Raw genomic sequence first — 72,089 nt, forward strand, 5'->3', positions numbered from 1 at the left:
TATAAATGAACCTGTTGCGTAGCCTTTAAAAGTAGGGGTTGGAAATACAGTTTGTTCCTCAGCTAATGACATGGCAGTAAAGAGATTACATTCATTCATTAAGTCATTTAAACATGACCCCCTCCGCGAGTGATCAAAGTGAATTCCTTCCAGATTGTTACAGCCCATTTGACCAACAGGACTCAGGCTAGGGTTCCCACATAAATGTGTGTTGAAATCACCCGCTATTATCTTAAGGCGGGGGAGGGAATCATCTTTAGCCCTTAGGAATTCATGCAGTGACTCAATATTGCAATCTCCGGACTAACTCACTGCGTTATAGAAATTGAACAAAACGAAGCTTGTACTACCCCTCTTAAATTTGACAACCTGAATATTGTTATTGCCAGAGTAAAGTTCCGTTTTAATGCATATAAGCGACAGGTTAACAAAAATTGCCAAGCCCCCTTTGGCTCTACCACTAGGTGAGGGAACTGCCGAGATTATAAAACTCTGATAACCGTCAATGTGTATGTTTTTCCCCACTACCCAGGTTTCTTGGAGGCATATAACGGGGTAATCTTTGACGAAGGATAACCAGTCTTTATTAGACAGTTTATCCTGCAGTCCTGCTATATTCCAGGATAGTAATCCCTCCTTATATTTAATTGGTTTATGTTGTATTGTGGCCACATTTTCACGTGCAATTTGAGTGATAGGTGTTAAGCCTACACAACAGCGCACCCGGTCTACCCCAGGGTTAGCCGAAGTACAAACTAGAGGAGAGGCTGGCTTTATAACAGTAGGTAAACCTGGTATATCAGTTTGGTTCACAACACCTGAACCCCCAACCTTACCACCTTGTGGTTCTAACACTTGAGGAATGTCGCCTAAGTCTGTATCTTCGGAGAATCGGTCATTAGTGAGGGGGTTAGGATGTGTAACAGGTAGTCATTCCACCCCATCCAGCCCCCCCTCATCTGAGAAGATACCGTACCTATTGGAGATGGGGATGTTAAAGTGATTGTTAAAGTGAGTAGGGTAATGTTGATCTGGAGGAGGTGGCCGTATTGGGCGATCCCTTCTATCCTGACTATAGCCCCAGTTATTATTTGGTACATTAAATCCCCAGCCATTAGTTGTTTCTGGCCATATAGGCCTGGTGAAAGTATGAGAAGGCTTAGGATAGGTCATGCTCCGCTGTTTTTACCAAAAAATTCTAGGGTGAGAGGGATGATGCTGCCTCTTCTGCGCTGCGGTGGCAAGATGTTTGGCAGGATGTTTGGTAGAACTGCAGAATTGGCAAAATTTATAATAATGCAATCACCTTTAAATTTTTTGGGGTTTTGGCCTATCCATGGGACCCTTCTGGCCGACTTAATATCTCCAGCTAGCTGTTGTTTCCCCCACGGGGCCAACTGCATATTGCCTGATAACCAGTGCAGGGCCTTACTTGTTATTGCCGGGGGGGATTCTGATTGATCAGGGGCTAGTGGGGGGACGTTAGCCAATACCAGCACTAATGGAGCCGCATCTTCCAGAAACTGAACAGTAACTTCTTCTGTACTAGGAGCAGGTATTATAGGCGGATTTGGGAGTAGTGTATCTCCTGGCAGTAGGTGTTGTGTCACAGTAATTGAGGTTTGATCCTGTAAATTTGTGTGGATAATATTTGAAGTAGTGCCTCCGTCAGATGAAGGACCAAAAACCTCTTTTACGGGTAAAACCAGGCTAGTAACTGTGTCTGATATATTAGACACAGCTTCAACTAACTTTTTTTGATCTACGCCTAATTTCTTTATATCTGCTGTTAGCTTGTCCAGTTTGGTCACTACTGGTTTAATTAAGATTTTCAGTTTAGTGTCAATTAAATCAGCTAACCTAGATAATAGCTCCTCATCCACATTATGCTTCTCGGGTTCTTCAACTTTCCCCCTACTTTTATCCCTACTTCTCACGGGTGAGGCAGCCTTCTTCCTCCCTAGATGAGCTCCACCACGATGTGATTGAGTTTTTCTACATTTTCTAATAGCTCGTGGCGCTTGATCTTGAACTGGGGGGTCAATTTCGTGATTTGACTGCTCACTTTCCTGCACAATTTCATCTTGTTCGGTGTCAACTAACTGGGGTTCCGAGTCATTAACCCGAACTATATCTTGCTCCTGTATAGTATGAGTGCTCTGGTTTGAGATACCGTTTTCTAAGGTATCAGAGTCTAGAACTGCACTTCCCTCAACCTGAGAGGGTATATCAATCCAGGGTGAGTCAAGTGATGGACTTAGGGGAGATAAGTTAGGGGACAGGCTAAGACCTAAAGATTCGCGCCTCTTATTGTTAATCTTTGAGACAACTTGAATCATATAATTTTCTATAGAGTTACCCCCCGCCGCTAGATTCTTTTTAGCCATTCTTTGTAAATTAGTGATGATGACCAAAAGACAACAATGTTATATTAAGTGACGATATGTCCAGGATGTAAAGCAAAAGTGAATAGTCTTACTGCAAACCAGGCAAATCGATGACAATAAGGGCAAAGTGGCGTGTCCAGTCCAGTCTCAGCCTGTCTCGGACTGTCTAAGACTGTCCGCCCTTAGTCCGGGCTTCGTCCCGGGTGATGTCCCGCACACGCGTCCCGCTAACGCGCGGGTCTTTGGTTTATGATTCGACTGTGAATAGAGGGGGCGGAGACACGGGAAGAGGCGGCAGGTGTGCTGGCTGGAACGCGCACAGCCTGCTGGCCCTCGCAGTCCCGACCTCTTTGATGGCGACTCCCCTCGTTGATCCGAACGCCCAGCGGGGCTCCTGGCACACAGATGCTTTGCCCTACGGGGCTCCTTACAGCAGTACAGACACAAACAGCAAAGTCTCCTTCACGAGCGGCTTCCGCGGAGCGGGGGCCGCGAGGAGTTTTGAACAGTCCAGCAGGGGGCGGAGACACGGGAAGAGGCGGCAGGTGTGCTGGCTGGAACGCGCACAGCCTGCTGGCCCTCGCAGTCCCGACCTCTTTGATGGCGACTCCCCTCGTTGATCCGAACGCCCAGCGGGGCTCCTGGCACACAGATGCTTTGCCCTACGGGGCTCCTTACAGCAGTACAGACACAAACAGCAAAGTCTCCTTCACGAGCGGCTCCCCTCATTCTTGATCACTCATACCACCTGCATTCATTCGGAATGAGACCATATATTCCCAATAGATAATCCCGACAACATCAGATGTAAAAAAGTACAAAATCAATGCATTAATTAAAAAACAGTTAAAATATACAAATAATTCTAAAGACAGTAATCCATATTATCATCACTATCTAACATACATTTATGACAAAACAATAGGACAAACCTAATTGCATCTTATAAAAACAAATATAATAACATAAAAAAAGAGATAAATGGTACGTATCACAAGACACACAACCTTATGTCATCAGTAGCGTACATATCTGTAAGAAACAACTTTCAAGGCTAGTGCCAGGTATTTTCCAATTCATAAGATATTCTTTGGTCCAGCCATGTGACAGAATGTGTACTTTTCAGTGAAGAGTTGACGTGTTTCGATGGACTCATATCACCATCTTTTCAAGACAAAGACTTTTGTGGACTCTCAACAAAATATATATGAAAATAATACACATATAATCAATTAAAAACCTTTCTAAGGCAACGATGAATACTCATATGGCCTTGAGCAAATGCTTCTCGGGTGGTAGGGGTCAAAACTTCCTATTCCTTAACAGGAATTCAGTTCTATACTCTGCATACAAACGACAGGAGGATAGTTGACTGAATTTAAAAAGATCCTACTGGGTGATTAAAAGTCAGAGTTGATGTTATCTAATCTTCAACCTGATGATGGAAGGTGAAATTAAACTCTTCTGATTAAAGCTGATTATTTTGAGGGCGTCACTTTCTCTAGCACTCGTGGCGTACAAAGTTTCTGGCCCGATTGCTGGTTCTGAAAATGACCATACGTGTATCCTTGCTATACAGAAGGGAATGATTATTGCTATCCTCTATCCCTTTGAACTGAATGTGCTGGTTTTGGTCACCCTTTCATAATTGGGGTTTGTATAGTTATACTCTCCTGCGTGAAGTTGTGTACCGCTTGTCTTGTCTGACAGCAATTCCACAGCCTGCTCTGCCCGACAACGGCACTCTATGTGGCTCAACGATGAGGCATTGCGTTCACCTCAGCGAAGCTCGACGATGATGCAGCAACCTGACTGCATGGAAAAGATCGACACATCTTGCCTTCAGCGTCGACTCTTGGCTCCATCCAAGGTACTTTCTCAGCGGGTCCTGTCTGTGTCCTGTAGCTGGTCTGCCCTCCATCGCGGTAGGTCTGAACTTTGGATTTGTACTGGTTCCTCGCTACCTCAATTAACCATTTGACCGCTAGTGACTTCTAAGCACTGTTTCGGCATTTAGTCTTTTAAAAAATCATATCATAAATATTCTCTATTTTTCTAAGCCTGTGTGGAGTCTTTTTGTGATGTATTCATTGTGTTACTGTGTATGGGTGTGGTACTTTATACATTGCCTTTTAGATAAGTAGAACTGCTCTGTGCCAAACTACTCGAGGGTGCCCACAAGTTCTCTTTTAGTGTGTATCTAGCTTACCCTGACTAGAGTGGAACTTCCTGCCTGACCTGGGTACATACCTCAGCCATCCAGGAATCCATATTCTAACAATTAGGTGTCAATTCAAACCACCGCCAGTAGAGTTGTCCAGTAATTCATTGCTGATAATTCTTCTATCATAATTTAAATGAATCCCTTTCTAGCGCACCTGATGCATGGGGACATGTGTTACCTCCATATGTTGCTTCTAAATGTAATGCGATTTAAGGTGGATTTGTAGAGCACTGCTTGTCACCCAAGAGGCTATCCAAAGTGGCTTCTCCTTTCAATACATTTCTAAACAACAGAGTAGGTGGTTGCAATCACAAGCTCTATAAATGGCCTGGTCCTGAGGGAAGGGCAATCAAGAATATGAACGTATGTTAGAATGTCTTAATCAGCTAGAAGGCTAAAATCTGGTAGCAATGGAATACTTGGTAGTGGCTCAATGCAGCTAGGTATCAAATGTCATGCAGAGATGAATTAAAAGAGCATCTGAAGCAGTCCAGAAACCAAGCATTGACTGTTTAGTGATGCTTTTTCTCACACAATAGCAAAATTGCAAGTTTGGTGAACCATAGTCTGGGGCTTTTGCCTTTGTTTGATGAAATCTCATAAAACCTTAATAACATGTGATTCTGCCATGTTGACTAAACCATAGAGCGTTAGATTAAGATCAGTCAAGAGGAGTAAAGGGTATAGCGCTCAACCCATGCTAATTTTGAAGCATTCAATTCTAAAACTGTATTTTATCCAACAAAAAATGTTTATTGAAAACAGCAGGTGAGCTACTGAACCATCCTTTAGGTTGTCTCTATGAAAAAGAGGACAAAAAACATACTTTTGTAGGTAAGGAATAGGACATTAGAAAAAGACTTCTTTTGCTTTGTAAAAAACATCTGTTTCTAGAAAGGAGATATTAAAACACCTCTTTTAAAGGTACAGTTAACAAGGAACCTGCAGTGTTTAATTGAAATCCATGAAGTTGAGGAGTCGAATTTTAATCAGGTCCCATTGTTAACTATACATCCTAGACAGCTGCTCCAACTATCTCTTGCTGTTATAGATAAAAAATGTTTTCAACAAAGTAAAGCATATTTTTAGTAAAATTCTACTTCTGAATTACATAATAATGTTTCTCATCTTTTCACTATAGACAACCAAATAGTATTGTCCACTATTTTATTTCCTCTTTTAAATAAGTACTTCTGCATTAAAAAAAAGCCATTCTAAGGCTACCAACAACAACATAAACATGATATGTAAAAAATAAATAAACAAGTAAAACGTGCAGTGTGATGCCATACAGCCATCTGCCTATCACATGATATTTGCAAACCACTTTGCTACCCGGTGTACCCCAACGGCTCCTCAAATTCTCTGACTCAGTCACTGTAAGCGGTTTCGCTTTAAAGATAATTATCTCACACTCTCATTTACAAATGCAATATTTCAACGGTGCTTCAGAAGACCTGCCTGTCAGTTTCCAAATCTTTCAATATGCAAATGCATCTTTACAACTGAGAGCCCTGGCGTTGGGTTGAAAGGGCACTTGAAAACACGAGCCCAGGTTCTGCTGCATAGAAAGTGAGCAGATTGTCGCCACACTTTGATTAAGTGCAATTTGGTTCACACACAGTAAGCACATTTCATATATTTTTATTGCACTTCTAAAAGAAATATATAGAAGGGCACAATGATGTTATTTATTTTAGTAACATTTCTGTTTGATCTTGAATTGCTAAAGTGTCGGTAACCAGCCCCCTCTCCCCTGAAAGGCTGGATTGGGAAAGATAAAAAAAAAATCGTCCAAAAAAAAAAAAACGATGCAACGCGTTTTATGTGTTCCACTGAGATGAAAGGCTCACGGCCAGCAACAAAGCACCTCCAACCAAAAGTAAATCTTAGAATGAATCACATCAAAGACACTGCTCTCATTGTTTAGTCTTCCCTATCCTGGAAAAAAATGGTCTCATTAAAAGCAGAAAAAGTGCATTGTTTACATTAGCGAGGCCTGATTAACAGCACACAGAGGGGATCACCTTGGGCTCCAGTGCCACCAGAGAGCACTTGAGCGCCTACAAGATCACTCCCTCGAAGGCGCTTTCTCTGGAAAAGGGCTGCTCCGATTGTCCCCGCTCAATTTGCAGTCTCTTTCAGTTTTGCTCTAATTAGGTTCTCGCGCATTGAGCAATGTCTAGTAGTTCAAGCATAAAACAACACAGGGCTGCCCACAAGCCCTCCCCTGCATAATTACGCTGATGAAGAGGCTGAGTGTTAGAAAGTGCGATCCTCCTCTTTCATAATACGCGCCTGGCCTGGCCAGGATCCACACTTTATTTGCCCATTCCATGGCGTTTGTCTAATTGGTGGAAATGATGTTCCCTCGGAGGGAAAAAAAAAACATGGTGGCGTAATTGTGAAAGCAGTGGGCCTGCATTTGAGACAATATTAGTTATTATTATGTGTGCGTTTGTTGCCTGACAAATACCGTCGTCTAACTCGTGTGATCCCCTTCTAAATTCAACCTTCCTTTACATGTTAATTTACATCAGAAACTAGAACAAAAGGTGGCAGTGTTTTTTTTCTGGTTGTTTGTGTTTTTTCTTATAGTAAGTATCGAGAAGTGTCTCGAAATATATCACAAAATGCCAGCATGTTTTTATCCTGCTCATTGGCTCTCAGCTAAAATGGATTACGTTTTCTCATCCCTTGAGCCGGCCTGCGGATCATAAATGTCTGTGTATTATTGAAACCGGGGAGATGAATTGTGATGCGATTCGGTGTGTGTAAATAAAGCGCAGCTAAGCACTGTGAATCAAGATAAATGAATATACTGCCCATATCACGGTGAGACGCACGACTTGCAGGTTCTATATTAAAATACAGAAGCGCGTTTGCCCAACGGCCTTTCAAGCTCCGCATTAGCCCTTGGCTTGAGATTCATCTTAGAACTAGACTTCTGGGCAGCGCAAAAAAAAAAAAAAATCCCACTGTTATTAACAATTGAGAACTACAATAACCAGTGACATGGCAGGTGCTTTTCTACACCACCCCACAAAGTCAACTGCATTTTTCTTGTAAGGCACCTTCATTCTGATCTTTTTATATAAAAGATGTCTTCCAAACTTTGAACAAAACATCTAACTATTTATTAGTTTGACGGGAGGTCAACATAGGTCTAGGTGGGGCGGTTTTCATGACATGATTTCTGTATATCCCAGTGGCGGCTCCTCCACTATGGTAGGAGAGCGTCACCCCACTGCTTTCAAGCAGAAACATAACATGAGAATAACTTTCAGTTATTATCATTTTATGTCTGTGCTGCTTTGCGGGCGGCAGGTGGGCCGGGCTGCTCTGCTCTTGGTCCAGGGCATGAGAGGAGTGGTTTGCCCACTCCTAGGGGCGCAATGACTGTTTGGTTGGCGCGCTTGGGCCACCCAAACCTCTCCATGCAGGGTGCATTACAGCCTGCATGGAGAACATTCCCCCCACCTCCAGCACCTGGCGGAGCTCTTGTCACGGCGCTCAGATCAATCACAATGCTGAATTGCAGTGTTGTGATTGGCTTAAGGGAGGGAGACTAGATGCCTGCTTCCTGTTTCTGAAGTCTAAGGCAAGAGAGCAGGGGCAGAGACGCAGGACCTGGAAGCAAGGTAAGTTGTTTTTTAATATTTGTTTATGCGCCCTCCCACAATCGCGACCCCCCTGGACATTCCGTCCCCGCCCCACCCCACCCCACTCGCGAGCCATGCCGGTTGCAACTGTTATATCCATATAGAAAACTTTACATATAATAATCTGAATGGAACACAGTTGCATAGTCAGTGGTTAGCCTGAAAATTAAGAATGAATCCAGCCCTCTAGGATCAGTGTTGGACACATTGGATTAAGAACAATTAATTTGTTTACCATAAATGCTTTGAAACCCTGGATACAGGTCACATTAAAGCTGTATCTATGGCCACCTCAACGGCTGATACACAAAATCAGGTATTAGTAGAAATATTGTGAAGTAAATGTCTTCAGATTGAAATATTTTAGCTGAAGTATCTTCAGTCAATGTTATACACAATTAAAACATAATTTCTTCCTCAGTGAAACTATTTGGAAAAAATACATATTCCTGGACCTATCAACTCACAAGGTCACAAAATATTGGTATTCTTCAGATGCCCAGCTGGTGAGGACAGCACAAGGTGAGCTGGAAACCAATGCAGAGTTTGTCACCAGCTCATGGGTTGAAGCTAATCCCAGCTGAGATTCATCATGCGTTGTGCATGTTCCCTGGACATGGGAGGCAGAATCAATAGTCTTTGTGTTTTTTAAGGAGGATAATGACGGTTTCTTTGGCAGAGTCCCATCCCATCCTGTTGGACCTAGATTACCCAAGCCTACATATGGTAGCTTGGCACAGTAGTGGTCTACAGCTAACTCAAGGCGTTGGCTAAGTACTTACAAGTCTCACTCACAGTAACACAGTGATGAACCACTAAAATAAAGACACAACACCTCTGTTTGGAAAAATACCGTTACCTTTTATAAAAATAATATGTCTTTATGGATTCAGGTTATACAAGATACAACATTAGTTTCTTTCAGGGGTAAACATTACACTTTTACTTTGAGAAATTACTTTTCACTCCTCCTGCTGTGGAAAAAGGGCAGTAAACCACATTCGTTTGTCAAAGATTCAGTAATGCATAAAGGTAACTCTTTGGTTGGTTAAGAGAATCTCATTAGCTTCACACTCTGTAAGGTTACTTCACGTTAATACACAATGTCACAATACTCCACCAATAAATCTACAGAAAGGTAGATGCAGTCTGACAGTGCAATACGTTTTTAAAGGTTCATTAATAGGTACATTACCCCACAGCTCTTAAGCACTGCTCAACTCAACAGCAAGACCTGGTTTTAGATCTTCTCAGCCCTACCAACCAGTAATGTTACTAAAAAGGGGAGATACAATAATATTAGCCAGGTTCCTCTCACTCTGATTTAAAGGCACACAGAACTAGTAAGGAATCTACTCTTCCAATCATCAAGAAACTGCCAGGGTTTTTACCCAGGAACCCTGTGATTCCCTTCACCACTTCCTCCTCTTTCCTCCAGTTGCTTATGGGATACTTTATTTAGGATTAGGCTGAACACTAGCCCGCTTTCTCCAGTTATGCTTCCTTGTGCAGTTCAGTCTATGTCCTAGTTGCAGCCCCACCGTCTTATCTCCTTCCCCCGGTGCTGCTGCCTCCCGTCCCCACACTACCCGGCTTACTTGCAGGATTCTGGGCGTGTTGCGAGTGTTCTCCCCACTCGCGCTGAAGCCTGGCAGCAGTCGGCGGTTGGGAAAGGTCGAGGGAGGCTTCCCTGGCCCCAAGGCTCCTTACGGTAACGTCCGCTGTGGCGCTTCTGCCTCCTCAGGATGGGGGAACGGCTACCTGAAGCTCCGACGCGATCGGCTCTCCTCAGTCGGCACTTCTCAGCTGGGCATGCGCGGTCGCGCTCACTCTCCTTCCGCTTCTGCGCGCTGGCTCCCAGGAAGGACGTCGTTCTCCACGGAGACGCTGCTCTGTTTCTTCTGGGCCTGCCCGATCCTAGGCCCCTCCTGCCTCCACAGAAGCGTCTTCACGCTGGTCATGCGCGGAAGCGCCTACCTCCTCAATTGACGCGGCCGGTGCCCCCGGGGTCCCGATGCCGATCGGAGCAGCGCCGCTGCTTCTCCCCAGACACTTCTCACTTTGGCCTCACAGGAAGGATGTCCACATACGGCGCTCTCGCTCCTCAGGTCGCCAGGGTGCCACAGGCGCCCACCTTCACTTCAGCTGCTCCACAACACCGGTAAGCTCAGCGCTGAGTATGGGCAGTCAGGTGTACCCTCAGGTAAGGATGTCCTGTGAGGATTTACTGGGGCTTCCAGATAGAAGGGTCTTCTTCCTCAAGTAGCTCGATTTCTTGATCAGCAATTGTTGTCTTGAGAGAGGGATCGGTCAAAGGTTAAAGGGGCAACAACCTCTAAAGAAACTGTCAGCCTCAGAGACAAACTAGCTGCTCTCAGTGTGTCCACCTCCTCTCACCACTGCCTCACTCCTCTACTCTGGGGTCAGCACAAAATGGCTGCTGGTCACTGGCCTTATATAGGTTGGCCTGAGACCTGCAGAAGTCTCTAGTTGATTCCAGAAAGTTCCCTAATGTTATCCTATGGACCTGTCCTCCAGTAGTGTCCGTTATGGCAGTTGGTGGACACCATTTTAGGTCTCTGGAGATCCCTAAGGTTTCAAGGGGGCTGACTAGGCCTCACAAGTTATGAGGGAAAAATGGCGTCATCGCCAAGGAACACCTAGCCCCCTGACAGCATTAAAAATTCCTGATGGACACATGTAAAAATAAAAATGGAAACTCTGGGAGGCTAAGGGGGACAAAAATAAATCATGATGGTTAGAGTCTTCCCAGAAGCAGACAGGTCTAACACGCGTCCCCCCCAGCTGAAAGTGGGGAGAACTACCCAACCCCTTGGGAGTCCTCATCACTAAGGCGGAAATACCTGGATAGACCGTCTGCGTTGGCATGGTCCGCCACAGGTCGGTGTTCCACCCTAAAGTCCATTCCCTGTAGGGAGATGGACCACCTTAGCAACTTGGGATTCTCCCCCTTCATTTGCATCAGCCAACGAAGGGGGCGATGGTCAGTCTGAACTAGGAAGTGCGAACCAAACAGGTATGGTCGCAGCTTCTTCAGAGCCCAAACCACCGCAAAGGCTTCTCTCTCAATTGTACTCCACCTCCTTTCCCTGGGGAGTAGTCTCCTGGACAGGAAGACCACGGGTTGATCCAAGCCCTCATCATTTAGCTGCAATAACACTGCCCCAATGCCATGTTCTGACGCATCTGTTTGGACAATGAATTCTCTAGCAAAATCAGGGGCCTTGAGAATGGGAGCGGAACACAATGCTTGTTTCAAGGTCATGAAGGCTCGCTGGCAAGCCTCCGTCCAGACTACCCGTCGGGGTTGCTTCTTGGAAGTAAGTTCAGTGAGGGGTGCCACGATAGTGCCATACCCCTTCACGAAGCGACGGTAGTATCCAGTGAGGCCCAGGAAGGCTCGGACCTCGGTTTGAGTCTTGGGGGGCTCCCAGGCGATGATAGCCTCAATCTTTGCCTGGAGGGGCTGCACCATCCCTCTGCCCACCAAGTGACCTAGGTACACCACCGACCCCTGTCCGATCTGACACTTGCTGGCCTTGATTGTCAATCCAGCCTGTTGCAGGGCATGAAGAACAGCTTGCAGATGCTGCAAATGGTCCTCCCAGCTGCTACTGAAGACAGCAATGTCGTCCAGGTATGCAGCAGAAAAAGCTTCCATTCCAGAAAGGACCCTGTTCACCAGCCGCTGAAAAGTGGCAGGGGCATTCTTGAGCCCAAAGGGCATCACACGAAATTGGTAGTGTCCCTCAGGTGTAGAGAAGGCTGACCTTTCCTTCGCCTCCTCGGTAAGGGAAATCTGCCAGTACCCTGAAGTTAGGTCAAAGGTACTTAAGTATTGAGCAGCTCCCAGCCGGTCAATAAGCTCATCCGCCCGTGGGATAGGATGTGCATCAGTTTTGGTCACTGAGTTCAAGCCTCGGTAGTCCACACAGAATCTCAATTCAGGTGTGGTGCCTGGTGGGGCAGCCTTTGGTACCAAAACCACCGGGCTAGACCACGGGCTTCCAGAAGGTTCAATCACTCCCAGCTCCAGCATCTTGGCGACTTCACTCTTGATGCTGGCCTTCACCTTGTCCGACAGCCGGTAGATTTTAGACTTCACAGGTGGGCTGTCTCCTGTGTCCACGTCATGGGTACACAGGTGGGTCCTACCTGGGACAAGGGAGAACAGAGAAGAAAATTGCTCCAGGATCTGGCGGCAATCACTCTTCTGTTCAGGAGTTAGGGATGGCGAGAGAATTACTCCCTCCACCGACCCATCCTTTTCTTGGGACGAGAGAAGATCAGGGAGAGGTTCGCTTTCTTCTTCCTCTGCTCCATCGGTTACCATCATTAAGACAACCGCGGGCCTCTCATGATGTGGCTTGAGGCGATTGGCATGCAGCACCCTATGGGGCTGCCTCGGGGCCTTAAGATCCACCAAGTAGGTGGACTTCCCCTTCTTCTCCAACACCTCAAAGGGGCCTGTCCAACGGTCCTGGAGGGCATTTTGCTCTCCAGGTTCCATCACCCACACCTTCTGTCCAGGCTCCAGTTCCAATGGGTGAGCGTTGTGGTCATACCACTCTTTCATCACTGCTTGGCTGGCCTCCAAGTTGTCTGAAGCTTGCTTCCACAACTTAGCCATTTGGCTCCGGAAGGCCAGCATGTAGCTCACCACGTCCTGGGGAAGCTTTCTGGGAGTCCGTTCCCATCTGTCTTTCACCAGGCTGAGAGGTCCCCGTACAGGGTGCCCGTACAAAAGTTCGAAGGGGCTAAAGCCCACTCCCTTTTGCGGCACTTCCCTGTAAGAAAACAAGAGACAGGGTAGGAGGATGTCCCATTTCCTCCGCAGGCTCTCAGGTAGACTCCGTATCATACCTTTCAAGGTTTTGTTAAACCTTTCCACAAGACCATTGGTTTGTGGGTGATAAGGAGTGGTAAACCGATAGGTAACTCCGCACTCCTTCCACATAGCCCGCATGTATGCTGAAAGGAAGTTAGTCCCCCTGTCGGACACAACCTCCTTGGGGAAACCCACTCGGGTAAAGATCCCCATCAGGGCCCTTGCCACCACAGGTGCAGTGATGGTCCTCAGAGGTATTGCCTCTGGGTACCGTGTGGCATGATCCACCAAAACCAGTATGAACCGGTGACCAGCTGAAGTTGGTGGATCCAATGGCCCCACAATGTCGATGCCCACCCTCTCAAAGGGGGTGCTAACGACAGGTAGTGGTTCCAGGGGAGCTTTAAGCTTCACTCCTGTTTTCCCACTAGCTTGGCAGGACACACACGTCCGACAATATGTATCAGACGCCACTTTCATTCGAGGCCAGTAGAAGTGGGGGACAAGCCGGGCAAAGGTCTTGTCCTGTCCTAGATGTCCTGCCAATGGTATCTCATGAGCCAGTTCCAGTAGAAAGGCTCTAAAGCATTGAGGGACCACCAAGGCTCTGGCTGAACCGTGGCCAGGTGCCTTGGGCTCACTGTAGAGGAGTCCATCCTCCCAGTAAATCCGGTAGCTCACTTCAATGTTTCCCGCTGCCTGGGCGTTGGCCTGTTGCCGCAGCCCCTCGAGAGTAGGACACTCTTTCTGAGCTTTGCAGAACTCTTCCCGGGAAGGACCTCCCTCCACATGCCATTCAGTAGGGATGGGTAGGTTCTCCAGGGAAGCAACATTCTCCCCTGTGGACTCCAGATCCACCTCCGCAGGTGGTCCAGCTGTCTCACGAGGTGGAGATGTTGAGGCAGGGTCCTCCGGCCTCTTGTCCTTCTCCTCTCTGGCAGCCGGCTGGGCCATTGTTCCAGGCTCCAGCATAAGCAAACTTCCCCTTCGGGCAGTCGCTGACCTTGTGCTGACACAAGTCCAGTCAGGGGGTCCCAGCATCGCAGAGTGAGTCTGGTACTCCACCCTCCTCCAAGCATTGTGCTCCATATCATTCCCTAACAGGCAGTCAACAGGCACGGCAGGGCTTACGGCAACTCGAAGTGGACCTGCAACCCCTCCCCACTCAAAGGGAACCTCAGCCACAGGGTAGTGGCCCAATCTGCCGTCAGCCATTACGGCGGGATGGAGTACATCTGGGATGACCTGCTCTGGAGACACCAGCTGACTCCTTACCATAGTCATGCTGGCTCCTGTGTCTCTCAGAGCCTCCCCTCTACGGCCATTGATGGTGACCCACTGATCATACTTAGTAGTATTAGAGGGCAGCTGGGTCTTGGGAACCATCTCCTTATCTCCCAGGGACACTAGGGTGACACCCGCCCGCTCCCACCCATTAACCAAAGGCATCTCCTCCCCGAGCACTACACTAGTGATTCCCGGGGCTTTTCCTCCAGTGGGAGGGGGTGGTCTTTTTGGGCATCTCACATCTCCTTTATAGTGTCCCACACCACCACACTCAAAACAATGAACAACCCTTGGCTGCTGGCTTGGCCAGGGGTAGGGTTGCGAGGGGGGTTACTCTTGGGGATGAATCCTCTGCCCCTTCCTTGCGAAGTATTTTGTGGCCCTTTTGAGAACTCCCTCTTGGTTTCCCCTCCCTCTTTCTTCTGGGGGGCGCCCTGTCCTTGCTTCTGGGAATTCCCTCCAGTCCCCTTAGTCGACACCCGGGTACTAACCCAGATGTCCGCCTCCTCAGCAAGCTTCCTGGGGCTGGTCAGCTTGCTGTCCACCAGATGCTGTCTTAGTTCGGGAAGACACTTCTGGAGTAGGTGTTCCTTGAGTATGAGGTCATATAGTCCCTCATAGTCTCCTACTTCGCTGCCTCTTACCCAACCCTCCAGGGCCTTCCTGGAGTAGTCCAAGAAATCTACCCAGTTTTGCGTGCCCAGCTTGTAGCTGCCCCGGAACTTTTGCCTATATTTCTCAGGGGTCAACCCAAACTTCTTGAGCAGCGCTGATTTCATAGCCGGGTAGTAGGTCTGTTCACTCTGATCCAGGCCCAACAAAGTATCCCTGCCAGTGGGGGCATGTATTTGTATAACCCACCTCCCCAGTGGACTTCCAGAATCCCATGGGCCCTCAGCGAGACCTCGTAGGCGGCTAGCCATTTAGCAATGTCGTCACTGGGTACATAACAAGCCATAATATCTTTTGGTAGGTAGGGTCTAGGTTCCCTGGTGTTGGTCTGGTTATCGCTGCCACCATTCTCTGGTTTGGGGGTACGTAAATTTAGGGCTTGCAAATCCATCTCTTTGATGGTCCGCTCATGCTCCAACCTCTTTTCCTCCCTCACCATGTCCATCCTGGCTAGTTCTATTCTCATCCTCCTCTCCTCCCTCCTGTCTTCTAACTCGGCGTCGGTCAGGCCCCTCTCTGACACACTACTGCCCACTCTAGAAGGTGTTCTAGGACCTGTTACAAGGTTCTCCCCTCCCGCCTGGTACAGTGTTGCGGTCTCCAGGACAGTGTCCTTGTCACTCTCCTCAGGATCTACCTCCTCCCGGGAATGAGCCTCTACCCATGCCCGGATACTGGTCAGCAGCTCAACTTTTCTGGCGCCTTTCTTGAAAAACACCCCCTGCTGCTGACACCATTCCTTCAATTGGGTCACAGTATAATTGTCTAGCTCTTCCACATTTACCTCCATTCTTATTTGAAGTATAAAATGCTACACAGGAGAAATCCACAAAGTGACCTGAGGTCAACCTCCACCCACCGCCAGAAGTCAATTTAGAAAAATCAAAATGTAAATTAGGAGGGCCGCAGGGAGAAAACTCCAGGTGAGGTCTCGTGGTTGGCACTGCGTTACTAATAAGTGAGCGTAAGTACAAATCCGTTATCCCACCGCTGAAACACCAATTATGTTGGACCTAGATTACCCAAGCCTACATATGGTAGCTTGGCACAGTAGTGGTCTACAGCTAACTCAAGGCGTTGGCTAAGTACTTACAAGTCTCACTCACAGTAACACAGTGATGAACCACTAAAATAAAGACACAACACCTCTGTTTGGAAAAATACCGTTACCTTTTATAAAAATAATATGTCTTTATGGATTCAGGTTATACAAGATACAACATTAGTTTCTTTCAGGGGTAAACATTACACTTTTACTTTGAGAAATTACTTTTCACTCCTCCTGCTGTGGAAAAAGGGCAGTAAACCACATTCGTTTGTCAAAGATTCAGTAATGCATAAAGGTAACTCTTTGGTTGGTTAAGAGAATCTCATTAGCTTCACACTCTGTAAGGTTACTTCACGTTAATACACAATGTCACAATACTCCACCAATAAATCTACAGAAAGGTAGATGCAGTCCGACAGTGCAATACGTTTTTAAAGGTTCATTAATAGGTACATTACCCCACAGCTCTTAAGCACTGCTCAACTCAACAGCAAGACCTGGTTTTAGATCTTCTCAGCCCTACCAACCAGTAATGTTACTAAAAAGGGGAGATACAATAATATTAGCCAGGTTCCTCTCACTCTGATTTAAAGGCACACAGAACTAGTAAGGAATCTACTCTTCCAATCATCAAGAAACTGCCAGGGTTTTTACCCAGGAACCCTGTGATTCCCTTCACCACTTCCTCCTCTTTCCTCCAGTTGCTTATGGGATACTTTATTTAGGATTAGGCTGAACACTAGTGAGGTTCCGTGACAATTGTAAGTGGTGTTTTCGACTCGCACGAATATGGTCGAGTCTAGTATCTATGAACCGCAAATGACGAGTTTAGTAAGTGTGTGCAGTTTCGCGGTGCTAACTTAAACCGTTCGTTTGTTACGTGGGCTTTTCATCTGTACCCACGGGTTCCATCTTAGATACGGCATCCATTTTGTCTCTTGCCCTCAAGTAGTCAGCGAACGGACGCTGTCCGCTTCGCGACCCTGGGACTCCCAAGATATTTGCGGAAGACACATGTCCTTTGAAAGTGTCTTTATGACGAGGGGGTTGCTACTGTAAGGCAGGTGGCGCCGCTCGAGGCTCATCTTGCCGCACGGGCTTATTGTCTCAGCCGTGCATCTCATTAGGCACGTCCCTTTGATGCCTGTATCTCGTGCTTCCCGACACCTCCCCTTTTACACCCTTTCCGATCTCCCCACTGTCTCCGTCTTCCTCTGCACCTGTCTTCGTTCCTGTTTCGATCTACTTGATTGCTGATTGGAATTTGCTAATGGTGGGAAGATGGGTTTTTACAGTTGGGAACCGCCAAATGCTTCCGCACTTATGTTCCGGACCTTGCATGTTTCAAAGCGACCAAAACGACCCCTCTGGGAGCTAGATGTGGGAACTAAGTTGTAAACCTTTGTGTTCAATGTTAGCCTATGGGTAAAAACTGTATAAAAGGAGCGATCCACATAACCAATTTGAAGCAGTCTCCCCGAACTACACTCGATGTACTTCCTGTGACTTCTGTGTTCCCTGCAGTAAAATAAACCTTGACTCTTTGACGCCGAAGGAAGTGTCCCGTGTCTCTGTGACTTGTACGCCGGAACAGGTTACCCACGAAGGTTTCAGGTGTTGTGCCCTGGCACCGCTGGGTCCAAAAGAACCCAGTCCTTCAGTTGGCGCCCAACGTGGGGCTGCATCAGTGGTACCGGTCCAAGCCCGACGATCGTGAGGAACTTCGTGTGAAATCTCCGAGGGAAGGTGCACCCCGCTTCATCGATCCTGTTGTCGAAATAAGTGGCCCGAAGACTTTTCCCGCGAAGATTCCCGCCTCCTGACGGCTGCGACGGACTGCTGCCCTGACTGTAGACCTGTTTTGGCGCCTGGCGTAGACCTTGGTATAGCGAGACGATAGACGGGCCTTCCTGAGGACGCCATTGATCTTTGAGTTAAGTATTTGTGGGTCGCTCCCAGAATCCTTGGTTGTAAACACTTTAGCGAGTGTCTTTGTTGTAAACACTAGTGGTTTTTGTTGTACACGCTGTGTGAGTGTTTTTGTCGGTGACACTTTGCTAGCGTACTTTGTTGTTGTACTTGTTTGACGACTGCAGCCGCCAAAGACCGAGGGTTTTGTTCTTGCTGGGACTTGGTAAATCCCGTAACCCTTGAAGTTTGTGAAACTCGGCTAGTGTGCAAGATGCCTGGTCGCAGTACTTTGTTCAGTTGTTGTAGACCTTGTGGTGCGGATTCCCTGCTGGAGGACTCGTGTCCGATACCTCCGGTTGGAACTCCTACTTATGACTTATATAGCAAACATGGGCTAGGCCCGATTGCTTTTAACGATTACTGGATAAAATATACAAAGAAAGACGGCGATCTTCGTTGGCCACCTCACGGTAGCTTCGAAGCGTCGATCTTAGATAATTTGGAAATAAAGTTGTTCGAACGCAAATCTAGGCCGGCCATGTTTGATGCCTTTCGGTTGTGGCGCAAAGAAGCCCGACAGAAAGAGATCAGACAGAATAAACGTAGTGAGCGAGATAATGTTGCTACCATTGTGAAGAAAGCTGAGCAGTTTCAGCGTGATAAGGAGGATAAGGATAAGGAAGTGTTTGAGAGGTTGCAACGTATGACCATAGATAAATGTTATCCTGCTTTGCCTACGGAGTTGGATAAGAAGGAAGAGGCAGTTGAGGATCCTTTAATGTCCTATCTTATGAAGTCGCCACCTCCGTACGTACAGGGTACCGCAGCTCCTGTGGTCCCTGCCGTACCTGTTCTTCCACCTGTTATTCCTCCACTCGTTCCTCAACCTGCACCCGCTCTTCCGACTGTTCCTGCTCCTGTGCCTGTTTCTATTCCTACTGCTCCTCCGCTTCCACATACTCCAACTCACGCTACTGCTCCTGTGTTGTTAACCCCTGTTGTTGCTAACGTTTCTACTCCTCCTCTTGTTAGTCCTGTGTCTTACTCTTGTCCCTCTACTCGTAACCGTAGTTCTCCCATTGCGACAAATTTTTTCCAGTCGCTCGGACCTGTTTTTGGGTCCGCTGGTTCTGATGGTCCACCACAGAGACGTAGTCAGCTTCCCGGTAATAGGGAACGCGCTGCGCTATACAATATGGCGATGGGTTGGATGGACAATCCGCAAAGAAATCCACCCCGAGCCGTTCTTGAAACATTTAGTCAATTCAACATACCGACTCAGAGATATGTGTTTGACGAAATGTGTAAACTCCTACATGATCAGATAGCGGCTGTTGCGCCTGACGAGGTGCTAACCGCCCTGTCTAATCTTCGGCTTCAGTTCGCAACTGGACTGATAGTCGATACTAATGTCCGACGAGCTATTGAGCAGTTGCTGTCTTATCGCCTTGCTCCTATTCCTCACGCACTGTTTGTTGAGGATCTTGAACGCCAACAAGCTGAGTCTGGCCAATACCCTATGCGTGAAGTTCCGCCGGTTTGGGTACCTGCTGATAATACTGATGTTAATAATATAATAGCGGCACATTTCCAGAGAGTATGGATACATCTCCCATGGAAACGATCGGAAGTGCTTCAGGTGAAGCAAACTTTGCCTGATCCTCGCAAAAATCCTGCGGGGTATTACAAAGAATTATCACAGCTTGTGGATGCTACGGTAATGAATCTTGCCGATATTGACATGTTGTTTGGCAATGTTGTACCGCAGCCGGTATGGGCTAAGATCCGTCACCAAGATCACACAAATGAATTAGGTGGTGATTGGGCTGCCATTACAGCGGCAGACGCTGGACAAGCGGCTGCTACTAAACCCGATCAGTTGATTGCACTTCTTCCCCAGCGAATCATTACATTAATGAAAACGCTTATGCCAGCTATGAAGGTAAATTGGGACAAGTTGTCAGCCTGTAAGCAAAAGAAAGATGAGAGTGTTTCAGATTTCTTTACGAGGTTTGAGGAAACATTTGTTGATCATAGTGGACAGGATATGGGTACTGAGGGTGGACAACGGCTGTTTGTGGATAAATTTGTATCGAACTTATTGCCCGATTTGTGCAATAAATTAAAGAATTCAGAAAGTGCATGGGCCGTTTCTACCTCAGCTCAGATTCTGGCTACGGCACAATATTATGAAAATAGAGAGAAAGAAGAAAATGACCGAGCTGATAAAAAGACAAAAGAGCTGAAAACTAAAGTGTTGTTACAACAAGCATATCCGCCGCGTTCTAATCAGAATGCGTCTCAGCAGAATAGATCACAGTCGCAATCGAATCGATCGCAGTCGCGTAATGATTCCTCTTTCAACAGATCTTCGTTGGGGTACAATCAATGTGCTTATTGTAGACAGGAGGGACACATTAAATTTGATTGTCCTGCTTTAAATGATCGTAATAGTGGTAATTCGTCTAGAGGAGGCCGTGGTGGTTCACAGAATGCATTACGTGGTAGAGGTCGTGGTGCTCAGAACGACCGCTCTGACAACTCATCAAATTCTAATAACTGTTTCGACCAACGTGGATCATCGCAAGGACGATCTGCGCAGTACAATGTAGACGATTATTACGTCGATCAGGGAACTGACGACAGTAATTACTAGGACAGCCAAAGACAAGGAGAGGGAGTGGTATCAGTTCCGGTTGATCAGAGAGGGCCTTACGTCGCAGTTGCTACATCGGGCGTCGTTGAGCCTTTTCTGTTGGACACTGGTGCAGCGAAAAGTTCCATTATGCATTCGAAACTCCCTGGCGCACCTTTGTCTGGCTTAACAAATGTATCCGTTGGATTCTCTGGCGCCCCCGTTAGCAATCCAGTGTCACGCCCTTTGCCCCTTCAAATTGGGCCTCGTGAGCTCGAAGCTCCGCTGATTTTGACCACTGGTTGTGGTGAAAATCTTTTGGGTTTGGATTTGCTTAAACGTTTGTATGCAACTTTGTATTGTTCTCCTGCGGGTGTAAAGCTTACGTTTGGGGAGAAAGTAGTCTCTCCCATGTATTTGTCCCTCGATAAGCTTCCACCGGAATTGGATTCTCTTCCTGCGTCTTTGTGGGCGACGGGTCCAAACGATGTGGGCCTACTTGATATCTCCCCTTATGTTGTTCAGTTGAAATCGAATGTGCGATTGCCACGTATTCCCCAATATCGTATCTCCCTTGATGGTGAGCGAGCTTTGTTAGCGATCATCTATGATTTGATCGAGAAAGATGTTATTGAGGAGACTCGGGGAAACATGTGCAATAGCCCTGTACTGCCCATTCTTAAACGTACTGATCCTACCAAACCGCCTGTTTATCGTTTTGTTATCGATTTACGGGAGGTGAATAAAATTGTGGTTCCTCAATTTCCTGTTGTGCCTGACATCACGGCGCTACTGACTCTGATTCCAGCTACTGCATCATGGTTTTCGGTGATCGATTTGAAAAATGCCTTTTTCAGCATCCCGATCGCCGAAGAGAGCAGGGACCTTTTCGGTTTCTCTCTTGGTGGACGTAGCTTCCGGTTCAAACGCGCTCCTCAGGGCTACTGTGAAAGTCCGTCTATTTACAGTCAAGCCTTGAAGGGTCAACTGGATGCGTTTAAGTTGCCGGTTGGTGCGGCCTTAATTCAATACGTCGACGACTTATTGGTGGCTGCTGATACTCAGGACATTTGCAAAATTGCTACGGTGTCGTTGCTGCACCATCTCTGTGAGTTAAATCACAAGGTGTCACCTTCTAAACTCCAATATTGTTGTCAAGAAGTAACCTATCTAGGTCACTTATTGTCAAAGGAGGGAAGGAGATTGACCCCAGAGAGAATTGCAGCGATTGCGCGAATGGCTGTGCCACAAACCCAAAGAGATGTGCGTGCCTTTCTAGGTATCACGTCGTACTGTAGGCAGTGGATTCCAAATTTTTCATTGCTAGCGAAACCATTGGTGGCTCTTACGTGCAAGGATGTTTCAACTCCTTTACCATGGACGGAAGAATGTCAGAAAAGTTTTTCTGAATTACGTGATTCATTGTGTTCGGCTCCTGTGTTAGGTACCCCTGACTACAGTAAACCGTTCACGTTATATGTTCACGAGAGAGAAGGCTGTGCGTTGAGTGTCTTAACGCAACCTTTTGGTGGTAAGCAACGTCCATGTGCATATTTTTCCTCGACCTTAGACCCGGTAGCTAGAGCATTGCCGAGTTGTTTGAGAGCAACTGCGGCAGCTGCGGTCTCCATCCGACAATCAGCAGGATTGGTCATGGATAATATGCTTACGGTGATGGTTCCGCATGCAGTCGACACTCTTTTGAATCGAACGAAAACTCAGCACTTGGCGAGTGCGAGGTTGTCTGGGTACGAATTGACGCTCTTGGCAAGCCACATTCAAATAAAACGTTGTAATGTCCTAAACCCGGCAACTTTGTTACCGATTAGTGCAGAGTCAGATCAAGTAACAGAACATGACTGCTACTTGCGTACAGAAGAGGAAACAAAAGGTCGAGTGGACCTTAAAAACACCGCATTGGAAGACCCTGACGGCACTTTGTATGTGGATGGGTCATGTTTTAAATTGCCGAATGGTGATGTGACTACTGCTTATGCTGTTGTGACGTTGAATACTGTTGTTGAGACTGCGAGATTGAATCAGAATTCTGCCCAAGCTGCAGAGCTGATTGCTCTTACTAGAGCATGTGTATTAGCGAAAGGGAAACGTGTGAATGTGTACACCGATAGCCAGTACGCTTTCGGTGTAGCGCATAGCTTTGGACGATTGTGGCGAGAGCGTGGTTTCTTCACGTCACACGGTACGAAAATACAGCATGGCCAGCTTGTGAATGATCTTTTGGATGCATTGACTTTGCCTGCTCAAGTTGCGATTGTCAAGTGTAGTGCGCATCGTAAAGTGACGGATGATGTTGGTCGTGGTAACGCGTTTGCAGATGAGATTGCTAAGGAGACTGCCCGGAACCTTAGTACTCGAATGTATGTGACGAGTTCGGTTAGGTGGCCTACAGAATCAAGTATGTGTGAGAATACCATAGAGAGCGTGAAAGCAATTCAGAATGAGGCCACCGAGACGGAAAAGATGAAGTGGAAAGAAAGTACGGGAAAGTTGGATGTGAATGGTTGTTGGATTGATTTGTCGGATCAGAAAAGATGGATGTTGCCTGATGCGTATGTGCTGGCCGTTGTGACAATGGCACATGGGTTAGCACATATCAGCGCGAAAGGCATTTGCAAGTTGTTGTCGCCTGTGTGGAAGAATGATGGCATTACAAAGTGTGCTGAACGTCTGGTGAAGAATTGTATGGTGTGTATAATGTACAATCCTGGCAAAGGAACCCCAACTCCCCCTGGCAGTTTTGCTCCTCCTTTGTATCCCTTTGAGGTGATTCAATTGGACTTCATCCATATGGAGCGATGCAATAACTTGAAATATGTTTTGGTTGTGGTTTGCGCATTCTCCCGATGGATTGAGGCCTATCCCCTCAAAGATAATACTGCTTTGTCTACTGCGAAAATCCTACTGAAGGAATACTTCCCTCGGTATGGAATGCCTAGAGTCGTGTGGTCAGATAATGGAAGTGAGTTTGTTGGAAGTGTGATGAAGAGTGTGTGTAAGGGCCTTGGAATTAATCAGAAATTCCATAGCGCCAATCATCCTCAGTCAGCAGGATTGGTTGAAGGGTACAATGGTACCCTTAAACTAAAATTAGCGAAGATTCAGGCTACGACTGGACTGTCTTGGCCCGACGCTTTGCCTCTAGCATTACTGTCAACTAGGGCGACTGTACACTCCCGAATAGGGCTTAGTCCCTATGAAATAGTGTTCGGCCGTCCTGCGAATGTGTGGGGGGTTCCTAGGCCAGGTATATTCGTTGATCTTGAGTATCCGATGTTGATTGACTACTTACATGACTTGACTGCTAAACTGAGGTTAATTCATCAACAGGTTTACGACGCCTTGCCGACGCAGACGGAGGGTCCAGGCCACCAGCTTCAGCCCGGTGATTGGGTAGTTACCCGTAACTTCTCACGCAAGAAGAATCTGGACCCCCGCTTTGTTGGACCTTTCCAGGTGCTCCTGGCCACGAGGACTGCCGTTCGTCTTGAGGGGCGGAAGAATTGGGTACATGCTACCCATTGCAAACGAGTCCCTATTCCTTTACCGGCAGACCCGTGGGTGAGGAAAGGCATTGCGTCAACAGAAACAGAAACATTGCCGGCGTTTGTACCTTTTAGCGACGCACAGCTTGTTGGTGAACACTCAGCGCAGCAGAAAGCCACTGTTGGAACATTGTCAGTAAAAGACTCAAGATCAAATCAACCAACTGATCAGCAGGACGCTGTCTCTTCAACGGATCCTCTGTTCGACGAGCAGACACGTCCCGGGAAACATCGATATTCGTTGCGTTCTCACACTAAGGACAAATAAAGTTTTTTCTTGCTTTGCTGAAATTGATACCTGCAATATTTTCGTTTCCCCTGATCAACCTTGAACATTTCGTATCATTGAAACTTGTTTGTATATATATTAAGCTTCTTCCTTGAATCTTTTTCCTTCCACAGCTGAATTATTGTGCTAAATAAATACATATTGTGTATTGAGGGCCGTAGGGCCGCGCGCGTACTTCCTTCTGGACAGTAGGTCTTGACGCTAGGTTAAAGGCCGTCGGTTCCTAGGAACTCCTGGGGATTGACCATTGCTGCACAGAACGAAGTGCGTCAAGAAACGTTGCGGACGGTCGTAGGGAAATGGCATTTTCGAAGCTGAACGATTTGGAAGGAGCTCAGGCATATAGAGTCAAACTGCAGAAACTCAGTCGTACTAAATGTTTTGTATTTCAATTGTTTGTATTGTTTTTAACTGCTTCTGCATTCTTGGCGGGTGGGGTGTATTACGCTATGTCTTACTTTTTACTTCCTACCCCTACTCCTACTCCTTACCCTAATCTTACTCTTACTGCTACTACTGCTTCTCCCCATTCCTTTCACATTTTACCGGAACACGAACAGGCTAGACGTGTAGAATTCCGCAACAATTCCTTTATCCAGCTCCTCCATCAGCATCAGTTAGTGGTTAACACTACTAATTGTTGGGTGTGTGGGTTGATGCCACATACTACGGATAAGGGAATTCCATATCTGGTGTTACCGTATAGTTCCCAAGGGTCAGCTCGAGCATTCCAAACAATGCTTCGAAGCGCACTAGGTTTCCACCCCACTCCAGAACAACGTTCCCCCAAACCTGGTCCTACCTCGTACCAGTGGGTGCTATCGATGGCAATACAGGATTTGGAAGATGAGATCCATGATGCTTTTCTCATCCCTAAGGAAGAGGTACAAGCCTATAGGGTCCTGAGCAGAGGGGAATATAGTATGTTCGCTAATGAAAAGCAGCTTAAAAGCTCGCCTCCAATATGGGTCGTACCCCACACTGGTAATCTTTGTCTTGTGGGTCGTGGTTCGCAAGCCTCACTTGGAGTAAGTGCTTGCATTGAAAGTTACGTTCTGCCAATGTCCCCGACCCCTGTGTTTCTGGCTGCCAAGGGTACGTACTTCATCTGTCATGATCGTGCATACACATGGTTGCCCTCAGACTTCATGGGCTCATGTTTTGTTGCAAATCTGTTGCCCCCGACGTTCACTGTAGATGCCGATTATCATAAGACTAGAGTTGTACGAGGCGTAATTAGCGAAGAGGATACTGCCGGTCAAGAGGCAGGAGACTTTTTCAAGGGTTTCCTCCCGTTTTGGGGACCTATGGTTAATAGTAGGAACCTGAGACATTTGACTCGAGTGGTAGAATCGACAGCTAATGTTACTGCCAGTGCCCTTGGTAATATCACCACAGAACTTCAGGCGGAGAGACTTATGACGTTACAAAACCGTATGGTTTTAGATGTCGTCTTGGCAGATCGCGGTGGGGTATGTAAAGTGATCCATTCGAGCTGTTGCATTTTCATACCTGATAATGCTCCTACTGTCTATGAAGCCATCTCGAAGTTGCATAAGATCTCCGAATCCATACACGTGGATGTAGGGGATTGGACGCTACTCGGTTGGTTTTGGGGCCTGATGTCGACATGGGGTTGGAAGATTCTGATGATCATCGGGGTTGTGGTAGTGTTCCTGTTCACGTGTTGCCTTTGTGTGCAGTGTGGTCCTGCCTTATGTGGCCTCTGTGCTACAACGTGTATGAGACAACCACCTGTTACCAAGGGGACTCGGTCGGACAAGGCTATGCTACAGCGACATCTTGATGGTCTGATGAATATCGAATATGATTCCGACTAGTGCTTGCCTACATGAGGGCAAAAGGAGCGTCTGAGGTTCCGTGACAATTGTAAGTGGTGTTTTCGACTCGCACGAATATGGTCGAGTCTAGTATCTATGAACCGCAAATGACGAGTTTAGTAAGTGTGTGCAGTTTCGCGGTGCTAACTTAAACCGTTCGTTTGTTACGTGGGCTTTTCATCTGTACCCACGGGTTCCATCTTAGATACGGCATCCATTTTGTCTCTTGCCCTCAAGTAGTCAGCGAACGGACGCTGTCCGCTTCGCGACCCTGGGACTCCCAAGATATTTGCGGAAGACACATGTCCTTTGAAAGTGTCTTTATGACGAGGGGGTTGCTACTGTAAGGCAGGTGGCGCCGCTCGAGGCTCATCTTGCCGCACGGGCTTATTGTCTCAGCCGTGCATCTCATTAGGCACGTCCCTTTGATGCCTGTATCTCGTGCTTCCCGACACCTCCCCTTTTACACCCTTTCCGATCTCCCCACTGTCTCCGTCTTCCTCTGCACCTGTCTTCGTTCCTGTTTCGATCTACTTGATTGCTGATTGGAATTTGCTAATGGTGGGAAGATGGGTTTTTACAGTTGGGAACCGCCAAATGCTTCCGCACTTATGTTCCGGACCTTGCATGTTTCAAAGCGACCAAAACGACCCCTCTGGGAGCTAGATGTGGGAACTAAGTTGTAAACCTTTGTGTTCAATGTTAGCCTATGGGTAAAAACTGTATAAAAGGAGCGATCCACATAACCAATTTGAAGCAGTCTCCCCGAACTACACTCGATGTACTTCCTGTGACTTCTGTGTTCCCTGCAGTAAAATAAACCTTGACTCTTTGACGCCGAAGGAAGTGTCCCGTGTCTCTGTGACTTGTACGCCGGAACAGGTTACCCACGAAGGTTTCAGGTGTTGTGCCCTGGCACCGCTGGGTCCAAAAGAACCCAGTCCTTCACTAGCCCGCTTTCTCCAGTTATGCTTCCTTGTGCAGTTCAGTCTATGTCCTAGTTGCAGCCCCACCGTCTTATCTCCTTCCCCCGGTGCTGCTGCCTCCCGTCCCCACACTACCCGGCTTACTTGCAGGATTCTGGGCGTGTTGCGAGTGTTCTCCCCACTCGCGCTGAAGCCTGGCAGCAGTCGGCGGTTGGGAAAGGTCGAGGGAGGCTTCCCTGGCCCCAAGGCTCCTTACGGTAACGTCCGCTGTGGCGCTTCTGCCTCCTCAGGATGGGGGAACGGCTACCTGAAGCTCCGACGCGATCGGCTCTCCTCAGTCGGCACTTCTCAGCTGGGCATGCGCGGTCGCGCTCACGCTCCTTCCGCTTCTGCGCGCTGGCTCCCAGGAAGGACGTCGTTCTCCACGGAGACGCTGCTCTGTTTCTTCTGGGCCTGCCCGATCCTAGGCCCCTCCTGCCTCCACAGAAGCGTCTTCACGCTGGTCATGCGCGGAAGCGCCTACCTCCTCAATTGACGCGGCCGGTGCCCCCGGGGTCCCGATGCCGATCGGAGCAGCGCCGCTGCTTCTCCCCAGACACTTCTCACTTTGGCCTCACAGGAAGGATGTCCACACATGGCGCTCTCGCTCCTCAGGTCGCCAGGGTGCCACAGGCGCCCACCTTCACTTCAGCTGCTCCACAACACCGGTAAGCTCAGCGCTGAGTATGGGCAGTCAGGTGTACCCTCAGGTAAGGATGTCCTGTGAGGATTTACTGGGGCTTCCAGATAGAAGGGTCTTCTTCCTCAAGTAGCTCGATTTCTTGATCAGCAATTGTTGTCTTGAGAGAGGGATCGGTCAAAGGTTAAAGGGGCAACAACCTCTGAAGAAACTGTCAGCCTCAGAGACAAACTAGCTGCTCTCAGTGTGTCCACCTCCTCTCACCACTGCCTCACTCCTCTACTCTGGGGTCAGCACAAAATGGCTGCTGGTCACTGGCCTTATATAGGTTGGCCTGAGACCTGCAGAAGTCTCTAGTTGATTCCAGAAAGTTCCCTAATGTTATCCTATGGACCTGTCCTCCAGTAGTGTCCGTTATGGCAGTTGGTGGACACCATTTTAGGTCTCTGGAGATCCCTAAGGTTTCAAGGGGGCTGACTAGGCCTCACAAGTTATGAGGGAAAAATGGCGTCATCGCCAAGGAACACCTAGCCCCCTGACAGCATTAAAAATTCCTGATGGACACATGTAAAAATAAAAATGGAAACTCTGGGAGGCTAAGGGGGACAAAAATAAATCATGATGGTTAGAGTCTTCCCAGAAGCAGACAGGTCTAACACATCCTCACCCCTGACTCGCCAATGTTCCCTGTAAGTATGCTATCTTCACCCAGATCTTACCCCACCATACTTTAACCAGAAAGGAAGTCAAAAGATGTAAAACTTTTGCTTATTTTGTTTCAATATATTTGTATTTTCGTTCTGAGTTTGCAAGACTTTGATTAGGATGAGTGCACAATTGTCATAAGAGGCGGGTAGCTAGACCAATTTGTAGGAGCCCAGCACTCCCGCTCATGATAGGTGAGCTGGTTGGATCAACAAACATTGGTAATGCCAATAGGTCTCACCTTTACACTTACTTGCTTTGCTAATGCTTGTTTTTCCTCCTAGAAGACCACCACAAATGCATAGTGGGCATTTGTTTTACTCTAAAAAAATATCCAGAGACGATCACTGCACTTGCACGCATGTGCAGCAACTATATTGTAATGAATACAATGCTGAAGAATTTTTAGAGTCCTGAACAGCTCTTTGACAAGTCAGTGTTTTCAGGAGTGCAGTGGCATCAAATGAAGTAAACAAGAAGAGTTGCAAGGATTCTGCTCTGGAACGGAACTATGCTTGGAACCATAGAACATCAGTATGTAGGGACTGAGTCACCACACCACCTCAGTATCTATGAGTCTGAGTCCGACTAGCTATAGTGCAAATGCATAATAAAAATACTGCTAGCTTAGTCACTAATCCGTATACTATGAAAATACCTGTCATTTTATAGGACAGAGTGATCTAAACCCCCTCCCCTGCTGCCAAATCTAAATGATTAGATATGAAAGATCTCTGGGACTACTGTCAGACCCCATACCTTAGCATACATAGATGGGTGTTCTACATTTCAGCAGACACACTGCTCTTGTCTCAGAACTCTCGTTCTATGTGTCTGTTTTTGGCTGATGTGCTCATCTATATGATAGCACATGTGTGCACATAAGCAACAGCTGCATTATTGTGTTATGTTTAGTTGCTAATGCTTGGCCACATGAACAACAAGGGGCATTGTTGGCATTGTAAAGGAAAAGAACATAACGCAAAACATGTGCAGGTTCTGTGTGAATACAAAATATGGCACAAAAGCGAGTGTGTTTATAAAGTAACTTGTGCAAAGAAAAAGTAGGCATACAGCTTGGGCAGTTAGGCTAACATAGGGAAAACGTCAATGGGCCATGCAGGAAATACATGACAGAAGTCCCACAAGAGCCGGCATTTGACTGGTTCCCCACCTGTATTTCCCCCCATTATTCTGATAGTCTGCTGTTGTGCTGCCACACCTCTGCTGTGTATCTTGAGAACCTAGTGCATGCTGAGCCTACATTGTGGTTGGATAACAAATGAGACAGTACACAACAATTTTAATATTACACATCAGTTTGACAGTCAATCATTGAGTTAATGATATGGGGGCAGATTTATGAGGCCGTTGCGCCTCTTCGTGCCGCAATTGCGTCACTTTTTTTGACGCAACTCCAGCAATGCACCACATTTCCGGCACAGATGCGTCACGCATCTGTGCCGTTTTTGCACCATGGTACGCCGCATTATAAATGATTATAAATGCGGCGCACCATGGGTGGCGGAGCTGTGGCGCACTGTGGCGCAGTTAACAAAAATCTGCCCCATTGTTTTTTAGGGCTCACAGTTAAGATACTGGGGTAGAGACATATCAGGATATGGAGAGTAGGGTCATTCTAGTGAATGAGAGCCAAGTAGGGCAACCTTACAAATAGCATAGTGGTGCTTTGTGCAGGGTAGGGAGGCATTTAATGGCATTTAATGGTGAGATGTAATAGATTTAGGGTGTGGAGGGTGTGAGAAGTTGGCCTGATATGTGATGTCCACTATTCTAGTGGGCACCCTGTATGAGTCCAAACAACCCTTATGGTGATGGTTGTAAAGTCAACCTTATAGACCAGCTATCCTAGTGGTAGCATGGACAAAGCAGTCTTAGGCTAATACTTCAGAGAGCATATGAAGCCAATTGTTTTACCAATTATAGTCCCTTGAATACCAAATGAAAGGACACCACACAAGGTATATATCAAGCATATATGTATTTATTACCAACACAACCCCTCTGCATTCTTTATGAGGTCAGAGTTCGAGATACAGCACAAGTTACTCAATAAGCATACTATAAGTTGCACAAATACAATTATGCCCTAGGGGGCCTCACAAACCATATACTAAGTAAGTGTTATAAGAAACACTTCAGGAAAGGTGAGTAGGCCTAGGTCCTAGAAAATCGCTGGGGCTACACTGAACAACCAAATGTTAGGAAGTAGGAGTCCCACAGGATGCGTGTGCAGTGTCTAAACACACACGCGGGTTACCATAGACTTTCAATGGGAACCTTAAAGTTACAAAGTAGTTGATTTCGGACACTTCCAGGTGGACTACGGGAAAACCCAGTTAAACTAGAACACTTGGATAGTTATTACCCACAGGAGCACTGGAGTACTCGAGTTACCTCACCCAGGGTAGCTGGGTGCATAGGTGTTCTTTCGTGTCGGGTTTCGTCGATCAATCCTATGGAGAGCTGCAAGAAAGTGCTGCAAGCGACCAGGAGGAAAGTGTCCGGATGGATCCAAAGGTGGATCGGAGCAGTGAAGAACCTGAAAGCAGAGGGGACAGAGTCTGGGTCACTAGCCAGTGACCAGGAAGGAACCAGGCGATGTCGAGATGCAATCAGGTGAGGAGATGAAGCTTGTCTCTGCAGCTACGTGGACCAGGAGGCGTCGATGATGACCAGGAGCTGTATACGGACTGTCCCACAAAGGATCTAGCTGTTGGCGGTGTGGGTATCCGGATTGGACCCAACACGCCTTGGCAAAGGCAGACCATGCAGGAACTGAAGATCAGCTTCTTTTCAGACCAGCAAGGTCTGGGGGGCTTCCCCTTTACAGGAAAGCAGGAGCAATCCCGGAGCAACCAGGCAAGTGGTGTTGTTTCAAAAGAATGTCTTCAGGAGGGCCACTAGCCAACGGGCTAGGAAGCGCAAAGACGCGTTGAGGAGAAATGCAGGTGCAGACCCCATGCAGCACTCGTGGAGTGTGGAGGGCTGAGCTTCATTGCACTTACTGCTGGGGTTGGGGCTTCTCAATCCTCAATGCACAACTTCGAGGACGCCTCAGAAGCTGCACAGTTAGCAAAAAGCAGGTAGTGCAGGCGGTCCGGTGTCACGTCTCTCGTGTCCGCCACGGGTCTCAGCTTTACTGTGGATGTGGGTCGGAGTCAGAGAAGTCTAAAAGTCCAGAGGCTGCATTGCTAAGTCTTCGGGTTCTGGCGGGGGCATGGACAAAGCAAACTGGCAAGTTACTGTTGGTGCCTGTTTGCACAGGCTGGTCACTCCTTGACCACAAGGGAGATGTCTTCAGTCTTTCAGTCGAAATGGAACATCGAAGGTCCAAGAGTTCATTTCAGAGTTTCTTCCAGGATAATCTAATGTCTCTAGACACAGCTCCTAACTTAATACTAATCTAAGGGGCTGGATTACCTGCTAGGTCCCTCCTATGGGTGGAACCTGAGAAGGGGGTGATTACACCCCTTTCTCTTTGTCCACTTTCACGCCAGAGCTGGGGCTGGAGTGCCCCAGCAACTGGTTTGAACCGGGCTATGCATGGAGCACCTTGTGTGCCCCAGGCAGTGTCTGGAAACAGCAGTTTCCATTGAACCCACCCTGCCCCAATCAACTACAGGCTGTCTGGGGAGGTGCCAGCACCTCCCTTGACAGGAAACATATTGTCCAGGCCTCTCCTGCCGGAGTATCATCCAGCAGCAGGAGCTCAGACTCGTGTCTGTGGCAGCAGCATCCATTTTGTGATGCTGAGGCTCTGTTTAACTTTAACCGGGTAAAGCAGTAACTACATGTCTTCTCCCTCTAGAAGGTTGGAATGCTACCCCCGCCGCCAGGACTGGCGGGGGTGGGGTAGTATTCCAAAGTGTTTGACACCTTACACGACATGTTTTGATAAAGCCAAACCAAAGTTAGCATTAACCGCGAGGATTATAATGCACTTAAGAGTATATGGTATGGCTATATCATAGAACAGCTATGAGGACATGGTTCTGAAAGCTGCAGACAGGCTCAGCTCAAGTTAGAGCACTATCTCACACAAAACCAAGCACTCTGCCCTCAGGATTGTCAAGGCCTGCCATAGGAGTGACATATAGGTATATATGTGTATATATATAGGGGTAGATATAGGAATGCTATATCTAAGCAAGGGGTGATTACACAACCTTGCCCAAGCTGAGTGTTCAGCCTGTGGTGTCAGTTTAGATGGCCAGCCAGGGGTGGCATAATACATGCTGCAGCCCCTGGTAGGCCTTGGATGCACCTATGACCCAATACCCAATTAGGTATGTACCTAAAGTACATGGAGTCCATTTTACAGAGAGAGCAGATAGCCTGGGGCCCTGAATAGCAGGATCCCAGGCCAACGTAGTCAAAAACCAGCTAAACGCTAGGCAAAAAGTTGGGGTAACCATATAGTCAGATATCCACCTTCCTACAGAGGGTACAGGCACAGTGGTTAAAGGAGATCATTTGTGCAAGCTGAGGAGCAGGGCCATGGACACATTGTAAGGAACTTGAAAAGGGAAGTACACACCGGGAACGCGCCGGGTTGTCTGAATGAGTAAGCAATAGTCTTTTATGATGATTGTTGTTGGAGAAAGGCTCATAAAAATCGTATTTAATTTCCACAGCCCCCCTTTTTCAGTGGAAGTTTATGCTGCCTGCTTCAATTGCTTTTTCTAGCAAAATGCTTTGCATATGTTTTGGAGCCACTGGAAACAGCACAAATTATAGTTGCATGCCTTGCCTTTCAACACACTTCCACTCCACGCTAAATATGAAAACTGCCAGTGAGAATCAGGGATGAGGCTGGTTGAGGTGTGCTGCAGGCGGCAAAAACAGTGCATTTCACTGCAATGAAACATATTCAAATCTCCTTTTTCTCAGCACCGGTAGGGAGACCTCTTGGACCTCCGCCATCCTGTTTTGTTTAGGGCTGACAGCGTAGCTTACAGAAGATGTTGGGGATACATTGATTTATCTGATATCCATTAATGATCAAATCAGTATTAACAGCAGGTAGCCCATGGCCCACAAAACACATCCAGGATATAGGAGCTGCAAGGGATGCATATAGATTATCAGCAAAGAAGTTGTCAAGAGATCAATAGCTATGGATTCACACAAAAACTAGGCATATAGAATGGGGTGACTTTGCTCACAAGGATAAATAATTTTAGCTATTTAGGTATCATTTTTATTTGGAAAGCACACATACATATGAAACACCAATAAATGCACAGAAATACCGAAACTATTTTCTGCTTCTCTAGGAGATTACAACACAAACCTCTTCCAGAAATGTCAGCTCTGTTTAAATCTAAATGTATTTCAGCTGCTGCTTTGGAGGCTGGTGTGTGGGGGCACCAAAAAGCAGACCTTCTCCAACGCATTGGAAACAACTTTTGACTTAGGCTTCTGGCAGTCAAAAAAGATGCTGCAAACATGATTCTCCTGAAGAGGTGGGTATAGCCCACATTGTGGACCAGATAGAAAGTGCCCTTCGTCTATTGTGGATTCATGCGAGTAGAATCCAGAGGCGGTATTGGTGAGAGAGCGCATCGCTGACTGTTAATCTCTCCAGAATTGTCTAAATATACCATGGCTGTTGTTATGTTTAAAAATGCTTTCATAATTTGGAGCTAATTAAATTTTTTGTAAATCCCCCAATTATTAGAGCAGATGCAAAGGCCAGTGTGCTAGCACATCATGCCGAGTGGTGCATGGACGAAAGAGTGCGTGGTGCGACAAAACTGAAAACTGTGGGGAGGTTTGTTCATATATCTACGAACAAATCCTTTGAGCCATATTTGATCTGGCAGGACAGCACGCTCCACTGTTCTTATTTAACACTTTTCAGATTGAGTTTTATCCATTTTAAAGCTGCTTTTCCATTATATCCACCTCCCATTGGATATAATGGCTAAGAACTGGTCTGAGCAGGTGTTAGTTTTTGTAGATATTCGCCCTTAGCGCGAATATTTCCATCACTACGCCTGTGTTGCTAAAAGGCGATAGCGATGTTAGCGACTGCTATCAGTTGCTAACAGGTTGGGTACGCCCACTTTGCATGTCATTAGCGATAAATATCGCTGACAAGCAAAGCGGGACCCAAACCGCTCGCTATCGCCTACAAGCTGTCGCTAACTGCTGTTAGCGACAGCTTGCTAATAGGGCGATAGTATTATCGCCGCTTAGCGGCCTAAAACGTCCGCTAAAGCGGCGAAAATTGTCTATCGCCCCCCCTTGATAATATGCCCCCCAATTCTGGCCCGAGAGTTGATTTTTTAGCTCCATTATTGTGTCAGGCTGGGTTTACACAACTTTTATCTACTTTAGTTTTTACAATTCTTACACATGTGATATATAAGTTATGTTGTTCTAAATTTTATCAGAAGTGCGTTACAAAAAGGAATCGTTAAGAACTGAAAATCCTCAAAATTTTGCTGTTTTGTGTTTTTAATGTAGATTCTGCTTTCAAATAATTTAAAATGTTTTATTAAAATGAATTTGCAATGAGATATTTTAAATAATGCTTGATTTCATCTCGTATGTGCTGTGCATTATATTTGATACTTTTATGGCAACCAGGGGCGGCTCCTCCATTAAGGCAGAGGAGTGTCGTGCCACTGCTTTCTCGCAGTGCGAGAAGCAGACACATAAATTGGTATTTTAAATACCATTTTATGTTTGTGTTTCCTGCAGTGCGTTAAAGCAGAAGGGTATGCCTGGTTGGGGGTGGGTGGGTCGACGGTTGTCGGGGAGGATGGCTTGCCCAATGCTGTGGGGCCGACCAAACCAGTCATGCGCACTCTGCCTTTTCTCTGTGTAGGCTGCATGCAGCCTCCATAGAGAAAATGGCATCCTCATAGGTGCCCGGTTGGGCACCATCCCCACCAATCACAACGCTGTCATTGCAGCATTGTGATTGGCTTAGGGGAGGGAGGTTGCATGTGGCTGCTTCCCATTCAGGAGAGCAGCAGAAAAACATGGACCCGGCCAGGAACTGACGCGGCGCAGGACACGGGAAGGTACATTTTTTAAAATTTTAATTAACCCCCCCGTCACCCTCCCCGAACCCCCGCGGCCCGCCGCCCCCACCTGCGAGTCATGTCAGCCACGACTGATGGCAACATTGTGCCAAATAAAGATGATTTTGACTTTGAGTATAGAATATTTATAAAAATACATTATCCAAGTGGTTGAGACATGCTGATTTGTCGAAGCCTTATTTAGTGTTCAATAGACACAGTCCAGTTAGTCTCACACTAGATACAGCTTGCAATTGAACATGGTAGTAGTTAGTTAAAGCCGCTTTGAACAGCTGCCTTAAGGCACTTTCATAAAAAGTCAAGAGAGGGCACCAAACTGTAATACATGGTCTCAAGAGCTGACATTATACTAGGGGTGGAGATGCAATGAAATGGTGCAGTGTGGATCTAGAATTCCTCGCATCAAAACTGCAAAAGAAGCAGCAAACTGCAGCTCACTGCCATGTATATATTACACATCAAAGAACTCTGTCCTAATGGTCGCAGAAAACAGGTTATATTTTTGCATATGAGATAAGCTCATTTAAAACAAGCATTTGCAATGCAATAGTCTCGCATTCATGTGAGTTTGAGCTATTGGCATTGCAAATGACAATGCCTTTTATTTATGTTTTGGGTTTTAAAACATACATATAACGCATTCTCATTTGAAATACTAATAGCTTAAACTCTTGCAAATGCGATACCTATTGCATTGCAATAAAGGACCTTCATGACCGCTCGTTAGATTGTAAATATCAGAGGAAGAGACCGGCCTGCGAAGTCTTCAAAGTATGATAAATAGTGCAGTGAAGAAGATGTGTAAGTGTTGTAAATTACAAATACACAAAGGTTGAAGGTAGAGTTACATATGATCTGAGCTATAAACATTAACAAAACGCTCCAACACCTTTTGCTCTGTGATTACACTGTCGCTGCTCAGGAGGAAGAGCGAGAGGGTGGGCTATTTTCTGCCCGTTCCATGATTTGAGTGTGGAGTGTGGCATTGCGTAATGTAATTGCTATCGTTGGCCTAATAAAAAGCACTCCAGCTGTAGCAGGCCACTGGCTTCACCTCCTGGTGCAGGGCAGGCTGTGCTTTATGGCAGGCTTGGAGGTAGGGAGGGATGGTCTCGGCTGCAGCTGGATCTCATACGGTGCCCCTGGTATTACTAGTGAGAGGAGCTGAGGTGGTGGTATTGGTATTGGTGGTGGTGGTGTTGGTATTGGTGGTGGTGGTGGTGGTGGTGGTGGTATTGGTGATATTGGTGGTGGTGGTATTGGTGGTGGTGGTATTGGTAGTGCTAGTATTGGTGGTATTGGTGGTGGTGGTATTGGTGGTGGCGATATTGGTGGTGGCATTGGGATATTGGTGATATTGGTGGTTTTGGTGGTGGTGGTATTGGTGTTGGTGGTACTGGTATTGGTGGCGGTGGTATTGGAGGTGGTATTGGTGGTGGTGGTAGTGGTATTGGTGGTGGGGTATTGGTGGTGGTGATATTGGTGGTGGTGGTGGTATTGGTGGTGGTATTGGTGGTATTGGTGGTAGTGGTATTGGTGGTGGTATTGGTGGTGGTGGTGGTATTGGTGGTGGGGTAATGGTGGTAGTGGTATTGGTGGTGGTGGTGGTATTGGTCGTGCTGGTATTGGTCGTATTGGTGGTCGCAGTGGTATTGGTGGTGATATTGGTATTGGTGGTGGTGCTATTATATTGGGGTGGTGATATTGGTGGTGGTGGTATTAGTTTTGGTGGTATTGGTGGTAATGGTGGTGGTGGTAGTATTGGTGGTGGTATTGGTGGTGGCAGTATTGGTATTGGTGGTTGTGATATTGGTGGCAGTATTGGTGGTGGTGGTATTGGTATTGGTGGTGGTATTGGCAATGGTTGTGGTGGTATTGGTGGTGGTGGTATTGGTGGTATTGGTGGTGGTGTTGGTGATATTAGTGGAATTGATGGTGGTATTTGTGGTATTGGTGGTGGTGGTATTGGTGGTTGTATTGGTGGTGGTGGTATTGTTGGTGGTGTTATTGGTTGTATTTGTATTGGTGGTGGTATTGGTGGTATTGGTGGTGGTGGTGGTATTGGTGGTGATAGTATTGGTGGTGGTGGTGGAATTAGTGGAGGTGGCAGTGGTGATGGTCTTGGGAGTGGTTGTATTGGTGGTGGTTGTATTGGTGGTGTTGGTGGTGGTGTACTGGTGGTGTTGGTATTGGTGGTGGTAGCGGTATTGGTGGTGGTATTGATGATAGTGGTGGTGGTGGATTTTGGTTGTGGTGTTGTTGTTGTTAATAAAACAGGCTTTTGAAAACAATCGGTCAGGTGGCTTAGTGCAGATGACTTGTAACACAAATGTGCTGGTGGTAGTGGTAGTATTGGTGGTGGTGGTGTTGTATTGGTGGTATTGATGGTGGCAGTATTGGTACTGGTGTTGTGTTTTGAAAGACAAGGGAACCCTAAAGGTATGTCGCAGGGACCTTGGGCAGTTTACATATTATACAAAACACTGGACCCCACATATGGACAGAATGAATTACAAACAAATAATCAGAACACCTGATAAGTGTAATGTCTATTGTCCAGCCGGACAAGAAGTTTTAATTAAGCGTTCAATTCAATAAAACAAAAATATAAGGACACTGAAATAACAAGTGGGCACAGCCGTGACCCACAACATACAAGACAAAACAACGAAAGCAAGGGCCAAAAGGGCAAGGCTACAATAGGTCCGTGAACTTGTATTCAGTATTTACAGACGTGAATTTTCATAACCACAACTTTGCATTTTTACAATATTTCAGTTTCATATTGCATAAGGGGTTTTTTACAAGTCAACAACGTTTCAATGCCTTATGAAATTGTGGGCATCATCATCAGGACAAAGAATTAATCATTGTTGTCTTTTTTCAAACAATTTTATCACTATGCCTTTCTGCGAGCATGGTGAACTCAAATTTCAACGGGAAATGGGAGCGATAATTTGTCACTCGTGATAGTTTCAAAGAGCAGCCATATCCGAGATAAACTTGTCTGTGTTCAAGGTCTGGCATCAGCATGATAGCTCGTTTTGAGAGACTGGCGGCTCGGTGGCGGTTATAGCAGTCTAGTTATTTCAGTGTCCTTATATTTTTGTTTTATTGACTACCACGAGTGACAAATTATCGCTCCCATTTCCCGTTGAAATTTGAGTTCACCATGCTCGCAGAAAGGCATAGTGATAATATTGTTTGAAATAATACAACAATGATTAATTCTTTGTCCTGATGATGATGCCCACAATTTAATAAGGCATCAAAACGTCGTCGACTTGTAAAAAACCCCTTATGCAATGTGAAACTGAAATATTGTAAAAATGCAAAGTTGTGGTTATGAAAATTCACGTCTGTAAATACTGAATACAAGTTCACAGACCTATTGTAGCCTTGCCCTTTTGGCCATTGCTTTTGTTGCTTTGTCTTGTATGTTGTGGGTCAAGGCTGTGCCCACTTGTATTTCAGTGTCCTTATATTTTTGTTTTATTGAATTGAACGCTTAATTAAAACTTCTTGTCCGGCTGGACAATAGACATTACACTTATCCGGTGTTCTGATTATTTGTTTGTAATTCATTCTGTCCACATGTAGGGACCAGTATTGGTATTGGTGGCATTATTGGTGGTGGTGGTATTGGTGGTGTTATTGGTAAATGTTGTGGTGGTATTGGTATTGGTGTTAGTGGTGATGGTATTGGTGGTGGTATTGGTGATATTAGTGGTATTGATGGTGGTATTTTTGGTATTGGTGGTGGTGGTGTTGGTGGTGGCATTGGTGGCGGGTATTGGTGGTGGTGGTATTGGTGGTGGTGGTTTTGGCGGTGGTGGTATTGGTGGTGGTGGTATTAGTGGTATTGGTGGTGGTATTGATGTGGTGGTATTGTATTGGTGGTGGTGGTGGTATTTGTGGTGGTGGTGGTATTGGTGGTGGTGGTGGAATTAGTGGTGGTGGCAGTGGTGATGGTGTTGGTAGTGGCTGTATTGGTGGTGGTTGTATTGGTGGTGTTGGTATTGGTGTATTGGTGGCGTTGGTATTGGTGGTGGTATTGATGATAGTGGTAGTGGTATTGGAGGATGGTGGTGGTGTTGGTGGTGGTGGTATTGGTGGTGGTGTTGTTGTTGTTAATAAAACAGGCTTTTGAAAACAACCGGTCAGGTGGCTTAGTGCAGATGTACTGTTGTCAACTTTAGCCCATTAGCACACAATTATGTGCTACCTGGAATTGCCATGACTTAATTCGCTAATCATTTCTAAATCTATTTTACTTGGGGGTAAGGGTGGTTGAAACAGACACAAGATAATGCCAGGTTAAAGTGAATCAAAGCGGGCGCCCGTGTTACGGGGCGGCCATGCTGCTTAAAAAAACACAAGCGGTTTCAGCTGAAGCAGCGCATGTCTAGCCTGCAGTAAGAGAAACTCAATAAAGTAAATAATGTTTAAAGACTAAATAACTGGTCTCTTGTAACAACCAAAGTAAAGGGGCTAGTAGCCATGGGAGGTTACAAATGAAGACAAGGCTGTACTAAGGAGGGACTAACAAGACTATTAAGGAATCCGAAACCACTATTTACGAAAGACAATGACACAAGCCAATAAAAAATATGAGAGGAGAGTGGGTGCGGCTTCTCTCTCATACTCTACTACAGCAGTCTCCCAGAGCAAGCAGCAAATGCGTGCCGCCGCTAGGCTCGACCTAAAAAGTCAGAACAGCTCCCCTGATTTCACCTATACTATATAATAGATCTGCATTTGTTTCTGACCTGATGCTGTGTCAAAACTTCAGGCAGGTCATTTCCGAGAGCACTTGCGTTTAATCTTGTTTCATAGCCCAGTATCTATGCCCCAGAAAACTTGATCCAAACTTAGCTCTCTATGTTTACCTTGTTTGTGCTGTGCCATATATGAGGAGACAGTGTTGCATGAAGTCTTGCATTCCGAGTGACAAGGCCGATGGAGCTCTTTTCATCCTTAACGGTAATATACTCGTTCCTAAAAATGCTCACCTGTGCATTCAGCATTCCTTTCTCTTGACATGGTACCCTTGAAGTTCTCACAGAGCAGGTCAGTTTGGAGCGCTCCAGCCAGGGGTAGCTTTGGCAGTGAGATTGGGGGGTGTGAGCCTAACATTTCTGAACAGTCACTGTGGTGTACCAAAGAAAGGCACTTGTTTACAATTATTTATTTACCGCAATGCTAGGGAGCTCCTCGAGTTGCAAACAGTGTCAATTAAAATACATTTTGTAATGACAATTTCACAAGAGCTCACTGCAAAATGACTTTTCAGGATGGACCGTCAGTCCTTCTTTTATCTATTATGGGGGTGGGGTCACAAGTGGGCAAGAACAACACAAACACTCACACTTTTTCACACAAAGCAAGATCTACTAAAGTAATGTGATATAGTTTTGTATTAAACCCTAGCATCAAATAAAACCAAATGCAAACAAGGGTCAAGCGGAATATCTATTGTTATTCCCAGCCCTAAAATGTTTAATTTGCACAAGATTACACATTTCGTGGAATTTACTGTTGAATGGTTTCCATTGCATTGAATTTGTACTGGGAGGTCCAAATTCTCACACAAAAATGCCTTGACTTTGTGCAAGTGCTCACTGCTTATGTTCACACAAAACATTTTTTAGCACAGCTGACGACTCTTTACAAATATGGCTGTGTTCTATTTTCCCTGTTTGCACTATGTAGTGCTGTAGATTTCACCTGAGCGCTGCACTGCATGATATTTAGTACATCTGAGCCCATAAGAGAGGAATGACTGAGCGGGGAGATGGGATACTTATGAAGTTGTGAGTGTAGAAGGTTGGAAACATTTAGTGGATGAAATGTTATATTTGAAAGCCTAAATAGTCTTGAAGCCTTTCAAATGTATCCAAGCATTTAAGTATATTTATATTGTAGAACAAACAGCAAATTCATTGCCAGTTCCAAGCAGAGGCGAGGATGAGGCCAATTAGACAGCAGAATCATTTCATCTACTACTGCCACTGCCCTCAGCCCACAAAACTCTCAAAAAGTAAAAATATCCCTTTTTATCCCCTATATCTCTCCAACCTTCTACCCTCACAACTTCATAAGTATCCCTTCACTACTCATGAGGTGAAATCTCATGGCAATATTCTCTGCATAATTTTAGAGGCACTGGCTGAAAGATGAAGCTGGGACCTGCCTCATCTGAGCTGGCTGTAGTTTCTCAATTGTCCACCTCAAGGTTCAAGAAATCCCCAGTCTGCTTCACATGACCAGTGTACCTGGGGGAATTTCAATGGATTCCTTGAGCTAAGGGAGCGGGGAAATGCCTCTTCTCATTCCAGCAACAGAAGGCATCATGGGAATCCTTAGGAGAACCTTCCGTGGGGTGTGCATGAACCAAGTCCAGACTCGGAACGCAAACCAAAACTGGCAATAGAGTTACGATGGCTGCGGTGGAGGTGGGAGAGGGTTACGTGTGGAAAACACTGCAGCTGCTTTCTGTTACAGGGAGATAATGCACCTATGCTGCAAAACCGGCCCTGTTAAGAAGACCGGCCGCCCAGGGGTTCAAAACCGGCCCCCACCCTGGTGGCCCAATGGGGAAACTTCCAGTGCCCTCTTTGGCCAGTCCGGCCCTGGCACAAGCACTCTGACAGAAGCAGAACCCTGGGCCTTCACAGTACTTGAAAAGTAATCCACTGGATTTTCATTTTATCTAGGTGGGAGAATGTGCCTGCATGACATAGGGTTGTAATACTTAGGATTACACAGGTTCTTTCTTGGAACCTGTGCATGGAGGAATCCTGGGAATGTCCCACGGGTCAAAGGGCATGGAGATCCTTGCAAAACCCCCATCTCTACTCACACAACAGCCTACTAATTTAATAGCCACGACAAAGGAATTGTGTGATTGTGACAGGGTTTAAAGCAAGGTAAAAATTAAAGATCTTTGTCTTCTGCCAGTTAGCCTTTCCAAGCCCAATGAGATAGCCAAAGAGACTGAGAACCCTCCAGATCACGACAGGCTCCAATGCTACTATAATGGGAAGTGCATCTGTGTGTGTCATTGTGTGTGTACATTCTTTGCTGTCAGAAGGAGCATCCCTGTAGCCTGGGTGTACAAAATTAAACTATTTTAAACCGCAGTTTCAACCTGACTAATGAAACCTTTTGCCCCCCATAAACAATTATACTAAATTTAAAAAAAACGTACATTAGCTGCCCGATCCGGTCCCATGCCATCTCTGCTCCTCACAGCTGCAGGAAGAAGGCAGCCCCCCTCCCCTCGTCCAATCACAATGTTGCAATGGCAGCGTTATGATTGGCTGTGACGCTGACCGCACAGGCGTCTATGGGGAGGCCTGCATGCAGAAAATGGCAAAGTGTGCATGACTGGTTTGGTTGGCGCCAGAAGGCCGACCAAACAGTCAGGGACCGCAACATTGGGCTAGCCACTCCTCCCCTGCCCTATTACAGGACAGCCCATCCGCCCGCCCCCAATCAAACCCGTCTGCTTTCTCGAAGTGCGAGAAGCAGTAACATAAAATGGCATACCATTTTATGTTACTGCTTCTCTAACTGCGAGAAAGCAAGTGGAGCGATGCTCCTCCGCCCACATGGAGGAAGTGCCTCTGGGAAGGTGACTCCTCCCTTGACTGGATGGCCTGATGGACTGTGCCCAGTCCCTTCCTGAGCTTCAGTGGATATCAACCTTCCCACTAGCAGATGAAGCTCACTCGTAGGCCTGCATTTCCTTTGTCTCTCTAGTCAGGCTGACACCAAACCATACCCAGTGAGGGTAGAAGAACTGCCCTGAACTTGTTTAGGGGCTGGATGAAGGTTTGCCACCCACCCACAGTCTTACACTGGCATAAAAGTGCACCCTACAGTACTCTCCCGAGAACACTTCAGAACCTGCGAAGATCAGGAAAGAGAAATACTCCCGTGCTATTTGAAACCTGAATAAAAAAACGTGGCCTTCTTGGTCTTGACTCAAAGGTGACTCAAAAGGTTAGCTGGTCAACCTCCTGTTTGAGCTACAGGGACCAACAAGCTTCCAGAGGCCCATTCCCTGGTTTTGCCGAGCTGACCGGTGTCAACTGGACCTGCTCTGGACTCTGCTGCTTGACTCTGTTGGAGTGAGTCCTCTTCCCCAAATGGTGCCCCAGAAGCTCCTGGACCACTGACATCTATGAGTGTACTTCTCCTGTCCTCAAATGGCAAGAAAGGGGAGTTTTGCCAACTTTCTTCCTGGAGAACTGAGGAAGAGCGGGATCACTGTTAAGGCGTGAATCATCAATGTCAAATCACCGGTCAGTCTCAGCTTGCTGGTTTGCCTAGCTGAAGGAGATCTGATTTCCCAAAAAGTTTCTATGTCTGAATAGTAAGGGCTCATCTGAACTGATACAGAGTAGCATTCATTCGATGTTGAGGTCTTCCTGGAGTCTTTGCCCACTTGGAGCTTTCTCTAGTTCGTCAATGACAACACTGGCATCCCACTTTTCAGAAACCTGCTGTCTTCGAGCCAGTTTCTACTGATGACTCGTCAGCCACCATTCTTTTCTCCTTAAGGTTTCTAAGTCAGCGGTAAGCTTCCCACAGGAACAAACTTGGTCCCTGTATGTGACTCAAGCTCCATTGTAGTCGACCTTCATTTCTGACTTTGGTATTCTTTACTTTTTTGCCACTATTTTTAATTGAAACTTTAAAAATGAATGACTCCAGTTCTACTCATGGGATTTTTGTTGTTTTGGTGTCATTTTCTTTAAATGTACTCTATTGTTTCCTAAATTGGTTTGAGATTTTTCTTCTGTTGTTTTTTTTCTTGATTTCTGTTTGACTACTGCATAAATACTTTACGCATGGCCTTAAAGTTAAACCTGACCGCTTTGTGCAACGCTACCAAAGGGTCAAACTGTGCTTAATTTAAATCTGTGGTTTCTGGTATTCACTGACACTTAATTGTCAACACCGGGGCTTGTCACAGTCTGCCACAAGGTCGCACTGTCTGGCTAATTTAGAGAGGAATATCAGAACAGTTCATTCTTAATTCAATACACATGAAAAATGACCATTACCTGCAGCTCAAGTCATTCTTATAGCCGGGGCCTGACTAGGAACTGCAACTGGCGATTGCTGATCACCCGGCCCTGGGAGCTGGGGTAGGGGGTTACTAGCAAAATTAAATGATCACGCTTTTGTTTCAGGGGGCAGATATTGCAGCACTGCTGCAAAACTGACTGCCTATAACAAAACCGGCCCCCACGGGCTCAAAACTGGCTACCTGGCCCACCGGAGAAATACCTGGTGCCCACTATAGCTAGTCGGGCCCTGCTTATAGCTTGGAGGCCTCAAATAGTCTGAATTGTCACACTTGTAGGCATGTGATAGTTAGTAAATGTGTTGCTACTATCATCGGCAGCACGGCAGGGCAAATGTATGGTGCAAACTGCAGTGGCCTACGGTGTAGAGCCATGACACTTTTGTTTTTACAAATTAAGCACTGAAGGCACAGGTTTATTTAGTTACATTAGTGGTTCACCCTGACAAGGACTGAGGTGGGTTCTCACCCTCTTCAACTAATACTCTAATTTCATACAGCAATGCTCCAACCACAAAAATTCAAGAAAAAAACGACCTACAATCTAGCCTTCTCAGGTATGGCACCGAGGATCTGGAACTCCCTTCCCCCGAAGTCATGGTGAAGTCCTCCATGGTCCTCTTAAAAAAAGAAGCCAAAGGGCTCCTGATGACAAACGTTTTGCCTCAGTCTGGCCTCTCCATCTGATTCGGGGGCCAGAGACATAGATTTGTGGCCCAGCTGCCGGGCTCACGAGAATGCTCAGACAATTTTTAGACTTTAAATCTGTCGTTTTTGTTGATGCTGCTCCGATTTCTCGTACTCTTCTTAATGTATAAACTGTAAAGCGCTCTGATACCCTTGGTGGTCATGTTTGCGCTACATAAAACTTTCTAAATAAATAAATGCTATCCCAAAGGCTGGAGATATTCACATCCCTCAGTTCTGCCAATAAGTACTCTGTTTCTCAATGAACCTAGATGCCAGACAGGATGCTACAAAGTATGTAATGTGCTACTATTATTTGGTTTAACTTTGTCCTAGCAGCTCAGCTTGCAATACGGATTAGGTTAAAGAATTTTCTTTTTCTTAGTGAGATTTTGAGCAAAGCTCATAAAGCCACCACCTGTACATGAAATGGTGTAACAAACCCGGAAAAGTAAGATTTCTGATTTGCAAGGGGAACTATTCTAAATCAGTTGCAGCTCCAGCTGATCTTACAGTAAGTGCTACAAAGCAGGGAAACAACAGTTTAATGGAACTGGATCTAAAACAATTACCTGAGGATACAAGACTTTAGGGCACGTACCTCATAAATGGTTAACAGTCAATGTTTTTCAGTACGGCTGCTAGCCCTGGACTATTAGCATCATCTGGCCGCACTGGTTTGGTAGAATGGTTATTGAGACATGATCATTTTTTTCTAATTATTATCTTTCCAGTCACTAAATAACAATTTCTTGCTTTCCGTTGGGCGTGGGTGGGGGAGAAGAGGTGTTGGGCAGGCCTGATAGTCTGTGAAGAATATGCTAGCAATATCAACTTCAAAGAATTTAAGAGGACAAACGACAGAAAGGATCATTAGGAATAATCGTGTTGACAAATTGGTGTCAATGATTCCTAGAAATTATCTTTAAAGTGAGGGAACCACATAGGAGGTGGGACAGTGTGGGATTTGCTGCTTGCAGTGGTTGACAGTCAGATTTGGATGCCTTATTTGTTCTTGAGGGAATGTGTAGTGCTTTTCTGTTTGTGGAAAGCTTTTCAATTTAAGAAGCTTTAGGCAGTATGGAATTTTACCCACAAACATGATTTGATCAGTGCTAAGCAAATCCCAGAGATTCAGGTTGATTTATTAGACAGAAATTATTTTACATTAGTTAGATTAATATTTGTTTAAAAACAAAACTTCAACCATGCTTGTTTGCTGTTAAACTTTTGGAATAAGGAAAGGAAAATAATGAATATTCCCTGGATGTTTGTGAGGAGGAAATACGTTAAGGTTGTCTGACCACATGAACTGGAAGGTACTTGGATAAGTGCTTCTGTTTCCAGGTCGAGTCCTGAAGATTTCAAGCGCATTAGGCATTTGCCTCAAGGGAAAGCCTGTTTGTTTACTTAAGAGTGTACCTGGATTGGTCTGTGGTGTGAAGAGAAGTTTGTGTATCTAGTGGGAGCTGATGCACCTGTACCATTGTCCAGCTTTCTGGAAGATCTATAATATTGAGGCGAACTGTGACTCTTAGCTTGTGAGGACTAATCTTGTGGGATATTGATCTCCTTGTTAGCAACACGTTAACAATTCTTTTTTGTAGGTGGACAGCTTCACCAAAGACCTGTTTTGAGGATTACAGCAAAACTCGATGTCACACCACAGAACCACATGTGTTACAGCAGAGTCAGATTTGGCCATCACGGACTTCTGTTATGCGGTGCCTGAGACTCACGCTGTGGCAGATCTTCAGAGGTGATGCGGCAGCATCGGGCCCTGTGTTTCAAGTCGTGGTCATTGCATTGAACGGGCAGCGGCGTGCTGTGAAGAGAGGCGCCGGCTCCAAAGTCACACTCAAAATCTATGGACTGGTTTGTTTTTGTTCAGCACAGCAAGCTCACTTCCAATGGCCCAGGAACTGGATTTGGCACAACTTGGCAGATCAGGGCTCTCAACAGAAAAGCCCAGGCACTACAGGTGAAGTCTTTAAAGGCTTTGAGACTTCCAATAGGAGGCAATCTCGACTCAAGCCTTTGGAGAACCTTAGAAAGCAGGTTGCAGAGCACAAAGTCCTGCCCTCCAACCCCTAAGACAGAAGCAGCAGGCCACAGCCGAAAAGCAAGCAGCAAAGTGTCAGTTCCTCCTGGCTTCACATCAGCTTTTCTTCTTGGCAGAATGTGCTCATTCCAGAAGTGTTTTGAGTATATGGTGACAGAGGTCGAGTACTTATACCAATTTCAGCCTTTGAAGTCAGAAGACTTCAAAGAAAGGTATTTGTAGTGCACAGGATTCTGCCCTTCCTGGTAAAGTCTCCATACACACTACTGGGTGGTAGGCAGCTCTTTGTGAGAGAACAGGCACAGTCCTATTCAGGTGCAAGTGTGAACTCCTCCCACCAATCTAGCTCAGGAAGGCCCATCAGCCTGGTGACGAGCCAACAGGATATGCAGGGCACATCCCAGCTCCCTTTGTGTGTGACTATCTGGAGTGTATTTTCAAAGAAACGGGGGACCTCACATCAATATAAGGCAGGTAGACGGGGAAAGTTAAGGTATCGAAACAGGGAAAAAGAACCTGCCCTGTAGCTTTTAGGGTCGGCCTACAAGAGGTCCGGAGAATTACGTACCACTCTGAACCCTACATGAATATCTCACAAATACATCAACACATCCATTGTATCAAAAACTGTTTATTATAAGTTATAGTAGTTCATTTTTTTCTCATTTTCATTTAGTATTTCATTAGTGTAAATAGACTTATTCAAAGAGAACAATAATATATATATAATAAAAAAGCAGATAGGACAGTTATTTATAAATCAGAGCCCAAGTTCCCACTATTCACATCACCAACACACAAGTACAGTCATTCACACTTCATACAGCACTTCACACAATTGCCACAGATGTATCCGATGTATATGGGACAGATGGCATAGAGTCCCAGAGGATTATATGGGTTCCACGGGTGGAACAAACGCCGACGCGCGTTTCGGTGTATAGCCCGGTGCGGGCTACACCTTCATCAGGGCGGGGGTGAGGTGGAGGGAGAGGGAGGGCCACAGATGAGAAGTATTATCTCCAAGGAGAAGCGGAGAGCAAGGAGGGTCGTGGTCCCCTGCTTACCAGGAGGTTCAATGCATCAGAAAGGCTTCAGGAAATAGACAGTCCACGAGATGCAATCAGTTTCAGGTTCCAGATTTTAGGGTGTCAAAGGGTCAGACGAATTAGGGGATTGCAATAGATTCTGTGCAGGTATCTTTAAGTAGCAAGCGTCCGATGGGTCACAAAAGAGACCAACGGGATAGAGCGGGGGCGGTGGAGAGGATGCAGGTACCCCAGGAGTTTCACCTCCTATTCTCAGTACAAAGGACCGCTTCTCCGGGATGCCGTGCAGAGCGCACACTCGGGACTGGACGGGCGTGTATTCACAAAGCCCAACTGACCTCCGACCCAGACGTGTATTCTAGGGACAAGCAGAGGCAGAGAATGGTTACATAAGACAATTCCAACTTTCTAAAAATAAGATTTTCAGAACCGCAATTTGAAAACCAACTTAACAGAAAAGATGTGTTTTTAAATTGTGAGTCCAGAGACAACAAACTCCAGTTTTCTATTTCTTCCCAATTAGAAGATACAATTGTAAGGTGTTACAAAGCAGCTCCAATGCTAACCAATGGGAGAGATAGGTTTAGCTGTAGAGAAAACAAATGTAGAAGTTTTTCACAACCTGAACATGTAAAACTTAAAACTAAATGTCCTACTTTTTAAATACACTGCACTCTGCCATTGGGGCTACCTAGGGCCTATCTCAGGGGTGCTTTACATGTAATAATAGGGAAGGTTTGGGCCTGGCAAGTAGATGAACTTGCCAGATCTACAAGGCAGTTACAAACTGCACACATAAGCTCTGCAGTGGCAGGCCTGAGACATGTTTGTACGGCTACATGTAGGTGGCACAATCAGTGCTGATCGCCCACTAGAAGCATTTGATTTACAGGCCCTGGGCACACACAGTGCAATGTACTAGGGACTGATCAGTAAATCAAATATGCCAAAGATGGAGAAACCAAATGCCATCACATTCATCATCCACCTGCCTTCTACCTGTCCCACGTACAAAAACCTCGTCCTGGGGAGACAGGAGCTTCCTAGTTGCCACTGCAAGACTCTGGAACACACTACCCCTCCATATCAAAACCAGCCCATCTCTTATTGTCTTCCAGAAATAATTAAAAACCTGTTTTTTTAATCAATGATTCTTCCTCTTGCGTTCTTCTGTCTGGAATTACAATCCATAAGCGCCGAGACACCCCAGGGTATTTGCGAGCTATAAAAATCACCCAAACATAAACATAAACATAAACATAAACATTTCAGACAGAGAGCACATGCACTTTAGCACTGACCAGCAGGGGTAAAGTTCCCAGAGCCCTAAAACTAGTAAAAACAAAGTTCAACACACAGTCAAAAACAGGAGGCCAGAAGCAAAAAGACAGGGGAAACCACGCCAAAAGATGCCAGGTCTAACAACTAGAAACCGGATTCTTTGAATTGTAAAATAACTTTTACCTCAGGTAGAGCCCAGCATGCGCTTAATGAGAAGGCCCCTGGTCAGAACTATGACTCTGTGTTGTGGCGCCAACCGTGTGAGTCTAGGCAGTAATTACGGATATTGTGAAGCCTTGTGCTGTACCCTGCGTTGAAAGCATGGGGTTGAACTGCCCTTGAGATGAGTGGTCATGTCTCTGTTGATTTCTAACTTCTCATGGAAAGCATCCAGGATTTAACAAACTGTCAGAGGTATGAAGGACCCTTTCAAGCGTAGTTCAGACCTCTAGCGAAAAAAGACAACTCCTCGAGATTAAACCTTCTATTGTGCAATGTTCCTTTACTCATGTGAGAGCAGATTTTGTGGAAAGACCTCTTTTTACATCTTCAGTAGTTTCTTTATCCAGCTCATAGGTGGAATTAGTATTTTACTTGCCATTAACTGGAAAACGTATACAATGTCACATTTTTCGAACTCCCAAACAGTAAGATATAGGTGACCCACAGGACTACAGAACATATATATTTTCTTGTTATTCACAGGTAGGGCCCCAATCTAGATTGTTTTATGATGTTTCAAAGCCCCAACATTATTCAAGCCAGTTGCGGTTCGGGTAAGAATACTTACATATCAATTACTTTATAGGACGCTTTCAAAATAATATCAGAAATGTTCTAAAATGTAAGGTCGAATGTTTGACTAGATTGTGAGGCTGATTACATTTTTTCATACATAAATGTGAGATTTGAGACCGTATACCCATAGCCTAAATAATGTTGTTTGAGGTTTGGAACGAAACAAGAAAACAAGAAAAAGACATTACATCGTTCACAAAAACCTGGAGTGAAGAATTCCCCTTCATCGCCGATTTATATATTTCTTTGCCCAATATGGCTGTGGGCTTGCAATAATTTGATTATAACTTCTGAACATGTAAATGATTCATATTTACATTCATTGCATGCAAATGTATCTTATATAGACATGCAATTATTTTGTCATGAAACCAAGTTTCATAGACCAAAAATTGAAGTCCCTGCCCTCAGTATTGCTTTTCACCCTTATTTATCAAGCGTGGGTTTCATCTTTAATCATATGGCAGGTCTGGTCCCAGAACAGATTATTAGTGAGGCTTTGCCAAGTGCACCACCACCAGGGGGGCACTACATATACCACACAAACAGATCCTGTTGTTCTCAAACTGTAAATATACATAGAAAGTCAAAACTACATGCACTGACCCGATTGATTGGTTAACCCCACCTTTTGTGTGCAAAGGTTTTATCTGGAAAACATGTCATACCGACCCAGTTGGACCATGCAATTCTAAACTGGTTACCAGGGAACCCTGAAATGCATTTAGGACCAGTCAAGGATAAATTCAGATGCTTCTTGTAAAAACCTTGCACTGACCCACCTGTCAGTATGTAAAATGAAATGGTTATTTTTTATTATATGGTTTAAATTCAAGAGCATAGCAGGTCTTCGTAATAAATAAACAGTACAGATATAAATCATTAAAAAAGATGAAAAATGCGAGTTTTATTTTGGACAGCAAAACTGTGATTATTAATTTGAAAAATGTGATTTATTTCGGACAGCAGTAAAGGCATTTATCATGTCACATTTTATCTGTGTATTCAGAAGTGCCTCTCAGTCTTTCTGGTACTACAGCTTAGATTTTCTTTTCAGAGGAAAGAGGACTTGAAGACATTGATTCACTTTCCAATGAATAACCTTGCTTGGTCACTTAAATGACAAGATCTACAGACACAAGTAAGAAATCCGGCAAGACAGCCTGACAATGAGATTATAATTACTAACATAAAATGACTGTAATTTTATTATTGGTGCTGAAAGGAAACCTTGGTCCAGTAATGCCATATCGTGGCATGAACATAGCATTTAAGTCTTTAAGCACATTTTGTTATCATGTTACTAAAGGTCGTCAATCAGTGTCCTAAAAAAAATAACAAAAACATTAACAATAACAAATAAAAAAAATTCTGCGCACAGATGTGTGTAAAATATATACTTACAGTGCTACAAATGCATAGTTTACATATACAAATACATGGATTTATGTTTGTATATGTGAATATATGTATTATGCATATCTATGTATATATTGCAGTTGTGTGATTTTTTTATCTTTTGACTTTGAGGAATCAGCACCCCTTCTCTTCATGATCCTAATAGCCATCTCAGAATTAGATCACTTGACGCTCACCTTATTTTAGTCTCATTTATCTTCTGGTCAGGTCATTATAGACTCCCTGATATCTAAATGCCTGTGACCTATTATTTACATATTATTCTGACAGCCAGATGGAGGGGAAAGCATAACTATCTGAATAAAAAAAAGAGTAATCTCAAGAAATCCTTCTGAGAAAGCAATGTGATGTCTGCAGCGCTCAGTTTCTCATAAACGTTCAGAGGCTGGGAGCACTTTCCCACTATGATAGGATGGACCACGACTTGCGTTATTGGGGTCCCCGCGGCTAGGTAACAGGGGCTTCATCGTAAATGTTCATTTTCGATTGATGTCCTTCACAGATATAGCTTCAAAAAAAGTCTAGTGAATAGGAAGTTAGCAACAGTGTAGGTGTATAGAATAAATGCTGTACACCCACACATGGAATGAAATGTGACATTTGTGCATGTTATGTGGGTAGTAGTCATTTTTGTGTTATAAGAAGGAACAGTCACCTAATTTTATGTATGATCTCTGTGTTGTTAGCAAATTCTGTCAACTCCTAGAAGTGGTGTTATTTTCCATATGACAATTTATACTGTAACCAGGTGATTTTATGCCAACTTGGCACCTTATTTCAGTGCAGATTTCCATTCTATAACCGTGTGATCTATGAAAAGTGGTCCAATTAAGATGATTCAATACATACAGGCACATGCATCAAAGGAAAAACGGGTCGTAAACGGGCAGATTCTCAGAATCTGTCCCTTTGTGACCGGTATTTTTGCATTTGGGATGCATCATCCCAAACGCAAAAATCGCAATTTAAATAATCTCTAAATTGCAATTACTTAAATTGCGACTGCATTTAAGGAATCCCAAATTGAGATGCCTTAAATACAATGCGTTAAAGTAAAAAAAAATTCGATTTCGCTAATAGGTGGCGCACATTACCATGAAGTTGAACTTCATGGTAATTTGCAAAAACTTTCAAAAATACACTAAAGTGCATTTTTCAAAGTTCCATTTTACACACACACTCATGCTCTTCGGGCATGTGTATGTGCAAGATGTACTCATATGCAGATTACAGGGGTGCAAGAGGGTGTCCTTTTGACACCATGGCATCCTTGAAATTGCATTCTCAATTTGTGATTCTCTATTGAGAATCGCAATTTGAGAATGTCTTCCCATTCATTCCTATGGGCCTTTAGGTCACTAGGAATGAATAAGGAGGTATTCCTTAATTGCGAGTCCCAATTTGCGAGTCGCAATTAAGGAATGTTTAGAAATCGCTATTTTTTTAAGCGATTTCTACATGTATAGGCTTTTGCGATTCCTTAATTGTGATTCTTTAAAAATGGCAATTAAGAAATCGCAAAAGCCAACATTGATGCATGTGCCTGTAAGTCTTCAAGAATCTGAGGCGCTAAATGGAAGCAGGGAAGTAAAACAGGTGACTGCCAGATCCAGGCAGAAGACATATATACTACTTCCCTGGTTCATCAGAAACCTTGCCTGGGTGCATGTCTATAAAAGAAACTCACTGAAGTGTTTGGTCGACAAAGCACATTCGATTTTCACAGCAGAATTGTACCATTACTCCCTGACAGAAATTGGGGTCGAGTATCACTTTCCACATGCAACTTTAAGCTATAGAATCATTAGATATTTCTGTAACGACCCACCTGGCAGAGGATGGAGAAGGGAGTGTGAAGAATGTTATACAAGATCCAGGTGAGTCTTTTTGGAGGCAAACAAGATTTTCTAAACATATCACAAGCTGTACAGGTCTTTTTAAACTTTTTAACTTTTGTAATTTATTCATGAATACTGTTGTGGTTTGGTTCACTTACTAGCAACTTCTCTTTGCCTCTTTCTACGGTACGCCATGCCGTTAGTGCTGATTGTGCGGAGAACAGAAATCACGCCCTTCCATTTCCGGTCTGAGCATTTTGGGCAGGCAAGCAGCATTCTAGCTGTTTCCTTGGCTGCCTACTTAACCCCTTCGATGCTGATGACGAGCTCAGCTCATCATCACCCACGGGGGTCGTGTGCTGATGACGAGCTGAGCTCGTCATGGTGCCACTAAAATGGCATTTTCCAGCACACAGCGGGAAAACGCCTAGCATCCAAGTGGTTAAACCAATGCTCGTGCAGGCACGTCCGGACATGGTCAGGGGCCGAAGACCCTGATCTTTCTTCACCAGCCGCCTTAGCCTACACCTCACTGGCCATCCACAACTTAAGGCCCAAAATGAACGCTTCTTGTTAGATTTTTTCTCCGGAGACCTACCTAGTCCCATGTGCATGCAGTCAGCTTGAATGGCCGCCTTGTCACCCTCGAGCGATACCAGCCTTTTCCCACCAGGAAGCGGCCTCTCAGCCTAAGGCTAAGGATTTAGTTCATCCCCCCCCGTAAACTGATTAGCTGCTTTATTCTAAACTGTCGCTCTCTCCCTAAAAATCAGACTCATTTATTTAATTTTATCTGTGACATGGACACTGATATAATCTTTTTAACTAAAACATGGCTTCACGAGGGCTCCTCACCTGATATAATCCCTGCCCTCCCTGACAACTTTGCTCTTACGGGGATTAACAGACCTCACAGAATAGGTGGTGGCATCGCCATTATTTACAAAAAGGTCTACAGATGCAATATTAAAGACCTTTAAATCCCTAATTGTGAGGCGCTTAATTTTTCTCTATTGGTCTCACCTAAATGTATTCTCTCAGAGGCCCTCATTTATCACCCCCCCCAACACGTCAAGCATCTGGGGCCCAAGTTTCCCAGATTATTTGGCGCCACTCATTTTACAGGCGGAAAATTTTACTTTGCTCAGTGATATCAATTTACAACTTAAGGATCCCAAAGATAAGCTAACAGTAGCCTTCATAGAGAATATGAAATCTGTTAATCTTCCTCTTCTGAATCCTACAGCCACCCACATTGCGGGCCATATTTTCGACCCTATTTTCTCCAACCTCTCATTACTCTCTGTTGACCTTCCGGTCCAACTCAGTTGATCCGACCATTTTGCAGTACCTTTCAATATTACAGTTTCTTCCTCTCTGGCTATTTGGTCGACCTGACAAACTACTAACAGGCACTGGGCTAACTTTGATATGATGGAATCAAACAAACTTCTCCTTCATACCTTTCCTGTTCTAACTTCTAGACGGGATACTGACCAAATTACTGTACACCATTGGTTTGAAAGTGCCACGGATTAAATTCTGCCTCAATCATTTAAATCACAGGGCAGAGTGTGTCCTCCAGCACCCTGGTTTAATGACAGCCTCTGCTTAGAAAAAAGGCTTGTAAATAATTGTACTTGTTAGGACGGGGAGACCAGATAATAATAGTTCCAATTTTTATCGGTGAACATTTCAATCCCTTAAGTGTTTCAAGGGTTTCAAGGCACTGGGGACTGTCGGGGAGATTAAGTAAGGTATTGCCCAGAGTCACATGATGCTGAGCTGAGCTGTTGCCACTCCGGGGTCAGCCTCTCTGGCCGCTGCACCACACCTCCAGGGCCGGACTGAGAACCAAAAATGGCCCTGGCAAAGTGCTCGGCCGCGCCCCTCCCCCCTCCCCACGGGGTGGTGGGGTAACGCTCAGGGCCGGACTGGGAACCAAAACCGGCCATGGCAAAGTGCTGGCCCGGCCCCCTCCCCCCCAGGGGGTTGTGGGTGCCACCGAGCTCTTTGCCGGGCCGGTTTTCAGCCAATTTTGTTAGAGGGCCGATTTTGCAGCTATGCTGCAAAAACGGCCCTGTAACAAAAACGGCCCCAGGGGGCCAATCCGGCCAGCCACCCGTGCGGCACACCCGGAAATTGCCCGGTGCCCGCTACGGCCAGTTCGGCCCTGGTAACGCCGAGCTCTTTGCCAGAGCCGGTTTTCTGCCGTTTTTGTTACAGGGCCGATTTTGCCGGCCCCCCACCCGTGAGGCTCACCAGAGGATTTCCCGGTGCCCGCTACGGCCAATCCGGGCCTGCACACCTCTCCCTCCTAGCTGGAGAAACTCTAGTATTAGCTGAATATTTTCAATCAATGTTTATTTGAGTTCGCTATTTGTTAACTTATATTTTGGTTAGACACTGCTCTACTCTTCAGCTCTGTGAACTACTGCTCCTACTTCTGGTGCTAAAACCATTTGTTTTTGAGAACTACATTGTCATTGGACGGAGCAAACATCTACACCTTGAGGGTACCCACACCCACCTGGCCACCAGAACTTCAACAGTCTATTCATATTCATATAGATATAAAACGCCAAAACATCGAAATATGGGAAATATTAACACTAAAAGCAGTATGATAGACTAACATCTGAAGGTGGACTGTATGCAGGATGGAGGGTGGTTAGTTAGGTTAATGACAATGGTTTTGGAGTTGCACCACCTACTAACACACCAAATATGCCACCGATGAAAGGAAACAAGGGGCATATTATCAAGGGGGTTTATCTCCGCTTTTTTGGCTTTAAAAGCCAAGAAAGCGGAGATAAAATTATCTCCCTATTACCAAGCTGTCGCTAACACCAGTTAGCGACAGCTAGTAGGAGATAGCGACCATCTTGGGCCCCACTTTGCATGTCAGTGATATTTATCACTAATGAGATGCAAAGTGGGCGTGCCAAGATGTTAGAGACTGAAAACAGTCGCTAACATCGCTATCTCCTATTACCAACTTTTGGAGATATTCGCGCTAAGCGGGAATTTCTCCAAAAGCTAACACCTGCCCTGAGCAGTTCTTAGCCATGTTATCCAATGGGAGGTGGATAACATGGCTAAGAGCATTTGCTCGATAATGCATGAATATCGCTGACTTTTCAGCGATATTCATGCATTTCGGCCGTTTTTTATCGCATTTGCGATAAACCTTGTTAATAGCAAGGTTTATCTGCGATAAAAATCGCCGATGTGCGGCGATAATTTTTGTCTCTAAACAAGTTAGAGACAAAAATTATCGCTAGTTGTTGGTAATATGCCCCCAAGTATCTTAGGAACACCCTTTCGCAGTTTTTCTGCATGTTATCAAATCCAAACATAGTACAACAGAGTACTGCAAGTCAAGTAACTTCCGTCACATTGTTTGTTTCCTGATTTGGATAATAAACTCTCAAATTCGTCTTCATCATACATTTTTCTCTGTGTTTCAAATTTACAAGTGCATCCGAAAACAATGTTCATGTCATATACGTAAACACAGCCGGGAGTGTTACAGTATCACAATATGATGAAATATGTTGCTAATTACCGTGTCTTTCTAATTGCACCTGCACTGAAATAAGTGTCGCTCCAGAATGCAGGTTTTTTTTCTTTCTCTGACTGCGCCAAACACAGCTCTACTTCTCAGCGGCCCAGCTGACAGACAGTGGCTATGCACCTTTTGACAATTGGAGTTTGTTTATATCTTACTCCTGGCTGCCCCCCAACCAAGCACCCTGCTGCCATGTAATATGACACATGCTATGATCCTCTGATAGATGTTTAAAATATCTTTCTCTGGTATTAGTGCAGGAAGAAGTCAGTGCAACTTTGATATTAAGGGAAAGCCCAAGCAGTTAATTCATTTATCTGTTCCAGTTAAATAATCGGCCATATTTGGAAAAGTTACTCACAAATGTCATGGCCCAGAGACTGCCTTTGATGGCTTGCCAGCCTCGTTCATAAAAATAAATTCATACATAAGTACAATCGGCGGCTTTTGGTCAGTCCTCTTTATACAGTGGCTTCTTAAGATCTGATTCACATTTTGTCACTGAATGAATGATCCCTTAAGGTCAGAGAAATTAGAGCGAATTGCATTCAGTAGAAGAGACAGCCATTAGTGACCCTACCTCAGGCCGTTGAATACAGATATTCTTTTACCCTTCAACATGAAACGTGCTGATGTGTCATAATGCAGTGGTGTTTGGAGATAAAGCATCTTGGGGTGTGCAGAAAGTCTCATTGAACAGAATGGAATTTTTATTTAAACTGAACAGAGACACTGATTCCTCAAGCATAATATTTGTCCAATCCCTGATCAACGCAAGTTGGACCATCCAGCGCATGGTAATAGAACTTGTGTGTGTTTGCACCCCAGATCTCCTCATGTTGAAATCTCTGTGCACCAACATCAATGTTAGGCCTACCAGGAAACTGGACTAACCTGCTTTAAAACAATTCCTCTCTGGCCACAACCTTGTCATCTGTAGCACAAATGTGATAAGAGCTGGGGCGAAGGAGCATCACCCCAATGCTCTCAGAGCAGGAGAAAGTAAAAATAAAATGATAATAACCTAGTCAATAGCATTTTATTTTTCACTACAGGCCTGGGTTAGAGTGGGCAGGGCTGTGGTTACAGGTGGAGGAGTGGTTTGCACACTCCAAGTGCACATGACTGCTTGACCCGCTGTCTTTGGCCTGCCAAAAAGTCATGCGCACTTTGCATATTCCCCACCAGGCTGTAATGCACAGCCTGGTGAAGAACATGCACAGGCCCCTGTCCCAGTCTGAGTGCCAAACAACGACGCTCAGTCAAATCACAATGCTGAATTGCAACGTTGTGTTTGGCAAAGGGGAGCGAGCCTGAGTGCTTCCTGTTTCCGCAACCGAAGCTTTTGAGAGATGGCGGTGTCAGAAGGTACCAAAGCTAAGAAAATCAAAAGGTAAGTGTTCTTTTTTTACATGTTTTGTTCCCAACCGCCCGTATCATGCCCGCCACCACCAGGGCCGGAGTGGCCGTTGCCGGCACCGGGCAATCCCCCGGTGTGCCGCAAGGGTGGGGGCCGGTTTTGGGCTGCTGGGAGCCGTTTTTGTTACAGGGCTGTTTTTGCACGATAGCTGCAAAAACGGCCCTGTAATAAAATCGGCCGACAACCGGCCCCGGCAAAGAGCTCGGTCGCACCCCCAACCTTCCTCTGGGGGGGCTGGCCGAACACTCAGCCAGGGCCGGTTTTGGTTCCCAGTCCGGCCCTGGCCACCACTGTTTGAATGCCACAAGGCAAAGATGAACCGTCAGGCTTTCTTGTTCATCTCCAAACGTAAAGACCGTCCACTTCTTCTGAGACTAAAGCCTTAGTTATACCTTGCTATTCACTGACCGTTTTCTATACCAACTCTACAATTTGTATGGGTTGTACACACCAGGCGTTACTATTACCCAGTTCAGTTCTAATTAGTTTCATGGTACGCATTTTACCACCTCAGAATAAGGAAGGGAGAAGGATGAGCTTACCTCTCCAGGATGCAAACTTGAGCAGCACCCTGCATTTTGTATTATACCAGAATATCTCTGCCTAAATCTTGTCTAATAACATTATGTTCTAAATATCGTTTGAAATAAAGTCTCTATGGGAGAAAATAAGAAATATAGAGTCAACGGAGTAGTGTTTTTGTAAACGATATTCTAAAATACAACCCTGTAGTTGCCACCAGTGAGTGTTTTGCTCTTTGAGCCAACCGGCTGACGTCTTCATGCCTGAACTTCAGGAAAGAATCCGAAATGACCCTCTGCTCCCACCACTGCCCTCTGCCTTCCAGAGTCTGCTCTCCATGACTCTCTTTTCTTTAAAAAAACAAAAATGTTTCCACCTCTGCACTTGTTACCTCACATGCACTTAGACACCCTGCTATGTGTGTGCAGCTCACACACAACAGAAGGTAGTCTTTAAAAAAAATACTCTAGCCATACATAAATACCCCAATAAAATAAAACGCAGGCGTTTTTTTTAAAACATTTTTTGTAAAATGACTGAACACCAGAGCTCATCTGCACCCAGTAGACGGCACACTTAAAGTGCGGTTATACAAGCTGTAGTCGCGGCAGTGTGTGGACTCGAGAGTCCCCGCAGAAGAATATGCTGCCCCCGATGTAGGGGGGGGACCTAACTTTTGAAAATACTCCTAGTATAAAATATGCCTGTAGCCCCTATATTATTTTCTCCGTGGAATCCACTGTGAACTCGTTATCTGTAATACATTCCTCACTAGATGTAGTTATATGGGACTGCTCATCGACCAGAACACAAGACTCTTTAATATTACTGATAATGTACCATCTATATCTATACTACTATTATAAAGGAAGAACTTTGAACCTTTGAGGCGGGTAAACTCGGGAACCACAGCGCCAATCCACACACCCGATACATCGTTGTAATCGTCAGGGTGTGCAGATGGACATAGGCTATATAAACGTAATAAATATACGCCATTTAAAAAATGTACCGAAAAAAAAGTAGTCCCTTGGAAGAAGCGCCGGCCGCAACGTGCGTGCTGACGTGAGGAGCGCGGGGAGGAGCGGCGTCCAGGAGCGCGAGGAGGACCAGCGGACATGGCGCGAGGAGGAGCGGCATACAGGCGGCGGACAGGTGGTGAGGAGCGGTGGACAGGAGGTGAGGAGCGGCGGACAGGCGGTGAGGAGCGGTGAGCGGCGGATGAGGTAGGTTATTTATTTATTTAGTTAGGAGTGGTGAGCGGCGGAAAAATGAAGCAAAAATGACAATCAAGATCAAGAGGAAGCAAACGGAGCATTACAAAAGTGAGCCAAACGGTGCATTACAGGAGGAAAAAGTTACTTGTGCAGGTTACAAAAGCTTACATCGTGAGCAAGAGGAAGCAAAGGGAGCATTACAAAAGTGAGCCAAACAGTGCATTACAGGAGGAAAATGTTACATGTGCAGGTTACAAAGGCATAGAACGTAAACATAGAGGTATAGGAGGAAAAAGTGACGTGTGCAGGTAGCAAGAGGAAGCAAACGGAGCATTACAAAAGTGAGCCAAACAGTGCATTACAGGAGGAAAAAGTTATGTGTGCAGGTTACAAAAGCGTAGAAAGTAAACATAGAGGTATAGGAGGAAAAAGTGACGTGTGCAGGTTACAAAAGCGTACAAAGTAAACATAGAGGTATAATACTGCAATATATGGAGGAAGGCTCCGAGGGACCCACGGACAACGTTGGGGGGGGCGGGGGCCCTGAAGCCTAATTGCTCCCGGACAAAGTCGGGACGGGCTGCTAGTAATTAATAATACAATTTTCTAATGGTTTCGTTAGTTAATCAATGTTCGATTATGCCATGCTAGTTTGCCATTCTATACGTAAATCACACTGCTACATGATTTAGGTAGGGTTGTGTTGTATGAAATTGTGAGATAAGCAATTGGGGGCTTATTTACAAGAGGAGTTGTGTCACTCTTGTACCACGCAAAGTGGTGTAAGCACGACGCAAGCCCAAAATGCGGTTTATGACGCTGCGCAAGGCCTCCTTGCATGGCTTTCTTTGACTTCATTAATCTGGAGTAATGCAACACAGTGCAAATTGCTGCATTGCATTGCTATGCCCTGGGAAGGCATTCCTTGGGCATTGTGTGGGTGTTATCAAGCAACTACAATGCATGTTGACGCCTTACCAAAGTTACCATCACTAGTAAACATGGAAATGCACCAAAAATATTCGCCTTCTCAGGGGGAGTGAACCAAGGAAAAATATCTTTATTTCTGCTTTCCACTTCCTCTTTCTATGTGTGCTGCAGCCTGTCAGGATTTTTTTTGTAGAGGAAGGTGCCCCTTGTGCATAAAAACAATCCTGTATGTAATGCAGGCACCCTTGCACCATGGTGAAAAGGTGCCTGGCTTGGTGCTAGGCAGCCCATTGTGCACCCAGGGAAAGGACAGGAATGTGCCATATTGTAATAAATATGGCGCATTCCTGCCCTTTCTCGGTACAGCTAGGTGACTTGCTGCACTGTGTTCCCCATCAGCCAGCCGAGGCGTTTTGGCAGCAGCACTTTGCATGCTGGGATTGGAAGCTTTACTTTTCATTTTATATGTGAATGCCTACATTCTCAACAAGCAGTGTGCTTTTGCTAGAACAAAACTACTAGCTATAGATTTAATACCAGACATAAATGATATGCAGTAAGCGGTTCCACTCTTGTCGTGCTATACAGGGCATAAGAGCAGGAATAGTGCAGTTTGACCAGCTTTCCAAATTACATGTTTCCGGAGGTATTATTTTGAACATTTCCCAAAGATTGCAGGGGATGACCCGTTTGCATGCGATTTTATAGTAGAATATATTGTCCTTTCGCTTTGAGAGCTGGCTCAGGTCATCAGCCAGGCCTGATGTAGAGTCGACAGTGCTTTGCAGTTGCTACTTCTAAACTAATACATTTAATTGGTGGAGCAAAACAACATGGTTCATCATGCTTGGTTTCAATATCTCAAAATGCAGAATTCTTAGCTGCTAAGAGGCCCAAATGTGTGACACCTTCTGGTACTTCTGACTTTTTATATATCAGCAGCGTGCATGCTGTGATTGTAAAAAGGGAATTTTCTGTTTGTGAACCCCCCCTCGCCCCCCCCAAAAAAAACAACCTAGGACTGTCATAAGATGTCTCATATGATATGTAGCCATTTGGTATCTAAGTGGAAGCTCAGCTACAATTATAACAGACTTCATCTTCTACACCAAGGAACCTGCCAAATGGAGGGAAAACTTCCTACTGCACCTACACATAAATGCACAAAATTGCATTTTTCTAAGTGCCATGTGGCGCATACACTTGCCCTTAGTACATGTGTGTGTGCCACATGTGCACACATACTGTTTTTGGGGGTGCCCCCTAGTACCCTTGAAATTGCATTCGCAATTTTCGATTACCTATTTGGTAATCGCAGAATGCGAAGGCTTTCCCATTCATTCCTATGGGCCTTTAAGCCTATAGGAATGAATGGGAAAGCATTCCCTAATAGAGAATAGCAATTTGTGATTTGCTATTAGGGAATGTGTAGGAATTGCCAATATTTTAGCAAAACCTACAAGCATAATGAATTGCGATTCCTTAAAAATCGCTATTAAGGAATCTCAATTCCTTAGCTTGAATCATGTGCCCAAAAGTTCCTGTGATGAACTATGGTACTGTCACACATGCATGATGCTGCTTGACAGTGGTGCTTTCTGATAACTCAAGCTATTTGCTTTGCAATCTGGTAGTTGCAGTTCTTTCAAATATCTCAACCTACTTACATAGTTGCCTAGTTTCCCAGGTCCATGTGTGATGTGTTGTTCCAGTCCAGGTTTTTTTCCTTTAAAAACTGGGACATGTAGTCCTATTTTATAATGGAATAAATTAGACTACAAGACCCAGTTTAGGGAATAAAACCTGGACTGGAGCAGCACATCAGGTATGGATAAGGGAAACTTGACAGGGCTGTATTTAATCAAATCAGCCTTGGTAGATCAGGTGAGAAGAAGTCGAGCTCAAGTTTTTGTTCAAAATGTAGTTAGATGCCCGATTGTGGCGGGAGATATGCCTGTACGTTTTGGGCTGGATGCATGAGTATTGCATCTGATCCTAAATGTCATAATGAGCCAGTGAAATTATTTCAGTGCTGGCTTCAATTGCTCAAGTCTGCCACAATGAGGGCTTTCTAATAGGATTTCATTTCCTTAGGGCTGGCACGTCTCTTTAAGGAAAACAAGTTGTCCACAAAGCAGCTTGCAGTGGAGAAATTGAAAACTTACCTCGGCAAAGTCAGTAGGGTTGGTTTTATCAGCTTGTGTTTCAGCATAGTGTACATTATGTGCTAAGTGCAATCAGACACAATACCAGCCTCGAATCACTCTACTATTTCAGTTTAGTGCAGGTAGACCAACAGAGTCTCAGACAGAAAGGCAAACTACATTTAAGGAATTTTTATTCTGGGAAATGTTTATTTGACAGTGCCCTTTCCGTGACTCCCTTTCTGCTTATACGTAGAGATTCTGATTGCTTGGCCCACCAGACCTAACAAGCACTGACAATGCCAATAGGTCTTGCTTTAAAGGAATGTTGTATGGTAATGTGAATCATTACAAATAGCGTGGGAATAGATATGTATTTTTGGGAAATATAGAAATGCAGAATAATTTTGCACTGTCATGCTAGACATAAAAGTCTGCCCTTCTCCCATCTGTACTGCTGCCAGAGAAAAAGACCATAATTGATTTAGTTTTCAAGACACCTTAATAGCATTACAATGTCCTGTGTGCCCCTGAAAGTTCAAGACCGGCATTCGAGCAGCAGAGGGAAGGTAATACGCTGCATTCTGGGAGAGGCATCATTGTCCTTTCCATTTCGCACTACAAATGCCGATGAGGCCAGCCTTGACTACTGGCGGGGTTGGTTCGAGGAACTCCTAGAGCACGTTCCTTAAGATGCTTTGACACCGATTAAAAACCTGTATATAGGTACTACAGGAATACTGGGTGTCGCTGTCTCAGATTCCTATTTTTAACTTTTCTGCACTTCTAGCACAGTCCTGAAGAAACGCCACGGGATCTACTGGGGACCCATAAAAGGCATGAAACTTGTCGACCTAACATACTTACTTACCACTATCACTTTCACCTGCTGACAACAGAACAGAAGGAAATACTCACCCCTCTGATATAATTTCTCTAGAAGCCTTCTTTGTCATCAGTTTTAACCTTACCACACAGACTCCTGCATAAAGATTTCTCAGGGTACCAGTGTGGACATTTTTAATTCACTCACCTTTCTCCCCCCCACACAGCCACACTCACCACTGCGGCATTACTCCTAAAATAACTCTGACAAAGAGCCCTCTCGCAGGAACCATGGGGGACTGAAGCGCCACCCCCACGAGGAGCAACATCCGATGATGAAGAATGACACCCACATGGGTGTGTGAGGGCCTTTTTTCCAAAAGGAGGAATTCCCCCTCCTCCACACAATTCCGTCCCAAACTACCCTGTAAGTGAGTCTCACTCACTGCTTCTCCCAGTTACCAAATTAGGCCAGCTTTTCGTGTCTTTTCTTTAGGAACAGTTACCCATGAGGGATTATTACGTTAGCCTTGGGAGCGTGGGAACTGGACCTGTTTCTCTTTAAGCTCCCTCTCCCCCTCTTTGTGTGTTTCCTGAAAGTTCAAGCTCAGGCAGCTCGATAACTAATCAAAATGATCTCATCTGTGGGGAGGACAAGCACCTTTTGTGGATGCACACAACTTCTGCCCAATCAAAACAGGTACTCCTGGCTCCCAAAATGTGGGCAAAGTAAAAACCTCTCTCCTCGTGGCTCCCAAATAATTGTCTTGTGACAGCTGTGCTGTCAAGCCAGACCATGAAAATGACAGACCTGGGTAGACAGTCAGCTTTGGACTTGTAGTAGTTATTCCAGTGGCCTCAATTCTTGTGGCACTTTGAAACTCTTGTCACTGGACACGCAAGGACTTCTGGGCTGCTACCTACAAGTGAAAGGGCAAGCCTCAGAATGCAAGCTGCTGCTCCTTATATAAACCGGATGGGACTGGCTAGAGGACCGCCCGCGAGGCCACTTGGAAGTTACGCCAATAGCTCTGCACATTTTGTCAAACACCTCCTTTAGCTGGAAATGAGGGTTTCCGCGTTTAACAGCTTACTTTCAAAGAGAAAAGACACAAAACTTACCCAAAATCATTAGAAACCTACCTCGGGAAACACTGTTTTGTGAACAGCTGCTGCAAGCAGAAATCTATTTGCTTACCGACCGTAATGGGAGGATGTTATGGTTTCGTTTCCCATTCTGCGAACAAATTGGATTCCTCACTTAAGGACATCCCCTGGAGTTTCTGAAACATATTTGACTCGTACACCCAAAACTGATCTCGCTGCCACCCGCCCGGCCTTCGAACTGCTGCTCCGGCACCTGACATTTACTGCTATTTTAAGCCTGATTACCCGCACTTCAATGGAAGTGCATCTATTTAAATGCCCGCGTTAAACTTTTCACTTGTTTTGCTTCGTTGTTTCCCTTAAATGCTCAGTTCTCCTCACAGTTTAATGGGCATTTCTTGAAAATTGAGAATCTGGGAATTTTGGAAGGAAGAGGGTGTTTTTTTGCGTTCACAGGTTGCTCAAAACTTTAATGACAATGTTGTTCAATTTAATTTTTCTCATTCAACTCTTGCTCCTTTAACATCATTCTGGTTTTAAATCTGTAAATTTCTCTTTCAGCTCAGTCTTGCGTTTTTTTCTTTTTTGTTTCCACCTTTTTTTTTACAAATACACATGTAGATTACTTTGGCATGAAGATGGTCTTCTTTAAATTTGCTCATCTCAGAACATTTGCACCCCCAACCCCCAAAGTACATCTCATATAATTTTCCACTGCAATGGTATATCTTATATAAAGAAAATAAAGGAAACACAAGAAAAAACAGGAGGCTGGTTCGAGAAAAAAATGTCTCTCAGCAAAACATACTACGGCAGGCAAAAAAAAAAAAATGTGAAAAATTGTAATATGTGAAATGGAAAAAAAATCTGATTTTCGGTAATATGAAATTTGCAATTAAGCAAGGCTATTCTGGTGCAACAACGTTTTTGCACTTCCGACATACAGGTTGCTTAGTCAAGTAGTTATTCTGAAACCGACAATGTATGCTCATTGGAACTAAGGTTAATTTCAGAAACGCCTGCAGCATCAACTTAACCTATGCGTTTGTGTAAATAGCATCACGTTTTTTTTTGTTTACCTTAGATCTTACACGTGCCTATTTTATATTTCTTCAAAGCTGATGCAATGGATGCGTTGATTTTTTTTTCTAATGGCTTCACTGTACAAATGAGGAAATTATGAATGTTTATTGATCTCTTCTCTGTCCCATGTTATGTTAATCACTGGTTTAAGATGTTTTGTTGCCACAGACCAGCCCCCACACAAACATTTTTACCTTTTGCTTGATGAAAAAGCACAATAAACCCTGCGTTACTCACTGACAGATCCATTAAAAAAGTACATGATGGTTTAATTCATCTTCAGTTAAAGCTAATGACTGGAATACCAAAATAAACTTCACATAATTAAAACACACTAACAAAACCTTTGCATGTGTTTGGGAAACCACATTCCAACATCTTTTATGTAATGACCAGTACAATAGATTACTATGTCCTGAAGAAGGCCAAATTATGAGTTTCAGGTAAGTCTGACACACACAAGATTTCCAAAGTGCACCCTCAGTATAATATACTCATCAGAAAAACAAAGAATTAAAAAACAGGTGTGAGGAAAGAATCCCAGTTAAGGGTCACATGAGAACGGTCTGGTAGGGCAAGTACACGTTTGACGTGGGCTTTAATATCATTAATTACATATAAAAGAAGTGTATTATGCCTAAATGTTATTGGACCAGACCCTCTCTGCTCAGTTACCCCCAACTGTATTGCCTTAACACCTCCTGTCTTCAAGTCCGTTTATGTTGATATTTAGGACTCTGTGCACTTTACCACTGCCAACAAGTGCTAAAGTGCTTGTGATCTCTCCTCTCAATATGACAGAATTAGCTGACGCCCACTTGGCACATTTAATTTACCTATAAGTCCCTAGTAAAGTGGTAGTACATGTACCTAGGGACTGTAAATTAAATGCTGCTAGTCATTCATCATTTGTTGCGGAAGCACTTTTCACCCTAAGTGTGATGGGTATGCCCAGACTTGGGTCCCTTGTTTTCTGTGCCACTGAATTGAAGCTAGCCTGGATGATGAAGGGTGTTACAACGAAACCACTCTCGGATGCTTGTTTCCGGTTCAGGGAGGACCCAGCTTGGCAGTTCGGGCTGGACAGTTCCCATGAGGAGCAGGGTCAAGACTGATTTGCATATGGCTGGGTCCAAACTGGGGTGGCATAGTTAGGAAAAGCAAAAACAAATGGGGTAACCCAGTATCCCTCAGAACCTGGGCATATACACAATGAAAAGAAATGGTTCTGTCGGGCAGCACGATTTCTTTGCAATTTCAAATAGTTATTTTAAAGGTAAATAATTGATGGCGCTAAAACCCAGGAAAACATTTTGCAATTCATTAACGAAGAATGATTTACTTAAATTTGAAAATTAGTACGTTTTATTCAATACAAAAAATGACATGAAGATAAGCAGTCTGATATCACAGTTAATGTTACGGCGCAAGTGAAAATATGTACAGTGTTAAAGAGAAATTGCATGCTTCATCATAGACAAACTCTTCCCACCCTGGTAGCACAACACCACCAGGGGAGACTCAACCTCCTAGTGGTCCTGATGGAATGGAGTTCTTAGATAACGTATTTTCCTCAACAAAACAGGTGAACTAAAAGTAACTAGAGGTAACCGGGGTTTCATCTTTCAAAGTGATAGCCTATGATGCATCTAAAAACAACTATGAAATGGGGTGAGAGCGCAATGACTCGGACCATAGCCCTTGTGCCAACATGTTTCTGCCCTATTTTTAATTGCCTCTAATGGTCAACGGCAGTCACCAGGGCCGTGGATCCCTAAGAGCCTAGCCTAACAGATAATAAAAGCCATGCAGTGAACAGACCGGCGTGATTCCTACCTGGTCTCAGTACTAATTTTCCCTCAGTAAGGGGATACAGGTCATTCAATCTGAGGAGGGATGATGGCCTCTGTAGTCACACAGTCATCAAGAGGTACATTGTGTGGAGATACCTATAGCACATTTTATAGTCTTTTACCTTGGGAGTACATAAGTGGCTTAAACACCCCCTCTCCTTTCTTGTGATTTGAGTAGCCTGACAATCTGTCATTGACCTGGCTCTGTTGTTCTAGGTAAAATGAGAACAGACATATTGTTACATTGGTTTATGTGTGATGATTAAATTTGCTCATCTAGAAGATTTCCAATGGGTAAGACTTTAAAAGAAATGCTAAAACCCAGACACAGATGAGCCCAATTTTGGTAAGTGAGAGATTATAGAAAGTGTAAATGCGGTGGGGGAGGGATGGAATTAGTGTTCTTTCTGACTGTAGTTGTTAAACTAATTTATTCATGTAGATGCTCAAGCAAGGTGTCTTACAAATTTGATGAGTGTTTAGTGGAATCATAGAAATCGATGTCTTTGGAATAACCTACGGACAGACAATCTGGAGGATGGTGGAATATTCACAAGGAAAAAGACATAGAAGATAAGGGCACATGCCCGAAATATTATATCTGTCCACATATTTTTATGTATCTCGTTTCGTATAGGTAAGCGGAGTTGGTGATTACACTGCCATTTGTCTGTATCTGTATTATTTGTATTTATTGTTTATTCCCTAAGAAATAAAAAAAAAGAAAAAGAATATTCGCAACAGTGAACAACAACGATGAGTCTGCATCCCACAGGGGCGATGCTAGTATTCACACTTCCCTGAATCCATTGGCACCTATCTATAGGAAATTTAAGCTCGTCAGTAGTAGTCCTAGAGAAGGGGCAATGGGACAGCAGATAGCGAAAAAAAAGATAATTGATAATTTCACTATGTTTATTGTTACTACTGGTATCAGCCTACGCTAAAGGGTATGATATGCTTTGTGACAATCTCTATATATCCCGCTCTCTATGGTTGATAAAAACAAACTTCCAAGAGCTGAAAGATAGAATCAGCCTTTTGTAACAGGTGCATTAGGTATTCGTACCTGTAATATCTATTGCTATTTAGATAACTTTCTTTGGTGAATTTCAAATCGTCTGTGATCAAAATGATTCTAAATCTACATAGTGTATCAGATGTTACATAATGAATACATAATAGAATGGTGCTTTAATTCCTGACAATATACACCACTGCCAATAATCTAAAACCATATGTGATTCAAATAACATAAGTCTTAACATATTGAGGATTCATTAGTTCCTCCTGTGAACAGGTGAAATAGACTGCATGAGACTAGTAAGGATGACCCCAGTGCGCTAGAGTTTGTAATTAATGGAAAGATGGCACCTGTACTAATATTCAAATGAAAGTTTAAATCAGTGGTCTCCAGTGTAATCCAGGATACTTCTCTGTAAATTACAAGTCCTTGATAACTTACAATAAAAGTAGGATGAGTTTCAACCTCCTGGTGCCAAGTGTTGGGCTGCAGCAAATGAGTATCATGATTGCCTTGCAAGGAAACCCTGAAACTTGAAGCTATACTTTATCGAGTGGCACTTTGGGAAATGCAGTTTATCTTGGCTCTGCTTGTGTGCTTTGCATTCTGCAAGCGTCACAGCTACAAAGCCTCTCATGAATTGTTATGTCCACTATGCATATAGTGCTGACCTCCTTTATAATGAAAGAATCAGGCACTTTTGACTGTTGCCTGCCTGGTTGTTTCCATTCCAGGGAGGACCTGGCTTGGCAGTTCAGGCAGGACTGTTCCCATGAGGCACAGGGTCAAGACTGATTTGCATATGGCCAGGTCTAAACTGGCGTGGCATGGTGACCAAAAGAACAATGGATTTGACCCAGAGCTCTTGACTGGGGAGAATGTTTTGATTTGTTCTGCATTCCGTTCATCACTTGTGTGTCTTTTGCTTACTCGCCCTAAGTGCGCCTGGTATGCTTAGACGTAGGTCCTGGGCTCACTGTGCCACTGGATTCAAGCTATCCTGTCTGAAGAGGGGTGAAACCCCGAAACCGGTCCTAGGATGCTTGCTTTCAGTCCAGGGAGGACCTGGCTTGGCAGTTCGGGCTGGACTGTTCCCAAGAGGCACAGGGTCAAGACTGATTTGCATATGGCGAGGTCTTTACTGGGGTGGCATGGTGAGCAAAATAATGATGGATTCATCCCAGATCTCTTGACTGGGGGATAATGTTTTGATTTGTTCTGCATTCCGTCCATCACTTCGATGTCTTTTGGTTAACACAGGTCAGCTTGAGCCATGACTTATTATACCCAGCAAGGTTTAACTGTGAACTCTAGGCTGCTGAAAGCAGCTGAAATCTCTGAATGGAACTGTGAAGGAGGATAATACTCTTCCAGGGCTATCAGACACACAATTTCTAATTACTTTGTAAATACTCATTTCTGAGACTAATCTCATGGTTCACCTTGTAATCCCCTTTAATCTGTGTCTCTAGAGTTACTGGTACAAGGTATGAGGTGAATTTAACAGGGCCAACTCATTGCAAAGCTTATGTCTCTCATTACAGGAAGCGGATCAAACCTATGTACATTTCGCTAGGCACAAGAAGAATGGAACATGCTATGAGATTAATGAGATCGGACACTGATGAGAAGACATATACCAGTGTTGCTAAATTCTTATCATCTGCATGGATAATCCATAACAAGGTCCGTGCGCCCAGGACAAACCTTGCTATAGTATGATCATAATGGCCATTTTTTACATTATGTTCTGAAATGCTGTTTTGCACTTATTATAACTAAGGCCTTCTTTTACTAATCATATGGTAACGAATTTTGAACTCATCAATGAATTTTTATATTGAGACGTATCATATATTGTTAGATGAAATTTTAATATTGCTATTGGTTTTGACGTACTTTTTACACAAGGATGTGTCTCTGTTCAATGTATGTGGTTTCAAGGATCTTTGAATCTGAAATAAACTTTGAAATATATATTAAATGATACTCTCACTGTCTTCTGCTCCGAAATCATCAATCACTAGCATTAACACTATAAATAACAAGCTGCAGATTGTACATTATTTAAAAAACTGTTATTTACCTAATTTCTGCTGTTTGGCTGTTTTCTTGATACAATCAAATTCCCAATGCACCTAGCTCAAAAACTCAAATCAAATATATTTGTTGTAAATAAAAACAGAAAAAAAACTCAAGTTTCTTTGTAGTTCACCCCTTTTGGCTTTTTTTTCATTCAAAAAGCATCATTTGCACTTTCAACTGGAAAAAGACAGTATTTCATTTGTTTTAGCCTATATTTGCTGTTTCAAAAATGAAACTACTCATGAAAAACACAGGCATGTTTTATCTATAGCACTTAATTCTACTTTTTTCCCGCTCCTAAATGCAGAAAATAATAGGTG

The sequence above is a fragment of the Lissotriton vulgaris genome, chromosome 2_1, assembly GCF_964263255.1.
Source record: "Lissotriton vulgaris chromosome 2_1, aLisVul1.2, whole genome shotgun sequence".
NCBI lineage: Eukaryota > Metazoa > Chordata > Amphibia > Caudata > Salamandridae > Lissotriton > Lissotriton vulgaris.